At 47.3% G+C, this 71,773-nt stretch overlaps 2 protein-coding genes across 2 annotated transcripts; both read right to left on the bottom strand.

The window, feature by feature from the left end:
* Window positions 1–51,540: 51,540 nt before the first annotated feature.
* Window positions 51,541–58,336, bottom strand: LOC117190783. The gene is made up of 2 exons (XM_033395844.1): window positions 57,950–58,336; window positions 51,541–53,629 (listed from the first exon to the last, which is right to left on the bottom strand). Exons 1-2 carry the CDS (start codon window positions 58,173–58,175, stop codon window positions 52,998–53,000), a joined length of 858 nt encoding a protein of 285 aa, XP_033251735.1. The 5' UTR covers window positions 58,176–58,336; the 3' UTR covers window positions 51,541–52,997.
* Window positions 58,337–63,633: 5,297 nt separating this feature from the next.
* LOC117191543 lies at window positions 63,634–64,776 on the bottom strand. Its single transcript, XM_033396379.1, has 2 exons — window positions 64,509–64,776; window positions 63,634–64,450 (listed from the first exon to the last, which is right to left on the bottom strand). Exons 1-2 carry the CDS (start codon window positions 64,697–64,699, stop codon window positions 63,634–63,636), a joined length of 1,008 nt encoding a protein of 335 aa, XP_033252270.1. The 5' UTR covers window positions 64,700–64,776.
* Between the last annotated feature and the right edge of the window lie 6,997 nt (window positions 64,777–71,773).

Genomic DNA, 71,773 nt, shown 5'->3' with positions numbered 1-71,773 from the left:
GCCCGATTTGGGATGCCGTCTGGTCCTGGTGTCTTGCAGTTTGGCACTCTCTTTACTAGTTCTGCCAACTCATGCGGGGTCACTGGGGGTACTTGGTGTCCCGTACTCGTGATCCTGTCTACCTGCGTGTCCTGCGCTGGGAATAGGTGCTTGACGATTGCCTCCATTTTTTCCGCTCCTGTTGGTGCCGCGTGCTTGAATGCGCCGGTCTTCTTCATGACCACCTTGTAGGCCTTACCCCAGAGATCGTTTTCGGCTTCGTCACAGAGATCTAAGAAACTTCGTTTTTTACTATTTTTGATTTCCTTCTTCAGTGCCTTCCTTCTTCGGGTGTAGATTTCCTTGAGAACCTGAAAGTCTGCTGTACCGCGGGATCTGTTGTATGCTCTTCTGCCGCCTATGCATGCGTGGCGGGCCTCCTCGATTGCCTGGTTCCACCAGTGTACCGGCCTATGGCCTTTAAATGGTTTGCTGCGGTCCATGCTAGCTTTGCACGCCCTTTCGAGTTGTCCCATGACTTGTGCCACTAGATCGTCTTCGCCTTCCACCTCGGCTAGTCCTGCTAGGGCTGCCCTGAAGGCTGGTGTGTTCAGCGTGTTTTCTTTGTAGTGCCCCCTCGTAGCGATACTCTGGGTGGCTCTTCTGGTCTGGATACTGCAGAGGATAGCGTTGTGGTCGCTCGCGGTGTACTGCTCGCTGATCTGCCATAGCGTGCTCGCTGCAAGTCGAGTACTTATGTAGGTGAGGTCTATGATGGATGTGGTACCTGCTCTGCTGAATGTTGGGTTGGAACCAGCGTTTTTTAGGACTATGTCCAGGGAGGCAAATACCTCCACTAAGACACGGCCTCTGGCATTCGTTGTTGCTGACTCCCATTCCGTTGCCCAGGCGTTGAAGTCCCCAGCTACTAGCGACGGCGAGGGTGCTCTGATGTCATCTGCCAATAGTGGGGGTGGGGGTGGGTCTGCTCCCGCTGGACTGCCGCTAGGCATTACTTCGCGGGGCGGGCTGTGGGGTCATCTTTCTGGCTTAGTTTGTCCGGCTTCGCTCCAGCCTGCGCAGCTCTTTGATCACGCTTGCTGCCATGTAGGCGACCGCGTTCCAAGATTGCTCATCGGCTAGCATCTGGTCGGTGAGGGTGTCCACACTCACTTCTGCAAGCGTCTCCCCTAGCCTCGTTCGTTCTTGCAAGAAGCGGGGGAATACAAAGAAGACGTGCTCTGCATCCTCGTCGACTCCAGGCCCGCAGCAGCTGCAATACGAGTCGTCAGCATGCCTAAAGCGATGCAGGTACTGCTTGAAGCAGCCATGCCCCGTCAGCAGTTGACCCAAATAATGGTCCATTTGGCCTTGCCTTCTTCGCAGCTAAGCTGGGGAAGGAGACGTCTGGTCCACCTCCCTTTTGCCGCTTGGTCCCAGCGCCGTTTCCACTGGGCTATAGTGCGCTCTCGCCGCTCGCTGGCTACCTCCACTCCGCTCTGCGCTCAGCTGCCAGGATATCCAGCGGGACCATGCCTGCCACAATAAGTGCGGCGTCTTCAGACACCGTCCGGAAGCGCATGTCGGTATGCGCTTCTGCAGTCTCTGCTGTATGTGGAAACCATCATTGCTGGTGCCCACACTGCTGATCCATATAAGATTATGGAGGTGACCACCCCAGCGATGAGCTTCCTGCTACGCTGCCGTGGTCCCCCTGTATTGGCCATCATCCTGCTTATGGCCGCCGTTGCTGCAGTCGCTTTTGCGCTGGCGTATTCCAGGTGGGCCTTGAATTTCAGCCTCTGGTCCATCATTACCCCTAGGTACTTTAGCGCAGGCTTGGTCCTGATGATCGTGCTACCGACTCTCACGCATGCCTGCTCGACCTTTTTTCTGCTGCTCATTAGCACAGACACCGACTTCTTCTCCGCCAATGCTAGCCCGTTGGCTGCGAGCCAGGCCACTATCATCCCGACTGCTACGTTGGCTTTCTCCTCTTCGTCTCTTACGTGTTTCGACACTGTCACCAGTGCTATGTCGTCGGCGAAGCCCACCAGGGTGCACCCTTCCGGTAATGTAAGCCGCAGGATATCGTCATACATCACGTTCCACAGTATCGGCCCTAGGACCGAGCCCTGTGGGACGCCTCCGGTGATTTGGTGATGTTCTGCTCCTTCTTCCGTGTCGTAGATCAGGACGCGGTCCGTAAAATAGCTTCGCAGAGTCCGTGTGATTTGCTCAGATATACCCCTCCTGGTCAGGGCCTCTAGGATGCTCTTCCAGCTGGCAGAGGTGAAGGCGTTTCGTAAGTCTAGTGTACATACTAGGCAGTACTTTTTGTCGCCTCCAGCCCATCGCGTTCCTGCCATGGCTTCCCTGGCAAGGTTTGTCACCATCTCGATGGCGTCAGTGGTGCTCCTCTGCTTGCGGAACCCGAATTGGAGGTCGGAAAGTCCGCGACGCTCAGCCAGTTCCGTCTCCAGTCGGTTACATACCATCCTCTCGAAAATCTTGCCCATGGTATCCAGCATGCACAGCGGCCGGTATGACGATGGGTCGTTGAGCTCTTTGCCTGGCTTAGGTATCAGAACCAGCCTTTGCCGTTTCCATGATCGTGGGACTGTCCGCTCCGCTAGGCACTGGGTGTACATTGTGGCGAATGCTTCCGGATGGGCTCTAATTTTGCATTTTAGTGCTGCATTAGGGACTCCATCTGGACCTGACGCTTTCCCGATCTTCAGCTTACCCGTGGCCTCCAGTACTTCTCTGGCAGTGATGATGGTGGTGGTGTCCCTCAGGCTAGCTCCTTCTACCCTAGCTTCCTCTTGTAAGGGTGGTTGTCTAGGGAAAAGGGTGCCGACTATCTCTCTCATATGCACCGGATCCTTGGGCATAGGCTGTCTGTTTAATCTCCCCATGACTAATTTGTATGCTCCACCAAAAGGTTCCGCATCGGCCGCATCGCAGAACTCCTTGAAGCATTTGAGTTTGCTGCTTCTGATGGCCTCCTTCAGCTCTTTTCTTTTGGCCTTGAATGCCGCGCCATTTCTGCCAAATTGGGCGGAGCCTCTTGCTCGCTGGTAGGCACGCCGAGCTGCGCAGCACTCCCTCCTAACCATGGCAATGTGCTCATTCCACCACGGTACTGGCCGGTGCCTGCTTCCTCCGATCTTTCTTTTTTTCATGGCTGCATCACAGGCCGCTTTGACGGTCCTGTAAACGGCAAGCGCGGATGCTTCAGCATCCCCGGCGGCGCTTAGGTTTTCTGCTGCCGAGAGGAGCGCGGCTCTGCTCAGGCTTTCCTCCTTGTACCCGGCCTGGAGCGACCGCTGTATCCTTGTTGTGTTCCTGGGTGCAAAGGTTTCCGTCATTACGGCTAAGTGGTCGCTATGGGTGTAAGCACTCAGCACTTGCAACTTCGCGTGGCGTGCGAGCTCTGGGCTTGCAAAGGTGAGGTCTATAATAGACTCCCGCCCTGCTTTGCTGAACGTTGGTGTGGTTCCTGTGTTAAGGAGACAGACGTTCAGGCTTGCAAACTCGTCCAGGAGCGATGTCCCACGGGGTGTGTTCTTGGCGCTGCCCCAAGTCGTGGCCCAGGCGTTAAAGTCGCCCGCTATCAGGACCGGCGATTTGCCTCGTGCGTCGTTAGCGATGTTGCTGATGATCGCCTCATACTCCTGCTGCGTGAACCTTGGTGCTATGTAGCAGCTGTAGAAAAAAGTGCCGCTGTGCTTAGCTCTCACATATCCCACTCTGGATGCTCTGTGGGTAAGCTGGCCTGGTTGTGGGCCACAGCTCCAGATTGCTGCTCCTCCGTCTGAGCTTTGCTGCCAGACTCCTTCGTGTTTTTTGCCGTACGGCTCGCTGAGTAGCGCTATGTCGATCTTCTGCTCCAGGACTGTTTGCGCCAACTGATCCTGAGCAGCTCGGCAGTGGTTTAGGTTGAGCTGCAGGAGCTTAACCATCAACCAGTTTTGCTAGTGCCTTCTTATACTCAGGGCAGCTGCGGCTGAGGGCCGAGTGGGCTGCTGAGCGGACGTCTCCTGGCTTGCCAGCGCATAGTATGCACATTGGCGGGTTGTTGCACTGATTGTGCTTGTGCCCCTCCCCACCACATTTGTAGCATGCATTGCTTGACACAGGCCGCTTGGATCTGAACCTGGCTGCAGTGTGTCCATGCACTTGAAGCAGCGGGTTGGCGCAATCCGTTGCCGCACGCGGCAGACAACCCATCCGATTCGAACTTTTCCGAGCTCCAGGAGCTTCTTTGCGAGTGCGGGCTGAAGGTTCAGGGTAGCTACCTGCGTTGCGCCATATGCTTTCCGCATGTACGACACTGCTCCTTGTGTTAAGTCGCCGTCGATCGCTGCAGCTATGGCCTCACATACCTCGTCGCCTTTCGTGAGCTCGTCTGTGTTGAGTACCTCAACCGCGACTGTCTCCTGCATGGCCTTCACGGCTGCCTTGTCCCCAAGCGCTGCCTGGATGGCCATCTGTAGCTCCTGGGTGGCGGGGTCTGAGGATTGTTGCATCCTTAGAAGCAGCTCGCCCGAGGCTGTCTTCCTGATGCCCTGAACCTTGTTTTTGAGGTTCTGGAGCGTTGGTGCTGCCTTCACCAGTTTGAGGATGTCGGCGTATGATGCCTCCTCGGTGCATTTGACCAGCACTGCGTGTGGTCGGCCTGTCTGCTTGCGTTTCGCACGCCTGCCTCTCACCTCACTCCACTTCTGTGTAGGGTTGGTGTCTTCCGCCTTGCCGCACTGCATCTTGGTTTCCTCTTGTCGAGTGGCGTCAGCTTGGTGGCCTTGCCGGGGCCTTCCGCGCGCGCTCTTCTCCTCAGTTCGGGGTGTTGCCTCGCTCTTGTGGGCTCCTGATGCCGTTTGCGTCGCCTTAGTCGCACTGGGCTTGGTCATCCTGAGTAGGGGGCCAGTTGGGCCTGCAGTGTGATCATGGCACTGGCATCCTCCTGGCGCTGCCCTTTTATCCTCTGGCGCCTGCAGATCGGATTTGACTTCCACTTGCAACTCCTTCATGCGTGCTACCATCTTCTTGATGGCCATGTTGATCGACCTCTGGCCCTTCTCGTTCATCTGGTAGAGTAGGTCGTCCAGGATTGCGCCAATCTCGTCTATGTCCTGTAAGCGGTTCCTGCTTCGCTTGGGGGGGGGTTTTCTCCCGCTACTCGATGGTGTAGGGAGGTCCCTCGGCCTCTTCGGAGTATCAGTGCCCTTGCCGCCGTCCTGCGTGGCCCCACTGGCAAAGCTGTGCAGCGAGCTCTGCTTCATTGGCGGTGCTAAAGCTGCTTGTGGCGGTGTTCGGGCCACCTTTGAGGCTTTTTGGAAAGCCATTGCTCCTTGGCTTGTAGCGCATTTTGCTTCGTCGGCCAAGTGTGCCACCGGCGAAGCAGGATTCGGGGGAACATCTCTCAGGGCCTCCAGGGTCCGCGCCCCGGCCACGGGATTCCTCCACGCGTGTGAATTTGGGATGGAACTTATGCGTAGGTGTGTGTGCGGTTTGCAAGTGATCCCGCCTAGGAGTTAGGCAGTACCTTCCCTCAGGTGCGGTCGCTGACAGAAGCTAGCTGCTGTGGGCGCAGTTATCTTCCGCAGCGGTCTCTGTCGAGGGCTGGATGCTTTGGCACCTAGTGCCCCTTCACCGCACTGCAGTCGATCAGCTGGTTAGTGTCCTGCACTATCCAGCCCTGGTACCCCAGTCGATCAGCTGCGAGGCCTGGAGTGAAGAAGAACGGGAGAACCGGCCCAAAGGAGAGAAAGGATGAAAAAAGGTGGGAATCTCCAAGTGATGAGTGAAAAGCGCCGTCCAAAGCACTCACGGTGGGCCCCAGCGCCCCTGCCCCCTTTGGGTGACCGTGGAAGTGCAACGCGCAGCCCGGATCAGAAGCCAGTCGGGGTGAGACTCGATCCTCCCAGGTGAGCACGCGGTGTCAGCAAGAGCTTGAGCTAATTTCGGGTATTTTTTTTCAGGTATCTTTCGCGATTTGTCTGTGTCTTGCAGAGCAGCTGTTTGGCGCGTTCGCACTCGAAAAATTCGCGGTTTATGTCAATTCTGTGTTTGTTTGTGTGTGTGTTTTTTTTTTTGTATTCTATTGCTTTTATTATGCTTTAATACTAGATCTTATATAGGGCTAGCAACTAGTTGTGGGGGTCTGGGACTGTGGTTTATTGGTGGGGTAATGGGGCGTAGCTATGCGGTACGGCCGCAAAGCATTGCTTCGCACAGCCGTTCCTCCTTACTCCTCCGACACTTTCCTTTCCCTCTCCGCTCTCCGTAGTTCCCGCATTATAGTGGCGGCGAACCTAGTGGTGGCATCCCACGCCTTGGGATTCGCTACCATGAGCGGCACGATCCCTCCGACGCTAATGCTGGTGGCTAGCTCATCCTCTAGCTGGCGCCTCTCGTACTCGAAACGGTGGCATTCAAAGAAGACGTGGTGAGCGTCCTCCACGATACCTCGACCACATGATGGGCACCAGTCCTCCGTTTCGTGTCCAAACCGCTTCAGGTACGATCTGAAGCATCCGTGGCCGCTCAGCATCTGAGTGAGGTGGAAGTCCACCTGTCCGTGCTTCCTCTCCAACCACAGCTTGATTTCCGGAATCAGCTGGTGGGTCCAGCGTCCTTTAGTCGAGGAATCCCACTTCATCTGCCACCTCCTGACGGTCTCGTGCCTGGGTGATTCTCTCTCGACTCCGGTGGGAGGATTGTGGGTGTCCCTGCGAGATGGCTCGTACACCTCGGCCCTTTCCCTCGCTTGCTCTGCTATTGGGACTAGTCCCGCGATGACCAGTGCTGCGTCGTCAGATATGGTTCTAAACGCGCAGGCGATCCTGATGGCACATAAGCGGTGCGTTGCTTCGACTCCTCGCATATAGCTCGGCACCTTCGTCGCTTTGGACCACACTGCGGCAGCATACAGGAGCTGAGAGGAGACGACGCTGGTGATCAGCTTCCTGCTTGCTTGCTTTGGCCCCCTGGTGTTGAGCAGGATTCGCGAGAGTGATCGGCAAGTCTGTGCGGCCTTTGTGTTGGCGTACTCCAAGTGCTCTCTAAATGAAAGCCTAGTGTCCAGCATTACTCCTAGGTATTTAAGAGCCCTTTGCGAAGTAATGTCGTGTCCGCCGACCGACACTCGGGCCGTCTCCACCTTCTTCCTGCTGCTAATCAGAACAGCCTCGGTCTTGTGGGCCGCCAGCTGTAATCCCGCTATGGCGAGCCACGTCTCCACGGCACGGATTGCCCCGTTTGCAGCTGCTTCAACTGCTGCAAGGTCCTTGGCTACCACTACGATGGCGACGTCATCGGCAAACCCGACGACCGTCGTGCCCTCGGGAAGATTCAGTCGCAGAACTCCATCATACATCGTATTCCACAGGAGCGGCCCCAGCACCGACCCCTGCGGGACTCCAGCAGTCACTCTATATGATCTTATCCCTTCGCTCGTCTCGTACAGCAGCACCCTCTCACTGAGGTAGCTGTCCACTATTCTCAGGAGGTATTCCGGGATCCGTAGCCTCCGTAGGGCTTCCATCGTTTTACCCCAGTCCGCAGAGTTGAAAGCGTTTTTTATATCCAGGGTAACCAGCAGGCAGTACTGCTTTTGGCCCGCTCTCCAGCGGGTCCCACTTATTGCATTCTCCGCTATGTTGGTGACTATGCCAATGGCATCCAGGGTTGATCTGCCTTTCCGGAAGCCATACTGGTTGGGCGACAAGCCGCCGGCATCTTCAATGGCACGGCTGAGCCTACGTGCAATGAGCTTTTCGCATACCTTCCCCGCGTTGTCCAGGAGACAAATTGGTCTGTACGAGGAAGTCTCGCCTGGTGGTTTCCCTGGCTTGTTGAGCAGCAGTAGCTTTTGAATCTTCCACCTATCGGGGAAGGTACCTTCTAGCAGACACTTATTGAAGACCTCGGCGAAGGCGGATAGCTGTAGTGCCAATGCCAGTTTTAAAGCCCTATTTGGGATTGCATCCGGGCCTGGGGCTTTTTTGCTGGGCAGGCTCCTACCGGCTTCCAGGATCTCCGCTTCAGTAATCATTTCGATGCCCGTGTGCGGTGCGTCGCTTTCTAAGGGGCCTGGACGCCTCTGATGCTCGCTGGGGAACAGGGTGTGCACTATGTCCTCGAGGGTGCTGGGGTCCGTTGGCGCCTTGCTCCCGGCACTTAGCCGCTTCATAACGATGTTGTAAGCCCTGCCCCAGGGGTCTTGTTCCGCTGTGTCGCAGAGCTGGAGAAAGCATTCCCGCTTGCTGCTCCGAATTGCATGCTTCAGTGCCTTCCTGGCGGTCCTATACTCCTCATGCGATGTGACGAACCGAGTCGTGCGTCGCGCTCTCTGCATAGCTCGTCTGGCCCTTAGACACGTTGTCCGGAGCCTGTCGATGTCGGCGTTCCACCACACGATTGGCTCGTGGTGCCGCATGAATGGCCTCCGCTGTCTCATGCTCCTGTCACAGGCCTCCTCCATTCGCACGGCGAGCTGGTAGGCCGATTCGTTGGCACTTGTGTCCCCGAGGGCCTCTCACGTCTCGAGGCTTCTAGCCAGAGCGCTGGTGTTGAGCGTGTCCACGATGTAGGCTTTGCTCCTCGCGCTTGATCTGCTGGGTCTGGGGCGTTCGCCAATGGTGCATACTATGGCTTCGTGGTCGCTACCGGTGTACACGTCTCCTATTCGCCACCTTGCATTGCGCAGCTGCGAAGGGCTCGCGAACGTTAGGTCAATGATTGACCCAGCGCTACCCCTGCAGAAGGTTTGCTGGGAGCCCCCGTTCATCAGCGCTAGGTCTAGCGATGCTAAAGTTTCTAGCAGAATTCGGCCTCTTGCGTTGGTGACTTGACAGCCCCACTCGTGTGCCCACGCGTTGAAGTCCCTGGCGATTAGGACTGCCCCGCGGTTTCTTGCGTCTTCAGCTAGTTCCTCAATGATTCGGGCGAAGGACTCGAGGGGTAGACTGGGCGCTAGGTAGCAGCTGTATACCCATAGGTTGCCAGTTCTCGCGCGCACAAATCCGTCTCCTGCCAGCACATTGCTGAGTTTGCAGGGATCGCCTCCACATGCCCACAGGGATGCCTTCCCTGTTCTGTCGGTCGCCCAGGATTCGTTGTCACCTGATTTGTACGGCTCGCTGAGTATGGCCAGGTCCGATTTGAGTTCTCTCACCGTCTGCAGGAGCAGGTCCTGTGCGGCCCTACAGTGATTCAGATTGAGCTGGATCACTTCCATCCTCTTGTTCCGGCTACCTCTCCTAGCTTCGAGAAGGGACACTGCCGGCTTCCCGATTGATGGCCTCTGTCCTCTCGGCCTCTCCCGGCGCAGACGAAGCAGGTTGCCTTGTTTGGACAGTCTGCTATCTTGTGCCCATTGAAGCCGCAGCGAATGCAGCACCCAGTTCGGTCCACCGCACTATGGCAGTTTGGCGCAATGTGCCCAATCTCCAAGCACTTGTATCACCTAGGCTGCGAGCCCTTCTCCTTGATCTTACATACCGTCCATCCCACCTTGACCTTGCCCTTGCCGAGGACCACTTGAGCATCCTTGCTCGGCAGTCCAATTACGGCAGTCTGGGTGTCCCGGTATGATGGGCGTAGGCTTCTCACATTCACCGAGTCGGCTTTGATGGCAAATTGTTCCGCTAAGGCCTTGACAAGGTCCTCCGCGGTTACTAGCGGGTCCAGGTCGCTGATCGCTAGCACCCTCGTCCTCGTGTCTTCGGAAAGGGCTAGTACCTCCGCTACTCCATCCAGTACCGATTCGAGGCTCTCCTTAATACTTGTTGCGCTTTCTTTATCGCCTCTGTTCAGCTCAAGGAGCAGGTTACCATTTGTGGTACGGCGGACCTTGTTGACGCTCGTTCTCAGGTCCTGAAGCTGACCGTCTTCTCTCCGGGTAACCAGGGCCAGCACCTCGCTGAAGGTTTTTCCTTTCGCCTCGACGACCACGGCGTCCGGGCGGTGAGGTTTCCTAGCCGGCTTCTTGGCTGCCCTCGTCTTCTTGGCCACCTCCCTCCATCCGCCCACCGGAATCTCGGGGCTCTTAGTCTAGCTCATAACGCTGGGCGTCTCCACGTCTTCTTGTGGCGGCAACGGTGCTTTCTTCTGCGGCCTCCTGGTTGCGTTGGCGCCTTTTGGCTGCCTTGGTCGCGTGGGGGGAGGGTGGAGGGGGACCCGGATCCACCAGTGGCTGGCTTAGCCTACGCCACGGCTCCGTTTGCGCCGCGGCATCCTTCTTCCAGACTGTCGTTGTCTGCTGTTCTTTGTCCATGCTCATGCTCATGGTGCTCTGTGAGCATTTTGAGCACAGGACTGCGGCGCTGAGGCCTTCCTGCCTGGCGCTTCTGCCCGCTGCTGATGCTTGGCTTGCTTCATTGATGCTCGTGTGAAGCTCCTTCATTCGCACGAACATGTTTCTCGTCGCCATGTTGATGTGGCGCGTATTCTTATCCATCATTCTGCTATGGACTTCATCCAAGATATTTCCCAGCTCTTGGAGGTTTTCGAGGCAGGTTGCCTCCTGGCAGGCCTTACTTCTCTTAGGCGGCGTTTTTCTTTGCAAACTCTCTGGGCTGGCTGGGTCCCGTACCCTCTTAGGGGTCTGCCGGGCGTCCGGGTCCATGCTCTGTAACTCTGCTCCTGGAGCTGACGCAGCTGCTGGTGATCGGGCGAGCTTGCTGCCCTTCATGAAAGCCAGGTTTTCGTCCTCTTCCATTCCTTTGCTCGATGTTCCAGTTAATTCTGGGTCGATTTTAATTTGAAATTTCAAATTTCTTTTGGCGCGTAACTCTGCTCCGGCACTCCGGCAGCCCTGTTCCGTACGAGGCTGTCCGGCAACACCGTCCGAGTTGCCACCCTGCGCGATCACCTGACTGGCAGCTCAGTGATCAGCTGCTGAGTGGGAGGCTCCCGGCGAGAACCGTAAACAGAAAAAGAAAGAAAAATTTGAGTGAGAAAATTGTTTTGCTACAACTCCACCAACAATGTGTATAGCGGAAGGCGCCAAACAAGAGTTCACCCCTCTCCCCCTCCTGCACGGAGCGCACTGGATATGCCCCTGCAACAGAACGGGTGGTCGGCGAGGGCCGATTTCATACGCAGTACGTACCGGTGCTTCAGTGACCTGCTCTTAACAGCTTTCCTTTCAGTTGCCAGGCATGGAGCGGATTTTTTTGCCGGAAAACTTGGAGCTCGTGATAAACACAACCGCACTTGGAAAACACTCCTGTGTGTGTGTGTGTGTGGAGGAGCCAGGTACTTCCCGGGACTCGAGTAATTAAGCTCTTGGGCTCCCACTCGCGCTGTTGCTTCCATGCTGTGAAAATTTACATTTTCACTGTCCGCGGTGTTCCCTGGAGGTCCTTCTAGGTGGAATCACGTCGGCCCCGAACCCGAGGCCTAGTTAAATGCCGCTAGTTAGGCCGACTCCTGGCCGTTGGGCTGGCTATTAAAAGCCAAGCTAAAGCCCACACACAATGGCCACACATGGTCATAAAAAACAACCAAAGAAAAATCGTATTTGCTTTGAGTTTTCAGTGCCGCGGCGGGGCACATTTTAATTATGTTTGGGTCAATGCCAGGGCGGGCACTTGCCAAAAAGAATCTATTGCCAGCGACAGTATCTGTATCTATATCTGGGAGGGGCAGGGGGTATGTGAGGGGAAGAAAACAATAAACATAAGCGCAATATTTTATATTTCCGCAACGGGAGAAGCCAGAAGGGGCGCACATGAAAACTATCAAAGAAAATTTGAAGCGGAAAAGCAGACTGCTGCCAAATGGCCAATTCGGGATTTCGGGGCTTAAAGCCATGTTGTCTTCGCCGGCACTTTGTAGCTCATGAATAATCCTTTCAGGCTTAATCGACTCCGCGTCCGAAGGGCCCGAAATCAGTTTCAAATATTCCAAATAAATATGAAAATTCCGCTGGGCAAAAGGTGTCCCCAAAGGATACATTAGACCCTTGGCACGGTGCGTTTTAACAAAAAGATTTTGTCACCTGCGTAATCGATTAAGCGATAAGGTGTTTGGTCTGTGTACTCCACACAATGAAGGGGCTCCACAAAGGGCCAGGACCAGGACAAAAGGACGCTGCGAGGCTTTCAAATTGAATTTATACAAATATATATAAATGAAAACACATAAATAAGAGCCGGATTTTAGGGGAAATATTTACAATGTCTGCACATTAGTGGGGATTTTCAATATTCGGTGAACAAAAGGAATGTTTTAAGGCCCAAAGCTTATGGGAAACTATTAACGGGAATTAGGCACGCACCCAAAAACGCACACGAACACACACTTACGCATTTTTTCTTTCTTTTTCTGTTTACGGTTCTCGCCGGGAGCCTCCCACTCAGCAGCTGATCACTGAGCTGCCAGTCAGGTGATCGCGCAGGGTGGCAACTCGGACGGTGTTGCCGGACAGCCTCGTACGGAACAGGGCTGCCGGAGTGCCGGAGCAGCGTTACGCGCCAAAAGAAATTTGAAATTTCAAATTAAAATCGACCCAGAATTAACTGGAACATCGAGCAAAGGAATGGAAGAGGACGAAAACCTGGCTTTCATGAAGGGCAGCAAGCTCGCCCGATCGCCAGCAGCTGCGTCAGCTCCAGGAGCAGAGTTACAGAGCATGGACCCGGACGCCCGGCAGACCCTAAGAGGGTACGGGACCCAGCCAGCCCAGAGAGTTTGCAAAGAAAAACGCCGCCTAAGAGAAGTAAGGCCTGCCAGGAGGCAACCTGCCTCGAAAACCTCCAAGAGCTGGGAAATATCTTGGATGAAAACCATAGCAGAATGATGGATAAGAATACGCGCCACATCAACATGGCGACGAGAAACATGTTCGTGCGAATGAAGGAGCTTCACACGAGCATCAATGAAGCAAGCCAAGCATCAGCAGCGGGCAGAAGCGCCAGGCAGGAAGGCCTCAGCGCCGCAGTCCTGTGCTCAAAATGCTCACAGAGCACCATGAGCATGAGCATGGACAAAGAACAGCAGACAACGACAGTCTGGAAGAAGGATGCCGCGGCGCAAACGGAGCCGTGGCGTAGGCTAAGCCAGCCACTGGTGGATCCGGGTCCCCCTCCACCCTCCCCCACGCGACCAAGGCAGCCAAAAGGCGCCAACGCAACCAGGAGGCCGCAGAAGAAAGCCCCGTTGCCGCCACAAGAAGACGTGGCGACGCCCAGCGTTATGAGCCAGACTAAGAGCGCCGAGATTCCGGTTAGCGGATGGAGGGAGGTGGCCAAGAAGACGAGGGCAGCCAAGAAGCCGGCTAGGAAACCTCACCGCCCGGACGCCGTGGTCGTCGAGGCGAAAGGAAAAACCTACAGCGAGGTGCTGGCCCTGGTTACCCGGAGAGAAGACGGTCAGCTTCAGGACCTGAGTACGAGCGTCAACAAGGTCCGCCGTACCGCAAATGGTAACTTGCTCCTTGAGCTGAACAGAGGCGATAAAGAAAGCGCAACAAGGATTAAGGAGAGCCTCGAATCGGTACTGGATGGAGTAGCGGAGGTACGAGTCCTTTCCGAAGACACGAGGACGAGGGTGCTAGCGATCAGCGACCTGGACCCGCTAGTAATCGCGGAGGACCTTGTCAAGGCCTTAGCGGAACAATTTGCCATCAAAGCCGACTCGGTGAATGTGAGAAGCCTACGCCCATCATACCGGGACACCCAGACTGCCGTAATTGGACTGCCGAGCAAGGACGCTCAAGTGGTCCTCGGCAAGGGCAAGGTCAAGGTGGGATGGACGGTATGTAAGATCAAGGAGAAGGGCTCGCAGCCTAGGTGATACAAGTGCTTGGAGATTGGGCACATTGCGCCAAACTGCCATAGTGCGGTGGACCGAACTGGGTGCTGCATTCGCTGCGGCTTCAATGGGCACAAGATAGCAGACTGTCCAAACAAGGCAACCTGCTTCGTCTGCGCCGGGAGAGGCCGAGAGGACAGAGGCCATCAATCGGGAAGCCGGCAGTGTCCCTTCTCGAAGCTAGGAGAGGTAGCCGGAACAATAGGATGGAAGTGATCCAGCTCAATCTGAATCACTGTAGGGCCGCACAGGCCCTAGCAATGTGCTGGCAGGAGACGGATTTGTTCGCGCGAGAGCTGGCAACCTATGGGTATACAGCTGCTACCTAGCGCCCGTCTACCCCTCGAGTCCTTCGCCCGAATCATTGAGGAACTAGCTGAAAACGCAAGAAACCGCGGGGCAGTCCTAATCGTCGGGGACTTCAACGCGTGGGCACACGAGTGGGGCTGTCAAGTCACCAACGCAAGAGGCCGAATTCCGCGTGGGCACACGAGTGGGGCTGTCAAGTCACCAACGCAAGAGGCCGAATTCTGCTAGAAACTTTAGCATGGCTAGACCTAGCGCTGCTGAACGAGGGCTCCCAGCAAACCTTCTGCAGGGGTAGCGCTGGGCAATCATTGACCTAACGTTCGCGAGCCCTTCGCAGCTGCGCAATGCAAGGTGGCGAATAGGAGACGTGTACACCGGTAGCGACCACGAAGCCATAGTATGCACCATTGGCGAACGCCCCAGACCCAGCAGATCAAGCGCGAGGAGCAAAGCCTACATCGTGGACACGCTCAACACCAGCGCTCTGGCTAGAAGCCTCGAGACGTGGGAGGCCCTCGGGGACACAAGTGCCAACGAATCGGCCTACCAGCTCGCCTTGCGAATGGAGGAGGCCTGTGACAGGAGCATGAGACAGCGGAAGCCATTCATGCGGCACCACGATCCAATCGTGTGGTGGAAAGCCGACATCGACAGGCTCCGGACAACGTGTCTAAGGGCCAGACGAGCTATGCAGAGAGCGCGACGCACGACTCGGTTCGTCACATCGCATGAGGAGTATAGGACCGCCAGGAAGGCACTGAAGCATGCAATTCGGAGCAGCAACGGGCACGCTTTCTCCAGCTCTGCGACACAGCGGAACAAGACCCCTGGGGCAGGGCTTACAACATCGTTATGAAGCGGCTAAGTGCCGGGAGCAAGGCGCCAACGGACCCCAGCACTCTCGAGGACATAGTGCACACCCTGTTCCCCAGCGAGCAACAGAGACGTCCAGGCCCCTTAGAAAGCGACGCACCGATCACGGGCATCGAAATGATCACGGAACCGGAGATCCTGGAAGCCGGTAGGAGCCTGCCCAGCAAAAAAGCCCCAGGCCCGGATGCAATCCCAAATAGGGCTTTAAAACTGGCATTGGCACTACAGCCATCCGCCTTCGCCGAGGTCTTCAATAAGTGTCTGCTAGAAGGTACCTTCCCCGATAGGTGGAAGATTCAAAAGCTACTGCTGCTCAACATGCCAAGGAAACCACCAGGCGAGCCTTCCACGTACAGACCAATTTGTCTCCTGGACAACGCGGGGAAGGTATGCGAAAAGCTCATTGCACGTAGGCTCAGCCGTGCCATTGAAGATGCCGGCGGCTTGTCGCCCAACCAGTATGGCTTCCGGAAAGGCAGATCAACCCTGGATGCCATTGGCATAGTCACCAACATAGCGGAGAATGCAATAAGTGGGACCCGCTGGAGAGCGGGCCAAAAGCAGTACTGCCTGCTGGTTACCCTGGATATAAAAAACGCTTTCAACTCTGCGGACTGGGGTAAAACGATGGAAGCCCTACGGAGGCTACGGATCCCGGAATACCTCCTGAGAATAGTGGACAGCTACCTCAGTGAGAGGGTGCTGCTGTACGAGACGAGCGAAGGGATAAGATCATATAGAGTGACTGCTGGAGTCAAGCAGGGGTCGGTGCTGGGGCCGCTCCTGTGGAATACGATGTATGATGGAGTTCTGCGACTGAATCTTCCCGAGGGCACGACGGTCGTCGGGTTTGCCGATGACGTCGCCATCGTAGTGGTAGCCAAGGACCTTGCAGCAGTTGAAGCAGCTGCAAACGGGGCAATCCGTGCCGTGGAGACGTGGCTCGCCATAGCGGGATTACAGCTGGCGGCCCACAAGACCGAGGCTGTTCTGATTAGCAGCAGGAAGAAGGTGGAGACGGCCCGAGTGTCGGTCGGCGGACACGACATTACTTCGCAAAGGGCTCTTAAATACCTAGGAGTAATGCTGGATCGGCACAGACTTGCCGATCACTATCGCGAATCCTGCTCAACACCAGGGGGCCAAAGCAAGCAAGGAGGAAGCTGATCACCAGCGTCGTCTCCTCTCAGCTCCTGTATGCTGCCGCAGTGTGGTCCAAAGCGACGAAGGTGCCGAGCTATATGCGAGGAGTCGAAGCAACGCACCGCTTATGTGCCATCAGGATCGCCTGCGCGTTTAGAACCATATCTGACGACGCAGCACTGGTCATCGCGGGACTAGTCCCAATAGCAGAGCAAGCGAGGGAAAGTGCCGAGGTGTACGAGCTATCTCGCAGGGACACCCACAATCCTCCCACCGGAGTCGAGAGAGAATCACCCAGGCACGAGACCGTCAGGAGGTGGCAGATGAAGTGGGGTTCCTCGACTAAAGGACGCTGGACCCACCAGCTGATTCCGGAAATCAAGCTGTGGTTGGAGAGGAAGCACGGACAGGTGGACTTCCACCTCACTCAGATGCTGAGCGGCCACGGATGCTTCAGATCGTACCTGAAGCGGTTTGGACACGAAACGGAGGACTGGTGCCCATCATGTGGTCGAGGTATCGTGGAGGACGCTCACCACGTCTTCTTTGAATGCCACCGTTTCGAGTACGAGAGGCGCCAGCTAGAGGATGAGCTAGCCACCAGCATTAGCGTCGGAGGGATCGTGCCGCTCATGGTAGCGAATCCCAAGGCGTGGGATGCCACCACTAGGTTCGCCGCCACTATAATGCGGGAACTACGGAGAGCGGAGAGGGCAAGGAAAGTGTCGGAGGAGTAAGGAGGAACGGCTGTGCGAAGCAATGCTTTGCGGCCGTACCGCATAGCTACGCCCATTACCTCACCAACAAACCACAGTCCCAGACCCCCACAACTAGTTGCTAACCCTATATAAGAACTAGTATTAAAGCATAATAAAAGTAATAGAATACAAAAAAACACTTACGCATACGCATACACTAATTATGCAAATGCTTTGTGTTTGATTGCGAAAAGCAGGCAGCACTCTTCGGATGGCTACTTTTAAAAAACAAAGACCCAAAACAGAGAAACGCTTGTTTTGTTTTTATTTGTTTTGTTGCCTTATATAGTGTCCCGACTGCCGCTTGCCCTCTGCTTGGGGCAGGGAAGTCCTGGGGAAGAGTAGCCCCAATGGGAATATTATTTACACTTCGATTGAAAAATGTGCACCGATAATTATAAGGAGACAGTGTTTTCACGTACGTTTTAACAAATATTTGTTCTAAAAATATTTTATAAAATATAATATATTTTATTAACCTAATTAGATTAAATGTATTTTCTTCAAAGGTAATTTATTAATGGGTTTCATATTTAAATTAATTAGAATCAGGCACCGTAAATAAAATTTATTATTTTTATACCTATATATATAGTTAAATATCCGCAACTCGAAATTTAGTTTTTAAAAAAGATTTTATTTTTAGTACTTAATTTCTTTATGTCACAAGATTGGTTGAATTCCCCGACTTAACTTTACGTCTGCTTGTCTCAAACGGAACTCATCTCTCTGCTGCTGGCTAGTTTCCTTGAGCCCTTCTCTTGGAACTCCCGACTCTGGCTTCGGGCGTTGCTTTCCTCGGCTGCATCTTCGTGTCGGTGGCGTACGTGCCTGGATCGATATTTGGGGATGCGTCGGCTTTGATGAAAGGCATCCACTGCTGGCGATCGGTGTTGCATTACATGACGGAGCTAGGAATGTGATACTCCTTGGTTTTATGTCTAGCTTTGATTGGTCCTCATGAGTGGCGTGATTCTAAAGAATCGATTTCTCGAGAGTGGCGTGATTCTAATGTTGATGAAACAATGTGGTCCATTGTTTATATTATGGGGGCCCTAGCTTGGAGTATGGGAAGAAACAGTTATTGATTCTTGAGTGGGGTCCTGTTACTTGTGTGGCTGGTGTGGATGAATTGTACATAAACATAATGTGTATGGGATGTGGGGAATTATGGATATGTCACTCCCCCAACGTTTGTTATTAGCCTGTCCCTAGGCGATTACCCTCGGGTATAGTGACGGGGTGTCAAGTGCGGTGGCTGAGGTTGGTTCCTCTTCAGCTTCTATTATAGGGTTAATACATTTAACCGTGACTCTTTTAGAAGTTTTCTTAAATTTAACAGCTACATAACTTAGTAGTACTAATATAATTATGACAAATGAAATTAGTAGACTTATTTGTAATAGGTTACAATATTTGGTGTATTGCATAATTATTTCATTAGCTTGGACATACGACAGTGGTTTTATTTTAGTTATGTTGTTGTTGACATAAACATTCTGGGCAAAATCTAACATTGTGTTTGATATTGTAAATTCATTTAATTGGATTGAACAGTTGTAGATTTTTATAATGGTATTTCCTTCCGCTATGATTTCTTGGTTTACACAGTTCTGGTTTAGCGTTGTTTTTGGAAGATTCCATGTGATTAGTATATTGGGTTCAATAAAGTTTATTTGAAAGTTTTGAAAAGTTTTGGAATATGGACATTTAGTGGGAATTTGCATTAAAATTCCTTTTATACAATTGTCATTGGTTTTCAATCTAGTTTCTTTAACAAATACTTCTTCATTTTTTATGTAGTACTTGTCGTATGTCATATCTGTTAACATGTTATTTAATTCGTCTGGATACGGAACGATTTTATAGATTGGTACTTTTGTAATGTCTTTGGGAATGTTGGAAATTATTAGAATTTCGTTGGTATCGGATTTTAGCCATGGAGGTTTTTATATTTAGTATTTTCTCAGAATTTATTTGTTCCAGGTAGTCTTGTTTTAATAATTTTGGATTAAATATACCGAGCCTAGTTAATTGCATACCTAGTTCTATATCTTCGATATATTCTGTGAAATGTTGTAGATTGAATATCAAAATTTCTATTTATTGATTCCTGTCTTATTCTTCATTTAGTTTGTTTATAACGTTTATTCCGCTATTAACTGCATCTATTACCAAATTTAGTTCATTCATTTGAATGCTATGGCTGGCTAAATTTTCTCTTTTTTGTTCCAAATCGACTTTATCTTCCTGATCTAGTGTTCCAAAGAGATATTTGTAGGCTGTTCCTACTATATTGATTAGGCCTCTTTTATTTCTTTTGGTTATTTTTAGCCCGTTCATTTCTCTTTGCAATTTGTCTACTAGATATTTTATTTGGATTATGTCCTGGAATTATTATATTTGCTTCTATTAGATTTCTTCTTTTTCTTGAATTTTGATTTATAATGAGTTATTTTCCTACCCCTATTCTTTTCTTCATAATGTTTTTCGTCTACCTGTCTAATTTCGCCCGTCCTTTTGAAAGGATTTGTTACCTTAGACTTAACTAGAGGTGATAGTTTATAGCGGGTATCTACTTCATACTCTATGCGGTTTTTATTTAATTGAGTGATTTTATTCACTTTATTTAGTTGGGTGTCATAATCAGGTGAGCCTGCATAAATGAATATATCAGCTGGTGTCCTATTTGTGGTATTATGTTTGGTTTTATGATTATAAGTATAACGAATTAATTCAAACTTCGTGAATCTATCTTCTGGGTTATCCTCGCTAGATATTATTCTTAATTTTTCATTTACTGTTTTATGAAATCTTTCTACGTCAGATATTCCATTTTTGCTGGAAGTGATCTCTATTTTGACGTTTTCCGCATTCAGCCATGCTTGCAATGCTGTGCACATAAAAGCTGAATCTTTATCGGCTTTGATTTCAATTGGTTTGCCCATCTCGTTAAAAACTTTCATGATGGCTCTTTTTGCTTCTAACCAGTCACGACTTTTTACTTCTACAAGAGTGGCAAACTTCGAGTATACGTCAATACATGATAGGAACTGTTGGTTACCAACCATATAGAAATCTATGACGTATTTCTCTCTGATGTTCAGTATTTCCGGTGTAGTTTCGAATGCCAACTTCGTATTTCTATGCTCTGTTTTGGCAATATTACAAGTAGGACATTCGTTTATGATGTTTTGGATTAGTTTTTGATAATCCGGGTAATAGTATTTTCCCCTAAACCAATTGACGGTTTTCTCTATCCCTGGATGGAGTAAGCCTTTATGATTCTTTAATATGGTTTCTTTAAATTCAGCGTAATTCTGAATATCTAGGAGTTTCGTGCTTGATTTAATAGCTTTGGTTATATTGTTAGAATTAATGATTTCTAAATAGGCTTTTTGAAATGGAGGAAAATCTATTTCGTTATGGAAATATAATGCGCTCTTTTTGGTGCATAGATATTCCTTTATTATATCCTTCGCTAAGGTGTTAGTCATTTCCTTATACGTGATCTTGATGATTAGCTTGTGAAAATAACGAATTGTTTCTACCTTATCTTCATTGCCTTTTATTAGCTCAATTTGCCGATTGTAATAGTTAATTGGTCTTTCCGTGATAGCAATGTGATTTAGATTGTCTTCCTGTGCGCTATGTACAGTTGCACCAACGCTATTGGAAGCTTCTCCAAGGAGATTTTCATTAATCTTTACCCTTGATAAGGCATCAGCTACATGATTTTCTTTGCCTGGTAGATATTTCATTTTAAAATCAAACTCATTCAGTTTTATTTTCCACCTTTGTAATTTCATATTTGGCTCCTTGAGGTTGTTCAACCAAATCAAGTGTTTGTGATCGCTTTGTATCTCGAATGTTCTACCGAACAGGTATGAACGGAAATACTTGGTTGCCCATACGATCGCTAATAATTCCTTTTCGATGGCTGAATAGTTTATTTCATGTTCATTTAGGGTTCTGCTAGCGTAGCAGATCGGTTTGTGTTCTTGTGACAAAACCGCTCCCAATGCTATGTTACTAGCGTCGGTTGTTACCGTGAACATTTTGTCAAAGTCTGGGAACGCAAGGATAGGGTCTGAGGTGATGAGTACTTTTAATCTCTCAAATGCCTCGACGTACTTTTCTTCCTTGGGGTCTATGACAGCTCCTTTCTTTAGTTTGAGTGTCATGGGTTTTGCTATGTTTGCAAAATTAGGAATGAATTTCCTATAGAACCCGCACAGACCTAAGAATGACTTTATTTGTTTAGTCGTTTCTGGTATTGGAAATTTGACAATGGCAGAGATTTTGCCTGGACTTGGTACTATTCCTTCAGTAGTGACTACATGACCTAGGAATTCAGTTTCCTTTTTCATGAATTCACATTTATCCATTTGTAGCTTCAAGTTGGCGTCTCTCAACTTTCCAAATACTCTCCTTAGTGACAACAAGTGTTCTTCCAATGAAGTGGAAAATATAATGATTTCATCTAAGTATACAAAGCAATCTTTGAAGATTAACTCTTCTAGCAGATTGTTCATACATCTTTGGAAGGTAGCTGGGGCAGTGGTTAGCCCAAAGGGCATACGAGTGAACTCGTAATGTCCATGCTTAGTGGAGAACGCAGTTTTGGGGATTGAGCTAGGTTCCATGGGTATTTGATGGAAACCTTTTGCTAAATCGATTGTCGTAAAATACTGACATTTACCTAGTTTGTCTAGGATTTCATCCATTCGTGGAGTTGGGAATTTGTCCTTAACTGTTATTTCATTTAGACTTCTATAGTCTACTACCATTCGATATTTTTGCTTTCCTGAAGCATCTATCTTCTTCGGAATCATAGATATGGGCTAGCAGTAAGGAGAATTCGACTTTCGAATTATTCCCTGCCTGATCATATCTTTGATTTGCTGGTTTACCTCCTGATCATGTATCTGGGCATATTTGTATGGTCGTCTGTAGACCGGGTCTTCATGTAGAGTTTTGATCTCGTGCTTGATTGTACTTGTGAAAGTCAAATTGTCACCTTCTCTGTACTGCACATCCTTAAACTCATATAAGACCTTCTTTAACTCTTCCCTCTCTTCGTCGTTTAAGTGTTCCAATCTTAATTGATTACATTCCCTTAATTCACTGTCTAGAGCGGAAGCGAAGTATTGATCTCCCTCTGGAGATGGGTCAAGGCACTTAGGTGCGATCTTCTCTTCTTTTGTAGAGGGATCAGTGCACTTCTGTGCGGTCTTGCCGGCTTCAATAGCTTCTCCACTCTGAATGATTGGGTACGACCTAGCTCCTAGTGTTACAGTGTCATTTCTGTAATCGATGACGGCTTTACTTGCCATCAAGTATTCTCTTCCTAATAAAATATCATAATTTTCGGAAAAGTTATGTATGTAGAACTTTTGTTCGGACGGACATGTTTTGTTCGCATTCCTCATTATACTCTTAGTTAAACGGACAGGTCCATTGATGGTATGGACCGTAAGGTTATCGTCTTTTATCTCGGAATCTGTACAATTTTCTTTCATGATGTTGATCGATGATCCCGAGTCAGCGATACACTTTAATATTCTTTTATTAATGGTAATGTTTATATAGGGTCCTCCTCGGTTTCTTCCGAGGCGGCTTGATGAAAATTTACGTCCATCTTCGTTTGGCCACTCTGGCTCTCCCTCCCTCTTTTAGTAGGTTGGTTAGGCCCACTCCCACTAGCTTGGTTTTGAGATATTTGCTGATTGAATGGATTCTGAGCCCTACCTTGATTCAAGGAATTTTTTAACTCATTGTATAATCCAGGATTTTGGGAATTTTGATTTTGATTTGTTCGATTAGTCTGACCTGTTCCAGATGAACTCTGAGTTTGATTGTGATAGTTAGTAGTATTATAATTTGGATAATAGTTTCCAACATTCTTTCGATTTGATTGAGACGATTTCGATTGATCTTTATTTGTACCTGAATCTGTTGTACTAGCTTCGTACAATCCTTCTTCTTGTGCTGCCTTCTTAAGATTAGACAATGTGGTAATATCTTTTCTTGCTAAGGTCATGAACATTCTGTCAGGAAGTTTTCGAGTAATGACATCTTTAATTGTGTTGTTCAAAGCGTTTTTATAAATGACATTATTTTCTGGTATGTTTTCTAAGTTTAGCTTATTGTTTATTAATAATGCTTTTATCTCTAATTCTTCTATAAACTTACGAAGACTGCCGTTGAATCTGGTGGTGTATAGTTGTCGTAAGAGTTCTTCATATGGTGTGTGATTTTTGAACTCGTTGATCAGCGCCGTCTTCAGTTCGAGCCACGTGTTGGGTTGTATCTTTTTATTTATGCGTTGTGCCTCTCCTGACAGTTGGATCTCGGTCGCTCCAAATAGGATCCTTTGTTGGCGAAGATCTTCAGTTGGATATAATCCGCATACATATTCGATTCGTTTGATAAATGAGCTTAGCTGTCCAGATGAACCGTCATAGGCAGGTATTTGTCTGATCGACAGCAGTGCCTGGTTCAAGTGGATTTCGCTCAATGATCGTGAAGGTAACGCATGTTGTTGGTGTTGATTGGTTTTGTTTTGTTTTCAGTAGTTTTTAACTTTATTTTGGTTCACTTGTAAGTTTTTTGATTTTGTATTTAGTGTTTCACTGTTCTTGGTGGATCACTATCTCCGCTTACTTCAGTTCACTTAATTTTTGTTTGCACGTGATCACAGTAATTAGAAATTACACAAGCTGACCATTACCGAAATATAGGAGTTAATTTTAAACGAAATCCTACCGGCTGCGCCAGTTAAATATCCGCAACTCGAAATTTAGTTTTTAAAAAAGATTTTATTTTTAGTACTTAATTTCTTTATGTCACAAGATTGGTTGAATTCCCCGACTTAACTTTACGTCTGCTTGTCTCAAACGGAACTGATCTCTCTGCTGCTGGCTAGTTTCCATGAGCCCTTCTCTTGGAACTCCCGACTCTGGCTTCGAGCGTTGCTTTCCTCGGCTGCATCTTCGTGTCGGTGGCGTACGTGAAAGGATCCACTGCTGGCGATCGGTGTTGCATTACATGACGGAGCTAGGAATGTGATATCCTTGGTTTTATGTCTAGCTTTGATTGGTCCTCATGAGTGGCGTGATTCTAAAGAATCGATTTCTCGAGAGTGGCGTGATTCTAATGTTGATGAAACAATGTGGTCCATTGTTTATATTATGGGGGGCCATAGCTTGGAGTATGAGAAGAAACAGTTATTGATTCTTGAGTGGGGTCCTGTTACTTGTGTGGATGGGGTGGATGAATTGTACATAAACATAATGTGTATGGGATGTGGGGAATTATGGATATGTCACTATATATATATAAAATAACTTAATAGACCTTTTTGTAAGATTACTATTTTATTATAATTAGGATTGTATTATGTATTTTTGATTATTAGATATAACGGTCACAGAAAAAATTTGGATAACTTATAAAAAATAAAAAGAATTTGGATGAGGATATTATTTGGTTCAATTATCTGTCCAGGTTTTCTACAGTAGAAAACAAGAATTTACACGAAAATCTTAATCTTTGCCGCCATGATTTTTTTAATTTTAGATTTTTTTACGTTTTTTTTCAATGTTAATCATTATAAAACTTATAATGATTACGGTTATGATTTTCCCCAGAAAGTGCAGTTTTCAATGAAATCTATTTAATTTCACTAAGTTTGTATTTAAAAACCGAATTTTTAATATATATTTTTATATATGGGCGATTCTTTTTCCCATACAATTTTTCTTTGATTAAACTAGACCTTCGTTAATTATAAATATATATGTCGCTAATATTATTGTATTTCTTCAGAATTAGATTTTATTTTATTTCAAAATGTAAATTTTAAAATTTAAAAATAGAATTTATTTATTTTTTGTTTTTTTATATAAGAGCGTTTTTCTTGAATTAAACTAGTCCTTCGTTAATTAAAAATATATATGTCGCTAATATTATTTTACTTTTTTTAGATTTACATTTTATTGAATCAAAAAATTTAAATTTAAAAATTTAAAAAATACAAATATTTAATTTTGTAAATTTTTGTTGTGTAGGTTTTTTTCTATAAAATTGTTCTTTGATTAAACTAGTCCTCCGTTAATTAAAAATATATATGTCACTAATATTACTGTACTTTTTTCAGACTTACATTTGATTTAATTAAAATTAATTAAAAAATGTAAGCTTCAAAATTTAAACGGGGGGGAACGTTGTGAGTTGCTGCGGACACCGCAACTCTACGGTTATACCCGATACTAAGTCAGTATAACTCTCCTCCGGCAGACACCGCTAATATTAAACGACACGACAAAGAGTGCGTGCGAGAGAGACAGAAAATCAGTCTGAGCGTGACGTCGGGCGCTGCGTAGCAACTGCAAATTGATTTGTTCCTATTGGCTATAAAAATGATCTGATCTGATCCAGATTCAACAATCTGATAGATATGGTCATTATCTTTGATTCTGCGTTTTTAGTTTTTTCGAATGTGCAATATTGTGGATGCAACAGATTTTTTTCTTTGTGTGGTCGGAAGGGGGTGGGGCGAAGTTTTGAAATATTTTTGTAGCAGTGACATATCACAGAAGTCTGAATCCAAAACATCGTTGCTCTAGCTCTTATAGTCTTTGAGCACTAGGCGCTGAAGGGGGCGGACAGACGGATAGACGGACGGACGGACAGGGCTCAATCGACTCGGCTATTGATGCTGATCAAGAATATATATACTTTATGGGGTCGGAAACGATTCCTTCTGGACGTTACACACATCCACTTTTACCACAAATCTAATATACCCCAATACTCATTTTGAGTATCGGGTATAAAAAAACAAAACAAACGAGGGGGAACGTTGTGAGTTGCTGCGGACACCGCAACTCTACGGTTATACCCGATACTAAGTCAGTATGGCTCTCCTCCGGCAGACGCCGCTAATATTAAACGACACGACAAAGAGTGCGTGCGAGAGAGACAGAAAATCAGTCTGAGCTTGACGTCGGGCGCTGCGTAGCCACTGCAAATTGATTTGTTCCTATTGGCTATAAAAATGATCTGATCTGATCCAGATTCAGCGATCTGATAGATATGGTCATTATCTATGATTCTGCGTTTTTAGTTTTCTCGAATGTGCAATATTGTGGATGCAACCGATTTTCGTCCTTTGTGGGGCGGAAGGGGGTGGGGCGAAATTTTGAGATACACGTTTTATAGTAAGATCTAACAGGAGTGCGGATACCAAATTTGGTTACTCTAGCCTTAATAGTCTCTGAGCTTTTTGAATATCCCCAGATTTTCGTCCATTGCGGGGGCGGAAGGGGGTGTGGCGAAATTTTGAAACAAACTCGTCTCGGTCCGATATATTAGGAGTGTGTATACCAAATTTCGTTGCTCTAGCTTTTATAGTCTCTGAGATCTAGGCGCTAATGTTTTACTCTAAGCAAAGCCGGCTATGCTACGTGTGTGTTAGAGAGAGACAGGGCGAGAAAAAATGAAATTGTTTTCTTGATGCTGGCTATAATAATAATACGATCCAATTTAGATTCTGCAGTCTAAAAGATATGGTCATTCTCTACAATTCTACGTTTTTGGTTTTCTCATATCTTTAAAATTGTGGTTGCCACAGATTTTCGTCTTTTGTGGGGGCGGAAGTGGGCGGGGCGAAGTTTTGAAATATTTTTGTAGCAGTGACATATCACAGAAGTCTGGATCCAAAACATCGTTGCTCTAGCTCTTATAGTCTTTGAGCACTAGGCGCTGAAGGGGACGGACAGACGGACGGACGGACAGACGGACAGACGGACAGGGGTCAATCGACTCGGCTATTGATGCTGATCCAGAATATATATATTTTATGGGGTCGGAAACGATTCCTTCTGGACGTTACACACATCCACTTTTACCACAAATCTAATATACCCCAATACTCATTTTGAGTATCGGGTATAAAAAGCCCCTATATTAAAAAATATGTTAAAACTTCGCTTTTTATACCCGATACTCAAAACAAGAAAAACAAAACATGGTATAAATTAGGGAATAAACTGGATCAGTCTTTGTTCTTGAGTTTCTCGAGGACCTTGGCGATCTCCTGCTTCAGGGCCACCGCACGTTTGGCCAGCAACTTAGCCAGCAGGGCGTGCTTCTCGGCCATGGCCTGGGCGTTGTGATCGCGGAACTGCGATTCGCTGGAGCTGCGAGATCTCTTGGCCAACTTCTTGGCCGCGTCCACGGCCTTGAAGGCCTCGACCAGGGCGCGATTCGCCTGCTTGTGGGCTGAGCGGTAGGCGGCCTCCAGGGTCTCGATGCGGTGGCACTTGAGCTTCTCGGCCTCCTCCTCGGAAATGGTGGATTCGCTGAGCATCGAGGCGGCATCCGTGGCCATGTCGAACACCCGTTTGGCCGCATCGTCTGAGGTTACCTTCTCGACCTTTGCTGCCTGTGGTTTGGGCTGTGTTTTCTTTGATTTTGGCACTATCTCCAGGCGGGGCAGAACGCCGGCTCTGAGCTGGGAAAACGTGGAAGAAGAAAGTCGATTGGGAGCAGTCGTAGGAGTCGGACGTGTTCGCGGAAAAATTCGAGTGGCTTGGAAAAAGTTAAAACACGTGGCGGCCCGGATCCACGCCAACGCTATCAGTGACACGGGGAAGATCCGGCATCGACGCTGCGCTTACGGGGAGAAGACCCTGCATCGATACTACACTTACGGAGAGGAGATCCTGCATCTACGCTGCACCCACGGGGAAGAGGAGGCTTTCGACGAGTACAAGCGTGGGAGTTCAGGGGTAAGCTAGTCTCTAGACGTGTATACGGGCTGCTGAGCGGTGCGATAGGTAGGGAACCAAGAAAGAATAAAGTGAAATGTAACGAATATAACAGAAACATAGCACGACCTCCATCAATCTATACACTAGGGAACCTGGAGGCCCGGGGCTTCATCTTCTCTGCCTTTCCTCCCGCCTCTTGCCCGACTCCGTGTGATTCCATCCAGTAGTTCGTAGCCCGACAGGATCCTGAGGCCGCTGTCCGGCGATTGCCTAGGCGTTCTCGGTGATACCTGTCGTTGTTCCCTCCGCATGATTCCCTCCAGTAGTTTGTGACCCCGCAGGGTCCCGAGGCCGCTATCCGACGATCGTCTAAGCGCCCCCCGGTGACTCCTGTTGGTGTCTCGCCTGATCCCGTAGCTCCCTGGGTCCCGAAGGAGCTGTCCGGCGATTGCCTAAGCCCTCTCGGCGATACCTGCCCTGTATGATAAAGATTTTCGCAGTAATGTTTAGCCCGATAGTGTCCCGTGAGTGCTATCCGGCGATTGCCTAAGCGCTCTCAGCGATACGCGTCGGTATTCTCGTACTCGTAGTAATTCTTAGTTCGGCGGTGTCCCGTAAGTGCTATCCGGCGATTGCCTAGGCACTCTCGGCGATGCTTGCCGGTACCCCCGACCCTCGTAGTAATTCTTAGTTCGACAGCGTCCCGTAAGTGCTATCCGGCGATTGCCTAGTCACCCTCGGCGATGCTTGTCGATATCCCTGACCCCCCCGTGGTAATTCTTAGTTCGACAGTGTCCCGTAAGTGCTATCCGGCAATAGCCTAGGCACTCTCGGCGATACTTGTCGGTATTTCCGCATAGCAAAGTCCCCCTTTCCGCGTCGTAGTAATTCTTAGGCCGACAGGGTCCCGTAAGTACCGTCCGGCGATAGCCTAGGTACTCTCGGCGATACTTGTCGGTATTTCCGCATAGCAAAGTTCCCCTTTCCGCGTCGTAGTAATTCTTAGGCCGACAGGGTACCGTAAGTACCGTCCGGCGATACTTGTCGGTATCCCCGCATAGCAAAGTTCCCCTTTCCGCGTCGTAGTAATTCTTAGGCCGACAGGGTCCCGTAAGTGCCGTCCGGCGATAGCCTAGGCACTCTCGGCGATACTTGCCGGTATTTCTTAGGCCTACAGGGTCCCGTAAGTACTGTGATGGACCTATTTCAGGCTGAGGTAAGCTCAGTCCCGTCCAGGGGTCAATCCACAAGAAATTTTTAGAAAGGTGATGGAACATTAAGGGTGGCGTCAGGGGGGCGGCCTGTCGTAGAGAGGTGGATCAGGGCTAGAATGGGCGTCGCTCGTCATGTGTGCGAAACGACTGTATGGACTCGGGGCGGGGCGGCGTCGGTGCGTCGGCTAATTGGGGTGAACTTACGCAATCGGGTGTTTTTACCTTAATAATTTGACACTTTATTGTATTTCTTAGCGGTTTAAATGAACTTATTTTAAATTGCCGATGTCTTCTGGGTCGGTCCGGGTCGAGTCTCTGCGTAAGTTGTTCTTTGGTTCTCGTCGCCGTCTTTTTATAGGCCCGTATTGCTGGGTCGGCGGGTTGAAAAATGCGCTTCCGCGTCAGGGGGCACTTTGCCGTTCTTGGTGATCGTTGCAGATTTTGGCGGCGCCGACTTTCCTCCGTCGATGAACCCGGAAAACCGCACTCGGCCGATGGCTTGGCTTGGAGTGGGGGAAAGCTCGCGTGACCTGATGTCTTTGGTCATCGTTCTAGAGTTGGCGCGTGTTGATCGTTGGTTGCTTGCGGAGGGGGCGCTGGTTGTGGGGTGCGGTGCGATGCGCCCATTATAGGTCGGTGGACGGATTGTATCGAAACCTTTTAGGTTCGTTACACCCTCCCCTTTCTTCCCCGACGAGAGTTACGAAGACTCGTGCGTCGGGTGCGCGGCGGTGGGTCCTGTACCTTTGTTCGAACCACCAACTGTCGAATAGGGTTCGACCCAGCGGCTCTAGTCGCCGCCGTACCTCCTGGATTAGAGGCGTCGGCAGGATCCGGTTGACGGTGTTCGTTGCCCACTCTGGCGGACCCACCGTCCACCGGGCGGCGTACTCGGCAGCAGATGGCTCGTACGCCTCGGGCGTCGGGGTGCGTTGTGTTGACGTCTCCGCGTTCTCTTCGCTTCGTCAGCGGGCTATTGGGGCGCGTGGTCGTGAGCGTTACGTTACTTCTCTCGCTGGCGTCAGCGCTGTTCGATTAATTGGTGGTCGCGCGGTTCGCTGCGCTTGCATTCTCGGCGGTATTATGCCATCGGGCTCGTTTTTTTTGCCGGTGTTGTCTTTTGGCCGGGTGTCCCGGGTTTTGCTGACTCAGCGGTGCCGTGGTTGGGGCGTCGGGTTGAGGTCTCGTTGCTTACTTCGTCGATGTCAGCATTCTCGAGTAGGTCAGTGGGTTCTTCGGACTCGTGATCGTGGAACTCTGTCAGGTCGTTGATATTTGCGGTTTTGTGTTTTCGGCTTTCGCAGTGTTGTAATTTGGCGATGTTTGGCGATGGAAAACTCTTGACCCGGTAGGGGCCGTCGAACTTCGGGGCTAGCTTTGCCGCAAAGCCCTCGGCGGCGTTTGAGAGGTGGTGTTGGCGTAGTAGTACCAGTGATCCGACGGCGGGTCGCCATAGTCGCCGGCGGAGGTTGTAATGTCTCCCTTGTTCTTGACTGGCTCTCTGGATGTTGTTCCGGACGATGGCGAATACTTCTTTCAGCCTCGTCGCTTTGCTGGTGGCCGTCTCTGGCGTCCCGTCCCGGACGTGACTTCGTCGTAGAGGGCGCCGGGGAGTCGGGGCTCTCTTCCTTGCAGGAGGAAGGCGGGGCTGAATCCGGTCGTCTCGGAGACGCTGGAGTTGATCGCCAATGTCATCTCGGGTAGGAGCTCGTCCCATGTATTCTGGTGGTCGTCGACGAACTGGGCGATCATCGTTTTCACAGTCCGATTGGCTCTCTCCGTCGGGTTTTCCTGGGGGCAATATGGGGCTGTGTGTTGCAGCTCCACGCCTGCGCTTCGCATGAATGTTCTAAACGATCGGCTGGTGAACTGGGTTCCGTTGTCGCAGACGAATAGTTTTGGCACGCCGAAGCTGCTCAGTATTCGTTCTCTGAAGGCTCGTTCGAGGTTCGCTGTTGTCGCTTTCTTGAGGGGTACCAGTTCGACCCACTTGGACCATGGTAATGGTCCGACGAAGTCGGCACACAGGGTGGCGAAGGGTTCTTCGGCTTTACGTGTGAGCATCCTGCCCACGGCCTTGCGCTGCGTGGCTTTGAACTTCTGACAGCTTACGCAGCCCTGCACGTACCGTCGCACTTCTTTGTGTAGTCCTGGCCAGTAGTATTGTTGTGTTGTCCTCAGGATTGTATTTCGGACGCCAAGGTGTCCTGCCGTTGGTTCGTCGTGGCATTCGCGGAGTACTCTCGTCCGGCCGTTTTTGGGCACGCATAGTTTCCACGGTATGTGGTCGTCGTCGTCGGCTCCGTGTCCTAGATAGCGGTATAGCTGCCCATTTTCGTACGTCTAGTCTGGGTACTTCTGGGGTTCGTCTTGGACTTGTTGGATCCTTTGTTAAAGCCAGGTGCATGGTGTGTCGTCTTCCCCAATGCGGGAGAGGGTCTCCAGTGGTTGTCTTGATAGTGCGTCTGCGACTACGTCCTGGTTGCCGTCCCGATAGCGCACGTCGTATTGGTATTGCTGTAGTTCGAGCGCCCATCTTGCTACTCTACCGTAAGGGCTCTCGTGGGTATTCAGCCACTTTAGTGCGAGATGATCGGTTATGACGTCGAATCGGTAGCCTTCGAGATAGCATCGCAGTTTTCGGATCGCCCAGATGACGGCGAGGCATTCCTTGTCGGTGGCCGAGTAGTTTTCTTCTGCCTTGTTGAGGCGTCGACTGACGTATGCGATGACCCGCTCTTTCCCTTCGATCTCTTGGGTGAGGACCGCGCCTAATCCAAGGTTGCTTGCGTCCGTCTGCAGGGAAAATTTGACGTTAATGTCTGGGCAGGCGAGTACCGGTGCGGTGGTGAGCAGTGTTTTCAGCTCGTCGAAGGCGTCTTGTTGTTCTTGACCCCATTTCCATGCTTTCCCTTTCTTCAGCAGCAGTGACATTGGTTGGACTACGGTGGCAAAGTTTGGGACAAATCTGCGGTACCACCCATGCGGTAGCCATGCCTACGCATTGTCGTAGCTCCTTCAGGTTGGTCGGCGGCCTCAGATCCTTTACGGCTGCGATTTTGTCGGGGTCCGTGTGGATACCTTCTTCGCTGATCACGTGGCCCAGGTATTTTATACGGGGCTGGAAGAAGGCACACCTGTCCGTGTTGACCCGTAGGTTTGCCTTTCGCAGTCGTGCGAAAACTTCTTTTACGTTGTTCAGGTGTTCCTGGAAGCTTTTCCCGACGATGACGATGTCGTCGAGATATGCGAACGCGAATGGTTCCATGTCTGCGCCGATAACGGCGTCGAGGGTCCGTTGAAACGTGGCACCCGCGGAGTGTAAACCGAAAGGCATTACTTTCCATTGGTATAATCCTCGGCCGGGTATCGTGAATGCCGTGGCTTCCCGGCTGTCGCGGGCCATTGGTATCTGCAAATATCCGTTTTTCAGGTCGAGGGTCGTGATGAAGTGGGCATTTCGGAGTCGCTCTAGTATGTAGTTGATCCTGTGTAGCGGGTACGCGTCCGGGATGGAACGCTCGTTTAGCTGCCGATAATCTACACACATGCGCCATCTCCCGTCCTTTTTGCGGACCAGGACGATTGGCGCGCTGTGGGGGCTCCGGGATGGTTCGATTAGGTCCTCAGCTATCAGTTTTTCTTGGAGTGGGGGAAAGCTCGCGTGACCTGATGTCTTTGGTCATCGTTCTAGAGTTGGCGCGTGTTGATCGGTGGTTGCTTGCGGAGGGGGCGCTGGTTGTGGGGTGCGGTGAGATGCGCTCATTATAGGTCGGTGGACGGATTGTATCGAAACCTTTTAGGTTCGTTACATTACCGTCCGGCGATAGCCTAGTTACACTCGGCGATACTTGTCGGTATTTCCGCATAGCATAGTCCCCCTTTCCGCTTCGTAGTAACTCTCAGGCCGGCGGGGTCCCTTAAGTACTGTCTGGCGATAGCCTAGGTACTCTCGGCGACACCTGTCGGTATTGTCGCATAGTAAAGACCTCCGTATTGATTCTGAGTTCGGTGGGGTCCAAATTATAAATATTACTGTAATTTCGACCCTGGAGTAGACTGAGATATGTACCCCAGCCCAGGATCGCTTCCTTACAGATGGCGCCCGAGCAGGGCTCTGGGATTCCGTTATGTTTTGGGGCGTTAAATGGAACAGTCGATCGAAAAAAAAAAAAAAAAACCGAGTAGCAGGGGGAATCGGGACTGTACCATGCGCAAGCACGGCCAGTCGCAATCATTAGGACAAGAATAGCTGTATATCTCTGTAAAAAAAACCGCACGTGAGGTCGCCCATTATTCACGTACAGCCGAGGCTGGCTTCCCTAACCTCCCTAGCAATAGCGTCAGCACGTGGCCGCTGCGCCCACATGAGTTGGAGAGCGCCGCGGCGAGGCGGCAGAGAAATAGAACCGAGCCGAAGCTGGGCAGAAATCGCTAGAGAGAGAGCGACACGTACGCGGCGAGCAGCGAGTCGTGAGCGGTAGAGGCCGGAATCCTCCCGAAGACCAACCAGCCCGGCTATATATTTCGTACTCAGACCCAGAAGAGGATAGTCAACGCCCGGCCCTCAGCGAGAATAGTAAACGCCCGGTCTTCAGCGCGATCATTTAATGCCCGGCCTACAAAACAATAGCCGATAGTCAACGCCCGGCCCTCAGCGAGAATAGTCAACGCCCGGCCCTCAGCGAGAATAGTCGATGCCTGACCCTCAGCGCGAGCAGTCAACGCCCAGCCCTCAGCGAGAATAGTCGATGCCCGACCCTCAGCGCGAGCAGTCAACGCCCGGTCTTCAGAGCAGTCATTCAATGCACGGTCTTCAGCGTGATCATTCAAGGCCCGGCCTACAAAACGATAGCGGAGAGTAAACGCCCAGCCTTTAAAGTGATCAGTCAGCGTTCAGCCATCAACACGGGACGAGATCCAACGCTTAAATCAACGAACCCAGCACGACCAGGACCACAAGGACAATTCCAAGGACAACGATAGCAAGGACTATAAACCAGGACCCCAAGCAGCAAGGACGCCAAGGACGCCTCCACTGGACAACCGTGTTAACCGTGCATACGCCGTGCTTCCGTGACTAGCCCCAAGGACTCCGGTATTCAGTGCGTGACCTAAGAAAAGATTCTACCGGAGGGTCAATACATGATACTACCGTCGGAAACGCGAAAGACCTCGAAGTGCCTGTTAGACCACCGTGCTTCGACATGGGGGTACAGTGGATTTCGTATCGGCGCAAGGACGAATTGCAGGCCATCGCCGCCGAATTCGGCCTCGGTGAAACCGGGACAGTGGAAGAACTGCGCAGCCGGATCTCGGCCTTTATCTCGCGCGGTGAGCATCCGACTGGGATCGAAAAACGGATCAAAGAGCTCGGAATGGTCTTCGACAGCGCACCCAGCCCGAGAAGCCCGAGGAACACGTCCCCGTCGCCGGGACCGAGTCAGCGAGAGCGGAAAGAAGGGATCTGTGCGGAGCAGCCTCTATCTATCATAATTCCCGAGTTCCCGCGCGCAGCTCACGGCTACTCTGGCCGGCTTGAAACCACGACTGACCGGCGACATGGTGACAATCACCACAGCACCGCTTCCCCGAGGAAGCCGGAACTTCGCGACCCGGAAGGGAAGAAATTTCCTTCGCCGCCCTGGCCGATAATCTGCGCAATTGGGGTCTGAAGTTCGACGGACGGTTGGAAGAAAGGGTCGACTCATATGGCGGAAGCCCAGCACAACTGCCGCGAGCCATCTCCGGGCTACTAGCTGGCAAGGCAGAAGGATGGTTTAGGACGTTCCAGATGCAAGGCAAGCCATGGACCGAGTTCCGGAAGGAGTTCTTGAAGTTCTTCCTACCCCCGCGATACATTCAGCGCTTGGAAGATACGATCCGCTCCCGTCACCAACGACCCCGAGAAGCCTTTAAGGATTACTTGACCGACCTTCGACTCATGATGCTGGACAGGATCTACGAGAACCTTCGGACGGAATACCAACTGTTCACCCGTAGACATGAGGTCGAGGCGTTGCGAGAACTGACCCAATTGATAGTAGCGTACGAGACAACGCGGGACCGCGAACAAACCCACCCAGCTAACGACCGCCCAAATACGAAAGCCAGAACGCCATCATACCAAGGACCCGGATTATCCACCCCACAGCATGCCCCTCCGGACGACACCGGGCCCTCCCGGAGCGCCGAGACGGCAAGCCGCGTAGTGACCCAGGATGGAGACCGGCCGGTGAACACACGCCGGGCCTGCCGGAATTGCAGGGAGGAAGGTCATTACAGCAGTTCATGCAGGAATCGGCGAGTGCTATTCTGTTGGGAGTGTGGCCGCCGCGGCATCCGGACGATCGACTGCTTTAGGCTATCCGAGTCGGGAAACGGGCCGAGTCTCCGCTCGTCAGGGATCCGATCGGAGACATACCTCCAGGGCCCCCAGGAGTAACCCATCCCTTAAGTTTGGAAGGAGGCAGGATCGCCGCGCTAGTAACCATCGAAGGAGTACCGCTCACAGCTACCCTCGATACGGGAGCAACGCGGTCGTTCGTCAGTCAACGCATCGCTCATGAAGTAAGTACTGGAGGGAACGCACGGAATATAAGGACTACCGTCCGCCTGGCGGACGGTACAGCAAAGGAGGTGACGCAAGCAGTTTCGGTCAAGGTACGTCTGGATCAACCGGAAACGCGGGTGATTCTATTAGTCCTACCCATGGTAGTGGACGTCATCATACTGGGGCTCGATTTCCATTGCGGCGTCCAGGCCATAATACAATGCGGACGAGCGTACTTGCAGTTGACCCAGCGGGCGATCCGGGAAACCAACCCGATCCCCACATCATCCTCGACTCGGCCCCGCATGGTTACTTGTAGTGACGAAAGTCCCGCGACTGCATCCGCTGCTCCTACCCACTCGACCAATCCAACAGCGACCCACCGGACGGAGCCGACGCCAGACCCAGCAATGTACCAGTGACAACGCACCAGAATCCCAACCACGCCAGACCCAGCAATGTACCAGTGACAACGCACCAGAATCCCAACCACGCCAGACCCAGCAATGTACCAGTGACAATGCACCAGAATCTCGAACCCGCCAGACCCAGCAACGTAACCGTGACAACGCACCAGAATCTCGAACACGCCAGACCCATCAACGTAACCATGAAACCGCACCAGAATCTCGAACACGCCAGACCCAGCAACGCCATCCGAACCCAACCCACGATTCGATACGACCACGCCAGAATCATCAACGAAGCTACGACGGAGACGACTGCGACACCGCTGGACACACCCAGGGCCAGTCCGTCCGCCTCGAAGAACACCCAGAGCAACGAAGATTCGACGGAGACGACTGCGACACCGCTGGACACACCCAGGGCCAGTCCGGCCGCCTCGAAGAACACCCAAAGCAACGAAGATTCGCCGGAGACGACTGCGACACCGCTGGACACACCCAGGGCCAGTCCGTCCGCCTCGAAGAACACCCAGAGCAACGAAGATTCGACGGAGACGACTGCGACACCGCTGGACACACCCAGGGCCAGTCCTGGGTACCACCCAGAGTATCCCTACCAAGACAACGGAGCTAAGCCACGACCACGCCAGAACCAGCAGTAACATCAGGACAACGTTTCTAGGTTTCGACTACGCCAGACTCAGCAGCAATATCAGGAAAACGCTTCTAAGCCCCGACCAGGCTAGACCCAGCCGCAATACAAGGACAACGCATCGAAGCCTCGACTACGCCAGACCCAGCAGTAATACAAGGACAACGCATCTAAGCCCCGACCGAGACGGACCCGGCGGCGCTAAAAATATAACACGATCGACGCGAGCCAAATCAGAAATGCCCAGCAGTGCGGCTCAATCAGAGCGAACGACCCCACGGGAAACCAGCATCGCTCTACACTACGACCCGCTACGCCTGGAAGACCACGGCCCCGAAGGACATGAGCGGGTCAAGGTAGACCAACTCGCACCTCACCCCCCAACGAATTATCAACTCGCCCCTTTAGCCGATGCCGCGGCCGGTCGACAACGCAACCCTTTTCGAAGATCAGACTCGACTGACCCTATCACCGTGAACCTCGCCATCATAACATGTGCCCTGCTCGAAGAAATCTCGCCACCGACAGCCCCCACCACCGAACCTCCCGCCGTGGGTAGCCGAGTTTTTGAAGCAAGAATTGGCCAAGTTCGAGGGATTGGAGGGCGTGTCTCACATAGCTGAGCATACCATCACTCAGAAGGACGACAAGCCGATAAAGCAGAGGTACTTCCCCAAAAATCCGGCCATGCAGAAAATCATCAATGCTCAGGTCGACGAGTTGCTGCAAGACGGGCGAATCGAAGCTTCAAAAAGCCCACACAGCGCTCCCATCGTACTGGTGGGAAAGAAGACAGGCGAGATGCGGATGTGCGTAGACTACCGACAACTCAACGCGCAATCAATACCCGACGCCTACCCACTGCCCAGGATCAACCACATCATCGAGAGGCTCCGTAACGCACGTTACATCTCGACTTTGGACCTCAAGAAGGGGTATTGGCAGATCCCTATGACCGAGGGGAGCCGAGAATGTACCGCCTTAACCGTTCCGGGCAGAGGACTCTTCCATTGGAAGGTGATGCTGTTCGGACTGCACTCAGCATCGGCCACGTTCCAGCGAGCCTTGGACAGCGTCATCGGACCACAGATGGAACCCAACGCATTCGCTTACCTTGATGACATTATTGTCATCGGAGCGGCGTTGGAGGAAGACGTCGCCCATCTGCGAGAGGTGTTCCGGAGACTACGGGAAGCAAATCTAAGATTGAACCAAAAGAAATGCAGCTTCTTCCAGAAAAGCATCGTATACCTGGGACATGTCATTAGTGAGCAGGGTATACACACCGACCCAGATAAGATCGTCGCCGTTCGGAAGTTGGTCCCACCCAGTTCAATAAAGGAGCTTCGACGCTGCCTAGGAATGGCATCGTGGTACCGGAGGTTTGTCCCAAACTTCGCGACGATTGTACAACCAATGACTAGCCTCCTGAAGAAGGAGAAAAGGTGGATCTGGAGTGACGAACAGCAGGCCGCTTTCGAGGAGTTGAAGGAGAAGTTAACCCAAGCCCCCGTCTTAGCCTGCCCGGATTTCGGGGAGAGGTTCACTCTACAAACTGACGCAAGCGACTACGGTCTAGGGGCGGTCCTGACGCAACAGATCAGCCGAGAGGAGAGGGTCATAGCCTACGCCAGTCGAAGGCTCTTGAAAGCAGAAGAGAACTAATCAGCCACGGAAAAGGAGTGCTTAGCCATCGTCTGGGCCATCAGGAAATTACGATGCTACCTGGAGGGCTACCACTTCGACGTCATCACCGACCATCTCGCCTTGAAGTGGTTAAACTCGATCAATAATCCAACCGGTCGCATCGCCCGTTGGGCTCTGGAACTCCAACAGTATCGCTTTGACGTGCTTTATCGACGCGGAAGCCAAAACATCGTAGCAGACGCTCTTTCCCGGCAACCTTTCGACACCATACAGCGAACCCAAGAAGACCTGCCCACCTGCCCCTGGATACAAAGGTTGCTCAAACGTATCCAGTCACGACCTGAGGAATGCAGAGAATTTATAATCGAGAACGGACAGATCGACCGGCAGCCTGGACACCGACCAATCGAGGAAAAATCTCACCCGTGGAAGTTATGCGTCACCAGTGGCCATCGTAGACGAGTGTTAGAAGAATGCCACGATCACCCGACCGCCGGACACCTAGGAATACGGAAGACTACCACTCGGGTAACCCAACGATATTCCTGGCCAGGACTCTACAGAGACGTGGCCCGATACGTGAAACATTGCGAAAGCTGCCAAAAATTCAAGGTGAGCCAGAACAAACCCGCAGGTCACATGTATACGCGACAGGCGAAGGGCCCGTTCGACATCCTTTGCGCGGACTTCGTAGGCCCCCTACCCCGCTCAACGCACGGCAACACGATGCTCCTCGTGTTCATCGACTCATTCTGCAAATGGGTAGAACTTGTGCCACTCCGGAAAGCCACAACCGCCCACTTGGAGAAGGCGTTCCGAGAGGGGATACTCTGCCGATTCGGGGTCCCGTGGAAGTTTGTGTGCGACAACGGGACCCAATTCACTAGTCGGTCCTTCCGGAAATTTTGCGAGGTGGCGGGAATGGAACTCGAGCACACCGCGTCGTATACCCCTCAGCAAAACCCGACGGAGAGGGCAAACCGGACAAGACAATGATTGCCCAATACGTCGACGGGGACCAACGGACCTGGGACGATCTCCTCCCTGAGTTAAGCTTGGCCATAAACAGCAGCACGTCGGACACCACGGGCTTCAGCCCGGCCTTTTTGGTACTCGGATGAGAACCAAGGCTACCAGGAGCCCTGTACGACGAAGTGACCCCAGGATTAGGAAGTGAACCAGAGCCTGCCCACGAGAAGGCGACACGACTGCAGGAAGTGTTCAAGGTCGTACAGGAGAACACCCAACGGGCATCCCAAGAGCAGAAGAGAACATACGACCTCCGACGGCGCGAGTGGCGACCGGAACTAGGAACCCTAGTCCTCCTTCGGCAGCATCACTTATCCAAAGCCGCCGACGGTTTCGCGGCACGGTTGGCCCCCAAGTACGACGGGCCGTACAAGGTAACCCGATTCTTATCTCCCAACGTAGTTCGACTACAGAGTCAACAAGGCAAACGAAGGAAAACAGCGAGTTTAGCCGACTTAAAGGCGTTCCACGGATTGGACCACCCCGAGGAGAACCCGACGACACTGGAGAGACCCGAATGACCTGCCGACTTCGCAAGGGCCACTTGCGGTAGCGCGCTACCGTCACGTCATCGCCCCGTAAGGGGCGCGACCCACGAAACCGTAAGCTACGTATACATCCCCTCATGGGATTAGATAAGTACTACATCCAATGTAACTATCTTCGTACTCGCACCGCTCAAGCAGGATAGGGGGAGGGTATTAATACTTCTAGTTAAGACAGGCAGGTTCTAACCGACAGGCATTTTCTCCCTAGAATCGACTGAAGACATGAAGCGTCTAAGAGACGGAAGGCGAGCTCGGCCCCTAGGGGCAAATGGTGATACGACGGGACACCCTAGCGGAGACCAGCTGCCTGAAGTCCCGGCACCTGCCGACGAACCAACGACACACCGGACTCGCGGCTGGATCGTCGACCCCAATGGGCCATCCGCCTCCCGTCAAGCCCAGCTGAGGCGGGTCGGAGAGGCGACACTTCGACAACAGGACAGGATGCCATGGGGCCAGCGCGCGGCAGCCATCCAAGGGTTGATGCGGGGACCGACGCCGAAGAGGAAGTAGAGCCCGATGGCCGCTTCGCAACCGCAGGTGTCCGCTCGGCGCCCAATCACGACGTCGCCGCCCTGAATCGCCGTTGGTTCGGGAGTTATGGGGCTGCCATCGACGACGACAACGCGACAACGGACACCGACGAGCACGAGACGATAATACGCGACGCTCAAAGCCTGGCGTCCCACAGGCTCGCGGGAACGAATGGGACTCGCCCCTTTGGGCCGAGTGGAACCTGGCCGGTCAAGGTCGGGCAGCCACCCCTCCAGCAGTACACCACGAGGACGAATCCGGGGACGGTGCTGGACCACACTACTCCGACGTGTCCCACGCAAGCGATACAGGGGGGGGGGGGGGGGGGGGGGGGGGGGGAGGGTGTTAGTAGGACCCTAACGCGACGACGGAGGGTCCGATTCCGGGTCCCTCATGAGCCTGGGCTTCGCGCCCCTGGCGAACTAGCAGTGGGCACCAGCCAACCCGTCGGGGTCAGATGACGTCCCGCCTCCCCTCGTAGCCGCCCACGCCGGACTACCCCCACAACGTCCCGATGAGGGAGTCGTTGACTTCGACTCCGAAGAGAGCCTCCCGCTGGAGTATGCCTCGGGACCTCATATCCAACATCACCGTATTCTTACGCGATCGCGCCTACCGACTGGGAGTCCGGCGACTGGAGGTCCATGACGGCACTTGCTTCCGCATAAAGATTACCCGCAGCCGGGACGTCACCGTCACTCTTCGGCACCCCCGAAGTATGGAGGGGGTGTGAGGGAGCGTACGCTCCACCCACATTTTTTCCGCCCATCAGTTCGCCGTCATTTTTCCATTGGAGGGACCCGAGATTACGTTATTAGAATTAAGATTTTTGACTTTTCTTTATTGACTTTTCAGTTTTAGGTTAAGGGGGGGGGGGGGGGGGGGAAGGCCACGAAGGCTACATGACATTAATTTTATATAATACGGCCCGAGGGGTCTCTAAGCCCCACGTAGCTTATTATCTTCTTTAAAGGGGCGGGGGGGGGGGGGGGGGGGGGAAAGTCTCGATCACGGCGGACGCCACTGGCTTTTCAGAACCAAAACCCAACAACAACGACGCAGCAGCAGCCAAAACGAGAGAGGAATACACCGAGGACCGAAAACCAACGGCATCGACGCAGCAACGGCGTGAATACACCGAGAAAGCAGAAACCCGAAAACAACGACGCAGCAGCGGCCAAAGAGAGACGAGGAATACGCCGAGAACCAAACCCAACAACAACGACGCAGCAGTGGCCAAAGAGAGACGAGGAATACGCCGAGAACCAAACCCAACAAAAACGACGCAGCAGCGGCCAAAGAGAGACGAGGAAAGCACCGGGATTCAGCGACGGCCGAAGACGAGAAGCGCCGAAAAGATAAGCAGCCAGCGTCGACGCAGCAACGAAGCGCTGGAACAGTAAGCCCACAGCAGCAACGGCAGAAGAGAGACGCGGAAAACAAAAGCGAAGTAACGACGCGCCAGCAGCGAGACAGAGAGACGAAAGTCACCGGCGCAGCGTAGACGCCGAACGACGGCGCCAGCCCTCTGCCGCCGCGGAAGATGACGACGCTAGCCGCCCACGCTGACGCTGGATCGGAGAGCCAGCAGAACGCCGGCTCTGAGCTGGGAAAACGTGGAAGAAGAAAGTCGATTGGGAGCAGTCGTAGGAGTCGGACGTGTTCGCGGAAAAATTCGAGTGGCTTGGAAAAAGTAAAAACACGTGGCGGCCACGTGTCCAACGCTATCAGTGACACGGGGAAGATCCGGCATCGACGCTGCGCTTACGGGGAGAAGACCCTGCATCGATACTACACTTACGGAGAGGAGATCCTGCATCTACGCTGCACCCACGGGGAAGAGGAGGCTTTCGACGAGTACAAGCGTGGGAGTTCAGGGGTAAGCTAGTCTCTAGACGTGTATACGGGCTGCTGAGCGGTGCGATAGTGTAGTAGCCAGCACAAAAATATAGGGAATTGGTTATCTTCTTTCGTCTCGTGAGACCCCCTAGTGATCTTTCAAATGATCAAGCTTTAGCCGCTCTTAAGGTTGGATCAAAGCTTTAGCCGCTCTTAAGTCCGAACGCCCACGCACACATGCAAGCGACGGACAGTGGGAAGCATAGACGGCAATCGTACGATTGCACAGTTAAGCTATGCTGTGCATTAGACGATCGTCTAATGCTGCTCGAATGTTCTAGATCATACGATTGCACAGTTAGTAAAAAGCTCAAAAGCTCTGCTGCAAAGGCTACTCAGTCCATCGTCTATTACTGCTTTGAACAAAAGAAGAAAGTTGATCGATCTGTAAAGACGTGATAGTTCCCGAGTGCGAGCAACATACACAGTGCACACATATAGATATATAGATATAGATACATATGTCCGGAAAATATATATATTTCCACATATATATGCTGGAAGCATATAATTACAAGTGCCGTACAGTCCAGTGGTCAGTGAATAAGAAGAATTTAGTGCAGATATATTTGGGGAAAAAGGTATGTTTTCATATTAATGCCGTGCACGTGCTGACATAACCTATGTTGCAGGGAAGTGTACCTAAGCTGCCCCATCGCGGTATAGTCTCGAGAAGACTACCCTGGGAGCTGGCTTAGGCGTACAGTTGTCGAGGTCTCTCCAACTCCAACCATAATTCATCCTTTCTGGACCTTATATTACCACCGAGTTCGGAATCTCCAAAGATCCAAGTGAACCAGATCAGCCTCAATCGCGAAGAATATTTAGTGCTGCTCAGTCATATTTAACTAAATAAAGGCTTGGCGGAAGATTCGTCAGTACGGCCAGGAACCATATACATCGCACCTGTTGTCCTCTAACCAACTTCAGGCGGACAAGAGTCTACAAAGCAGCCGCACGGGATCGAGTTTTGTCCAATTTACATTTAATTCATTATCAAGTTCCAACGCATAACATCAGCAGTTTAACGTAATGTAACTGAAACTTTATTAACACCCGTCTTTGATGTTACGCGCGTACATATCTACATACAAATTAAATAACTGCGGTAGCGGATTGTGTTTTTAAAAAGGTTTTATTTTACTTCTAACTTCACTGATATAGATTTAAGTAGAGGGTCACAAAGGCTTCCGGGCAAAGGGTTTGCGCGATCTTAATTTTTAGCTCGACTTTGCGGTGTCGCTTCTGGATCAAGACTGACTTGAACTTTCTGATCTTTGCATCGTTGATCCCTTTCGGGAATAGTTTTTCTATGAACATTTCAATTGATTTCGCCATCCCGAGTATTGGATTTCGTCATCCAAAGAGAGAACTGTAAAATGCCTAAAGTGCAGGATCTGCAGAAAGCCGGGAGTGAGATTGTTTATGAGAAGCCGGGTGTGGGCAAACATTGGTTTTCCATTTAGGCGAGTGTCAAAGATTGGGATTGCGGCGGGAGCCCTTGAGATTGTACATCTTAGAAATCAATTAGGCGGAGGCCCAAGATTGAAATTGTTTTCGTTTTGGAAAGCCAAAGATTGTTTACAACTCGTATAAGAGCTCAATAGAATTGGGTACGTTACCTCCCCTCATTCTTAAATGTTTCGTCCCGATACATTTTGAAGCTCTGATAGAGCTCTAATTTCTTCTGACAGTATTTGAATGCTGCTTTCCACTATTTCTTCTGACGGTATTCTTATTGATTTAATAAGTACAAATTTGGTTAATTTATAGCCGAAGTAAAATAACATTATCAATATCAAAATGATTAAGAATAATGTTGTTAATGGTAAGGCCGTATTACCTAATGTTATAGGGGATTTAAAATATTAACATTATCAAAAGAAAATTGCTTATCATTCGATTGTATATAATCAACTAATTCAAAATCGCTATATCTATGATGCGATATATATCTTAGAATTTTAACCTTATCATTTATGTGGGTTATATTATTTATTACAGTTGTGTTGTTGAATATAAGGAGATACGATCCTAACAAAGTAGTTTTGTCTACGATATTTTTGCCTGAAACTAATATGGCACCATCCTGAATGATGTCTATTTCTTTGTTTTTTCCCCTTTTTTTAGTGCAGTTGGCTTTAAAGCCATTAAGTAAATTGGTGAAACAGGTCTTCTGTAAATTTATTTGTGCGTAATTGTTAAAAGTTTCACTTTTAAAATTATTCATTAAATAGTATTTCTCCTTACATTCACAAACTTTTTCACTTATAACTAACATTCCATCATTTTGTGAGATGGCTCTTGCATGGTAAAACTTGCAAATATCTTTAATTTGAGGATATTTTATGTAAATGATTATTAAATCAGCATTTCGAATTATTTTAACCGTTGCAATGTCCAGCAAATCAGACAGTTCAACGGGATGTTTTTCATGCTTATAAATGTCCTCTATTTCGTTTTTATTTAAAATTTTTGTATTGAAAATGTTTACTTTTAAGAGGGTTATGGTATCAACTAAATTTAGTAGGTCAAAAGTTATTAATTTTAAACGATGCTTTCTCAGTATCGTTTCTTCATTGAAGATGACATTTTTTAATGAATTTGATGGCAATTCAATTTCAAATTTCAATTGTATTTTCAAAAAGTCGTCATGAAAATATTTAATATTTGATGTTATCTTTATGTATAATTCTGTTTCTATTGTTGATTATAATTTTATTCGGTCGATTTTCCTTAACTACCTGCTTTTTGTATCGGGATTGAAGTTTATTTCTTTCCCCGAATTTCTTTTCATAAACTACTTCTCCTATTTTATAATCTTTTTCTCTTCTATCTTTGTTATGTAGCTTAAGCATTTTGGTCTGAGCTTCCTTAAGTAATATTGGATTATGCTTGTGTTCTATTTTGTTATACAATATGTCATATGGCATTTGATTGGTCGTTGAATGTATCGTCAGGTTATATTTCAGTGCCGCCCTTATTATTATTTCTGAATAATCTGTTAGATTTAGTTCATCCTTGATGCACCGCGCTATTTCTGTTAGTGTGGAATGTACCCTTTCTACCTGACCATTTGAGGTGCTGTGTCTGGGATCAGCATAAAAAATAGTTAAGTTACTTCTTTGTATGAATGATCTAAATTGTGCTGAAGTAAAGCTTGGTTCGTTGTCAGTCATTAAAGATGTTGCTAACGGAAAGTGTTGCAAAATTTCCATTACCTTATTTTCAATGTTTAATTTACTTTGAATTTCCTTGACCACCAAGTATTTGGAATAAGAATCTATACAAGTTATGAATGTTAGGTTTTGGGCATAGTATATGTCTAAGTGTAATTGATCTCCTTCTTTTGCTGGAATGGGAGCTTCCCCAATTGGAATTTTTACAGGGTGTCTGTGATATTTGTTTTTGTTACAGATCTCACAATTTTTTATATATTCTTTTAATTTTTTGTGCAGTTTTGGCCAATAATACAGCTTAGTTATTTGTTTGTAATTTTCGTCTAGTCCTCTATGGGCTCTGCAATGTTTTTCTTCTATAATTATAGCTTTATCTTCTGAATTTACTACATCTTGGAGGAACTTTCTCGTGAAGAGAAATTTATTTATGAAGTTTTCCTTTAGCTTATTTTGGATAAGGTATAAATCTTCTAAAGTGCAGTGTATTCCTGTGGTTAAGTGAGGCTGAATAAATTCTTTTAAAATGATTAGCAGATTGTCTACCGTATCAAATTCAATAATATGTCGGGTATTTTCATAAACTCTTACTAACTCATGAACTGTGAAACTCCCTTGCGCTAATAGTAGCTGCTGTTTAAATTGGTTTAGAGGCTTGCTAGTCTCTTGAATGACGTTTTCAAAACTACTCTCTGCTGAATGCTGAGTATTTATGTCTGATTCTGATTCTGTCTGGTCGACATCACAATCTGTCATATGATTTATTTTAATCCGAGATAAAGCGTCCGCTACTACGTTAGTTGAGCCTGGCTTATAAATGATTTTTGGTGTGAAACTTTCTATGAAGTAATACCAATGTTTCATTTCAACATTTGGATTTTTTTGCGACATTGCAAAGGACAAAGGTTGGTGATCTGTATGTATTTCAATTCCACTCACTCCGTATAAATAATTTCGCAAATTTTTTAATGCCCATACAATAGCTAATAATTCCTTTTTATTAGTAGCATATAATTGCTCGGTTTTACTTAAAGTTTTAGAAATAAATGTTATGGGATTCCCATCTTGCGACAAAACTGCACCTATTGCTATGTCCGATGCATCTGTGGTTAATCTGAATTTTTTATTGTAATCTGGTTGTACTAATTCAATATGTGCTATTGAACTGTCCTTTAAATTATTAAATGCTCCCATTGCTGGTTCATCCAGCTGTATTAATGTTTTCTTGGATGCCCTTCGTGAAACTTTCCCATTTACTCCACTCAGATATTTTGTTAATGGTTTGGCAATTGTAGCATAATTTCGGACAAATTTTCTGTAATACCCTGTTAGTCCTAAGAAGCTACGTAGCTCTCTGATATTTTTAGGAATTGGATAGTTTTGTATTGTGGAGATTTTGTCTGGATCTGTTTTAATGATATTTTGGGAAACAATGTATCCCAGAAATTTGGTTTCCAATTGAAAGAATTTAGACTTTTCTAGGGAAATTTTCATGTTAGCGTTTTGCAATATCTGTATTATATGAATTAGATCTTTATAATGTTGTTCTATAGTTTTTGACAAGTTTTCCCAACTTGTTCTCTAAGTATATCGTCCATTGCCCTTTGGAAAATTCTGGGAGCGTTCGTCAATCCCATAGGCATTCTTAGAAATTCATATTTGCCGTTATTTATGGAAAAAGATGTTTTTTCAATATCTGATTCCCTCATTAAAATCTGATAGAAACCTGACTCTAAACTAATGGCCGAGAAATACTTTGCCTTACCTAAATTGGCAAGGATTACTGAAGGATCTTGCATAGGGTATCTATCCGGTATGGTGTTTTCATTAAGTTTCTTAAAGTCTATTACTAATCTATGTTTAGGAGTTCCGTCCTCATTTACTCCCTTCTTTGGTACTACTATTACCGGTGAATTATATGGGCTTTTACTAGGTCTGATTATACCTTCATCTAACATTTTACTTATTTCGTTATTAACGAAATCGTTAACCGAATAAGCGTATGGATACTGCTTGCCATATACCGGTCTATCATGTTCAGTGTTAATCTCTCCTTTTATATCCGTTCTGAACGGTAAATGTAAATTTATATTGGCATGGTCTTCTTCGATGATAGATACCATTTTCTCTCTGAGATTTTCTAAATTGTCCTCTTTGTAGGTTATTGTGTTATACAATTTAATTTTTTTCAATTCAGAATTTGCATAATTTTGAATGTCGGATATTTCTACGACGGCGCGTTCAGGATTTTTGCATCCCAAACTTTTAAATTGTTCATTGTCGGATAATTCAACGACGGCGTGTTCAGGATTCTTTAATCCCAAACTACTCGAACTTTTAGTGTCGGATAATTCAACGACGGCGGGTTCAGGATATTTGAATCCCAAACTATTGACGGATAATTCTTCGTCGGCGTGCTCAGGATTTTTTGATCCCAAGATATATAAACTTCCTTCTACCTTTACTGAATCACTTTTCATTTCTTTTTCTTCTTCAAAATATTTTTTTATTATATATTCCTTCAACGGAAGGATAGTTTTTCCTTCTATAAAGGTTAATTTGTTTAAAGAAAGGACCTCGTCATATATTAGTTTCTCCTCATTGTCTTTATAACTTAAAGTCCCCTTTCCTGTATCAATAACAGCTCCGATTTTCTTTAATAGGTTAAATCCTATTAGTAAATCTGCCTCCATTCCATCTATTTCATAAAACACTTGTTTTGTGTTGAAAATAGTTATATTATGGAAATATTTAATTATTGAAAACCCATTCACTGTAGCAACTTTCTTATAAATTGATAATTCTTTTTTGTTTTCGTAAATTCCCTTTTTTATATAACAGGAAGTTGCTCCCGTATCTATCAAAACTTTTAATTCTCTGTTTATTTTTTTATCCACTCTTTTTAAGTAGGGCAGACCTACTTCGGGGCTGATCTAAAAAATGGTCCTCCTCAATGTTATTTATCCGCATTGCTTTATTAGCCGGTTGTTCCGACATTTCGTTTGGCTTTCGTTTCTGCGCCTGATTTTCGTTAGTCTGATTATTCGGTACTACGTTTGCCCTAAAATGCTGAGCTTGGTTATAATTGTTATTATTTCTCCTATAATAACCGTTAGTATTCTCCCGATAATTTCTATTATTATTATTTCCCCTGAATTGATTGCTGTTCTGTCGGTTCTTGATTTTTATCGATTCTTCCACATCCATTGGTTCTGGGTCCTGATTTTGTTGTCAATTACCCAAGAAATAGGGTTGTCCCCATGACATGTTATTCCTCTGAAGATCCCTTTTTTGGTCGAATGGTGAACTATTAGTCCTTGGTTGTCGTTGGTTGAATCTTAATGTATTGTAGTTATTATTCCCTGAATTTCTGGGGCCACTGAATTGGTAGGCAAATTGGGCCCGAATGTTATTTGATTGCAATTCCTGTACCTTTGCCAAGGCATTCGGTAAATCTGGGGGATTCAATGCAAATAGGATTTCTGCAATGCCGCCGTTTAGGCCAGTGACAAAAATGCGTAAGGCATTGTCTCTAATTTTCTTATTTGATTCTTTCGTGATTTCACTGTCCTTTCCGTGAGTCATTATTGTCTTATTTATTAACAGGGTCATTTTCTTGTTAACCTCGTTATAGAAATCTATTATTAAAAGGTTCCCTTGTCGGAGAACGCTTAACTCCTGTTCTATTATGTAAATTGGTCTCTTGTCACTGTAAACAAAGTCAAGTCGTGAAAGTATGGCATCAAAATTTAAAACTGTCCCGTGGTTGGTCAGTGCGTCATGTGCTGGTCCTGTTATTTTGTTTCTCAAAATTGTTAAGGCAATATAATATTGCTTACTTCCTTTCTTATATAACTTCACTGCAGTTTCTGCAGCTTCCCTCCATCCTACGTATTGGTTTAATCCACCATTGAAAATTGGTAGGGATTCTATTACCTTTAATGTGGTGTCATCTTTTATTGTCTCGTCTATTGTTTCTGCCTGATAATCTGATACCTGATCGGATTTAGTTTCTATTTGTTGTTTTAAATTTACAATTTGCTCCTGTACTTGTGAAATTTGAAGTGCTATCAATTGTTTGACCAGATCTGCAGTGAGATCGGTCCTTGTTTGTGAGTTAATCATTTTTAGTTTTTCAAAATCTAAAGTTAGTTGATCCACCTTAAATTTTTCTTATATGTTTGTTTTTATAATCTAATATAACCTAATTGAACTTATATATTTATTAATACAACTTTTGCTCACGAACTATCCGGTAGGGGTCGTCCTTCTTAGTTTGGCTGACAAATCTTCGAACGGGTCTTCCTTCTTGATTTGGCTGACAGGTCTTCGAACGGGTCTTCCTTCTTAAATTTCTTTGTTTAACTGGGTCTTCTGGGGGTCTTCCTTCTTTGGTTTAGCTGATAGTTTCACTTTCTTTGTGTTTTGGTTTGGTTGGTTTTGTTTAAAAACTTTGGTTTTTTTGGTTTTTTTGGTTTTTTTGTATTTTTGAATTGTCTTGATTAGCTTTTGTATTTATTTGTATTTTGTATTGTATTTGTATTTGTATTTGTATTGTATATTGTATTTATTTTTGCACACCCTAAGCTCCGGTTTGTTTCCTTTTTATCTCACTTTTTCTTATCTTATATCTCACAGTCACTCCGCGTTTTTATATCTGAAGGATTTATTCCATTAATTAATTGTCCTTCGGGTTTCGGCACGACGCAACACTTTTATTATTCGGTGCTTTTTATACAACGTCGCCCCACGTTGGGCGCCAATTAAAAAGTTTTTATTTTACTTCTAACTTCACTGATATAGATTTAAGTAGAGGGTCACAAAGGCTTCCGGGCAAAGGGTTTGCGCGATCTTAATTTTTAGCTCGACTTTGCGGTGTCGCTTCTGGATCAAGACTGACTTGAACTTTCTGATCTTTGCATCGTTGATCCCTTTCGGGAATAGTTTTTCTATAAACATTTCAATTGATTTCGCCATCCCGAGTATTGGATTTCGTCATCCAAAGAGAGAACTGTAAAATGCCTAAAGTGCAGGATCTGCAGAAAGCCGGGAGTGAGATTGTTTATGAGAAGCCGGGTGTGGGCAAACATTGGTTTTCCATTTAGGCGAGTGTCAAAGATTGGGATTGCGGCGGGAGCCCTTGAGATTGTACATCTTAGAAATCAATTAGGCGGAGGCCAAAGATTGAAATTGTTTTCGTTTTGGAAAGCCAAAGATTGTTTACAACTCGTATAAGAGCTCAATAGAATTGGGCACGTTAACTTACATATGTGCATATGCACACTAAATTGTCTTTCGTTTGTTACTTTTTGGTTCAATTTTCGAGATAGAGCATAAAAATTAAATTTATGAAAACCAAAACAACTGGCTGATGACTATGCGACGGTGTTTGTAGCGTAATTGTATTGTATGTGTACGAGCTAAGTCCCTCCAACAGTTTTCCAGTGGAATCCGTCTACACAATTAAGACCTTCCTTAATCCGCTCGATGTAGTTCCTTGCTCGTTCGTTTTATTTCGTTTGTCTCTTAAATCTAGTGATCATAATTCAGATCGTTTTGGCTCGATATTATTGATACTGTCGATTGCGCTTCTTTATATGTACATAATGTAACGCGCCAACTTCAAATTAATTCACAATTTTAGTAATATTTACAAATTAATTCAAATATTCAAATTGTTAACCTTTATAAAGTAATTTAATCCTATATTCTATTAAGGGACGTCAACATTCTCCCCACCTTGGAAGCTCCTTCCAACATTAAGTTCATCGGCATCTATAGGCAGCGGGCAGAGCTTATGTACGTTGCGCTTAAATAATCCAGTCTTGGTCCTGAGTGTTACAACCCGAACTGCACCATCAGCTCCTGGGTGTAACTCTGCAACTCTTCCCAGCAGCCATTGTCCGGGCGGAGCGTTGTCTTCCGCAATAAGGACCAGTGTACCAAGTTGAATGTTGTTGGCTACAGTGCTCCAATTTGTCCGCTTCTGCAGCAACGTCAAATATTCCGACGACCAGCGGTGCCAGAACATGTGGTGTACCATTAGAATGCGTTTCCAATGGTTGCTCATGTACAGTTTCAACAGTGCGTCGTCTACTGGTTCTACTAACGCGTTCAGGGGTCGGCCAACCAAGAAATGACCGGGAGTCAGCGCCTCGAAGTCATTCGGGTCCGATGACAAGGGATGCAGAGGTCTAGAATTCATCACCGCTTCTACTTGTGTGATGGCAGTCGCAAGATCTTCGTAGTTAAGTGCTGTGCTGTTGGTGCATTTCACCAGCAGCTGTTTGGCCACCTTCACGGCGCTCTTCCATAATCCTCCAAAGTGAGGGGAGCGTGGGGGGATGAAGTGAAACCTGACTCCTCGCTGGCTGCATTCGTCGTCAATGAGCTTCTGACTTGGCGAGTCGAAAGCTCTGTTGAGCTCTCGTGACGCACCTACAAAATTGGTGGCGTTGTCGCAATATAGGTCAGAACTCAATCCACGTCTTGCAAAGAACCGTTTTAGCGCCGCGATGAACGCATTTGAGCTTAAGTCCGACACTATCTCTATATGGCAGGCCTTTGTTGCAAAGCATACAAATATGCACAGATACACCTTTACTGGGCGTTTTTCTCGCATGTGAAAGTGCATCCATATTGGTCCAGCAAAGTCCAGTCCAGCGCGCTCGAAGGGGTAGATATTGCCTCGCACTCGGTTAGCTGGCAGCGCTCCCATCAGCTGTGTTGCAGCGAGCGGCCGACGACGAAAGCATGGTATGCAGCCACGGATCACCCTGCGGGCAAGTTTCCTGCAATTGATTACCCAATATCTCTGTCGCAAAAAGGCACATAGCGATTGTGCCCCGGCATGTCAATTCTTTCGATGTGTGAGTTCAACAAGCGCCTCTACCACTTTATGGTTGCTCGGCATTAAGATGGGAAGCCTTGTGTCAAATGGCAATTCGGCATTGGACAACCTTCCGCCGACTCGAATAATAGTTATTCCCTCTTCCTCTTGTAAAAACGGGCTTAAACTCTGAATTCTCGCTGATTTGATCACCTTTCCCTCTTTAAGCTTAATGAATTCCTCATGCAAGCTCAACTGCTGCACATTATATACAATATAGCGCAATCCGCCCTCCATTTCAGCTGCAGTAAGGTTGTCTGTTTCATTTGAGTTTGATCTCAACGATATTCTACGCCAGCGAAAAATATAGCTAAAAACTCGCTGCAATTTGAGGAAATCATTTGCAAATTTGCATCTCCCCACGACATCTAACTTCTCATTACTTTCTACCTTTCCAACTGTCAGCGAGAACTTACATTTCCTCTCCTCTGGAACTGTTTGTATTTCCTCACTCCAATTAAATTTGGTACAGTCATCTGCTGCGTCCATTAAAAATTCTGGACCGTTGCTCAATTCGGTTACCAATAATCCCCTAGATACAATATCTGCAGGGTTTGATTTGGTGTCGACCTTGAACCAATCCTGTACATGTGTGAGCTCTTGTATTTGAGCCACCCTATTGGCAACGAAGGTGGTCCATCGACTAGCATGTGACGACAGCCAATTTAACACAATTGTGGAGTCCGTGAAATAGTTAACCTTCTCTACTGGTATGTGAAGACAGGCGCATACCTTTGCCATTAGCTTGGCCACTAACAATGCCCCATGTAACTCTAAGCGTGTTACTAAGATGTTACCCCAACTGGGGCTACTTTGGACTTGGCCGTAACCAGTCGCTCCGAAATTCCTCCCCCTTCATCCCTAACACGAGCATAAATTACGCCGCCGTAAGCTCTGTTGGATGCGTCAGAGAAACCAAACAGTTGCAAAGTGCATGGGTCGGCCGTAATTGGAATTGAGGATCGCGGAATTGAAAACTTGTCAATTAGTTTCAGTTCTTCTCTATATCGAAGCCATTGAGTTGCGTAGCTTGCTGGTAACTCCTCGTCCCAATCCTGCTTTAGAAGCCAAAGTTCCTGAACAAAGATCTTGCCCAAGATCAGCAAGGGACTCAAGAACCCTAACGGATCAAACACCTGAGCCAATTCGGACAGCACTGATCGCTTCGTGGCGATTGCGGAGACCTTTATGTTAAAGCAAAATTGGAATTTGTCCTCTAGACTTGACCAATATATCCCCAAAGTTTTAGCTGCGTCCTCTGTTTTTAGCATCAGGGGCTCTAGGCTGGTGTTGTTGTCCATTCCTTGATAATTGCTGCGCCATTTGTGCAGCTCGAACTTTCCTAGCCCTAATAATTCGGTCACTTGTTCTTTCAACTTTGTCAGTTCCTCTTTTGATTCGGCTCCACACAGCATATCTTTGGACGTTGACATGCAATGACTGCATCTTTCTAGAGGCGATGCAGTTACTGCACCGTCAAGTGGCCCGTGTGACACCAGCAGAAGGCTGTTACGCGCGGATCCCAGGCAAAACGCAGCCCTCCTCCCGCCCAACCGACCGAGGGGCGCTGCCGCATGACGCGCGGTGCGTAGCCGAACCAAACGCGAACATGCAAGAAAGATAGCTATTAGACTAACATTCGAGGAAAATTAGTACTAAACTTACTAAGAAACTAAGCATGCAATCAAAATACAAATACCACTACAGTTACTAATTAATAGAAAGATGTGTAAGGATTAATAATTTAATAAGAGGAAGAGAATTAGTGGTGGATATAATATGGTAGAGGTAATTATAGTCCGAGCATAAGACCCTAAACGGTTCATGCAAGGAATAATTCGATCTACAAAGTGGAAGGAACAACGGTATAAAATTTCTAGTCAGTCTAATAGGAATCGTGAAGTTTATGCGGCTCAACAGATCAGGACTGTCTATGTCACCCCTGATCAAGTTGTGCATAAATATCACACCAAGCATTTTTCTACGGTTAACTAAGGATGGGAGGTTTACTAATAGTAGTCTACTAGAGTAAGATGGGAGTCTTACACCCGCATCTTAGTTAAGGCCCCGCAGAGCAAAGAGTAAAAAGTTTTTCTGTACTTTGTACTGAGGGCACCATACACAGGAGCCGTATTCTAAGATCGGACGAACAAGCGAGGTATAGAGAGTCTTTGTTATATAGGGGTCGTCAAATTCCTTTGTCCACCTCTTTATAAACCCAAGCACGCCCATGGCCTTATTTACCATGGTAGAAATGTGTTCGGAAAACTTTAACTTGGGGTCTAACATAACACCCAGATCATCCACCAGGGTAATTCTCTCAAGAGAACCACCAAACAGGATGTAGGGAGCCAACAAAGGGCTAGAACGATGAAATGTCATAACTTTGCATTTCGAGGCATTAAGGTGTAACAAGTTTGCACAACACCATGACTGAAAGTTATTGAGATCGGATTGCAAGCGAGAATGAAATGAAATGTCCTTGTACTGGACACAGAGTTTAACATCATCCGCATACATAAGTACTCGAGAGTATGTTAATACTGAAGGTAAGTCATTAATAAAGAGTGTGAAGAGTAAGGGGCCTAGATGGCTGCCTTGTGGTACTCCCGAAGAAACCTTTACTGGTAAAGAGAGCCAGTTTTTGAAGAGGACTCTTTGAGACCTAGAACAAAGATAGCTAGAAATCCATCTCAGGAGGTTGGGCGGAAACCCTAAAAGGTCAAGTTTATGCGCTAAAAGGGAATGGTTTAAAGAGTCGAATGCTTTACTAAAGTCGGTGTAAATAACATCCGTCTGTAAGTTACATTGAAAGCCTTTAATAATGAAAGAGGTAAACTCTAACAAGTTCGTGGTGTTTGATCGTCATGCTGAGTTGGAGATATAAGTGACTTGCAGAGATGTTGCAAGTGCGGAGTTAAAACCTTCTCAAACATTTTGGGAATAGCGGATAACTTTTCTATACCTCTATAATTTTTTGCATCAGACTTGCTACCTTTTTTATGGAGAGAAATTATAAACGATTCCTTCCAGATCGGGGGGAAGCAAGAAGAATCAATGGACAGGTTGAATAGTTTAAGCAAAGGTCCACACAGAGCCTCGGCGCAGTACCTGAGTACACAACCTGGAACCCCGTCTGGACCCGGTGAAAACACCGGCTTAACTAGTCGAAGATCATGAAGTAGGGAACATTCATTTAACAAGGGACTGAAAATGCCGTTCGACCTCGGTAAACCGTATGGGTACGGATGACCAGAGTAGCTTTCCTCAGAATAGGTGGTTTGGAAGAATTGGGCAAAAAAATCGGCAATTGCCCATTATTTGCCGACGTATTACAAAATGAAAGCGAGGATGGGTGTGCGGACGTTCTACGCTTACTGTTTACGAAGCAGTAAAACTGTTTAGGGTCCTGAGAAAAACGTATCCTGCATCGAGATAGGTAGTTCTTATAGCATTGAGCATTAAGAACTGAAAAGTTTGACCGAGCTAATACATAGCGAGAGTGAGAAGTAGGAGAACCTACTTCTTGAAATTTTTTATAAATCTTGATTTTAAGTTTTTTAGACTGGATAACTCTTTGGTAAACCAAGGGGGTTTTCCATATCTAGTTGGACAAGAAAGCGAGACACAAGAATCGAAAAATGTGCCAAGAGCATTGTAAAAAATGTTTGTGCCTTTTATGATATCAGTGCACAAGTACAAAGCGGACCAATCAAAATCCCTAATGAGGTTATTAAGCTTCGCAAACTCGGCTTTACGAAAGCAGCGGACACGTTCGGGCAGCCTACTCGACCGATCCAATACAGTTGGTCCTATATCTAGCGACACCTCGAAAGTAGGGTGGTAGGCGTCTTCAGGTATAGTGAGCGGAAGGGCTCGGGTTAACAACACTATGGTCGGATCCGATACAAAGCACAGATCAAGCAATCGACCCAAGGAATTTTTCACATGGTTGACTTGAGACAGGGATAGGTCAAGCAAGCCGTCAACAAAGTCATGTCGTGACATGGGCACTAGGATACTAGACTCGTTTACCAAAAACCAAACAGTTCCTGGCAAGTTGAAGTCACCAAGAACTATCATACGATCTTTATCAGATAGCGAGGAAGAAACAGCGGTTATAGCGGACAAGTGCTGCTCATAAATTGAAATATCCGAAGAAGGTGGGATATACGAGCAAGTAATGAATATAGCGAAAGCGGGAAGAATCAGTTTTACACACAGGAATTCCAGTTCCTGTTGAACTTGGACTGTGAAGTGTTCCGACGTGAAGTAAGAGTCCACTGCAATTAGAACCCCCCCCTGCACGTCGAGACGAACGGTCCTTTCTAAAAGTTGTGTACCGACCTGCCAAAACCTCGGAACTAAGAATGTCCGGCTTTAACCAGGTTTCAGTAAACACAATAACGTGGGAAGCAAATGCAACACTATCCCGGAAAAGAATGCTGAGCTTACTACGCAAGCCTCTTACATTCTGATAGGCTACTAAAAGAGAAGTTAGTTTTTTGGAAAGGTGGAAGCAAGACGGGAAGTTGAGGAAGAGGAAGTTGAGGTTGATGGTGGCACACTGGAAAGATTTGGAAGGGATATGGGGGGCCTATTCTTCTTCTTAGCCTTAAACTCCTTCACCACCAAATGCTCCGGCCAAAATTTGGCGGAGCAAATGGTGTCAAATTGAGTTGGGGAGATGCTTATCTTAAACGAGGCTATCTCCCTGGCATAAGAGAAGTTAAATTTCTCCACCTTTAAACCCACGGCTTTTATTTTGCTTTGAATAAAAGCAATTACATCATTAGATGTGAGGTCAGGGGCCAGCCGTGAAACAAAAACTTGTCGTTTTGGTGGGACTCCCACCAGTGGTTTAGTCACCACAGGCCTAGTACCTGTGGTGGCAATATCCGGAGGTCCGGAACGTCTATTTACTGGTGGGATCGGGATAGACGGGACAACTAGCGAACTTGCGGACACCACGGACACGGACGCTGCAGACGTACTTGGCTGCACATTCTCCGAGGCGATGAATTCGGCTACCGAATCTGCATCGCCAGCAGCTGTCGTTGCCCTTGGAGTGGCAAACGAGATCAACTGCTGCACACTTGGAGTGGTCGGAGTCAGTTTTTCGGCGGCGCACGGCTGAGTGACGGTTGGCAATTGCAGATCCCGCGGAGTGACCTTTTTGCGCCTCGGAGACTCATTCAGCAGTTTTAAACCGCTAAACTGAACCTCCATGGCTAGGAGCCGATCGTATTGGTTTTTAAAACCAACGGTCAGCTCCTTAAAGCCACTCCGCGTCTGCCTCATGAAAGATACCATGTCCTTCTCCTCCGCACGGCATGCCTCGCAACTGTAATGCAAGCCATTACGTTTGGCTATCGCATCACTCACGAGGCCAGAAAATCCAGCGCATTTTTCGTGCACTACGCTGTCGCAGAGCCAGCAGGGGACATTCGGCTGATCGTGGGTGATCTGCTTCTTACAGCTTTTTTTTGCACAGACCACAGCGTATTCAATTTTATTTTATTATATATTTATATATATACTATTATTTGCAAAACAAATTGGTATCAGACCAATGTGCCAGACAACGCTCAAAGCGGAATTGGTAAAAAAAAGAGAGCAGAGTGGAGAGCGGTTATAGCGAGAGCTACTAAACAGAGAGCGCTATTGCTCAGAAAGTTTAAAGAGCGAGAGAGAAAGAACAGTTATTGAAGTTGAGGTGATAGCGAGAGAGTGATATCATCCATATAGAAACTTCGCTTTACTGCCTCTCTAGCTAACGGAAATTTTTCCGCGTACCTATCGACCAAGTAATAGAGGCAACGTACTGCCAGGAACGGCGCCGAATTTGTTCCATAAGTGACCGTGTTTAGGCGTAGCACCTGGATACGATCCGAAACGTTGCATCGCCATAGAATGCATTGATAGTTTCTATGTGGTTCCGCAACCAATATTTGACGGTACATTTTCTTTATGTCGGCCGTAAGGGCGTATCTATAGAAACGGAACCTGGTCAAAGTCTCGAACAGATCAGGCTGCAACGTTGGACCAACCAAGGTTGCGTCGTTCAGTGACCTGCCGTTGCTAGATCTACATGAGGCATCAAATACGACTCGTAACTTGGTCGTCAAACCCCCTGGGCGAATAACCGGATGATGTGGCATGAAGTATTCGACCTTTTCTTGTCCGGCGGGCTCTATTGCCTTTAAATGCCCTAACTGGCGATATTCTTCAATAAATTGAACATATTGTTCCTTCAGCGCTTGGCTACGATTTAACCTCTTCTCTAAATTCAAGAACCTGGTAAGTGCGATTTGATAAGTTTCGCCTAACTCAACTTTAGGATTCTTAAAGGGCAGAGCTACCACTAAATGTCCTGAGGCCTCCTGCTTAACATGCGTCACAAAACAATCTTCGCACTGTTTTTCTTCCTCTGTGAACTTATCTACTGTTTCAGGGACTTCTTCACACTTCCAAAACCTTTGTACGAGCTCTTGCAGCTGATCATTTTTCGACACCTTTCGTTCAATGTCAGTTGCTAACAGTGCAACTTCAGAAGATTTCGTGAATTCACCTACGACGACCCAGCCTAACAGAGACTTTTGAAGCCTTGGAAGGTGTGCTCCTAGTTTTATTTGCCCTGCTACAATTAGCTTGAAAAACAATGTGACTCCTACTAGCATGTCGATATCTTCCCCGGACTGAAATGTAGGGTCGGCCAGCGTAACTCCCTTGGGTGGAACCCACTCCGAACAAATTCCTGAGCTTGTTGGGTTATACTGAGTTATTTCCTTCAGCACACAGAAGTCCTCGGTAGTCATATATCTGGTGACTCTAGATTTAAAAGTCGCTTTCACCTCTCCCATAACTTGAGATGTTGCATTTCCAATACCACTGAGTTGTATGACTGAGTCGCGCATTTCTAGGCCCAGGGCCGAGACTATCCTAGCCGTCAGAAAATTTAATTGACTACCGGAATCTAACACGCACCTGCAATTGCGATATGCTCCGTCTATAGCTTTGATTTGAACTACAGCGGTCGCAAGAAAGTTGGTGGATGATCTAGACAATAGGGAGCTATGCAGTGACTTTGGCTCTTGCAACTCCTGCCCTTTGAGCCCCGGCTCATTGGCAACAATAGGTATCTCTCGATGCAGAAGTTCATGATGCGGCTTGCTGCAAATCTTACATCGCGGACCATTACAGTTTCTAGTTGTATGTCGCTTGCTAAAACAAATCAGGCACAGCGAATGCTTCTTCGCATCATGGTAACGTTGTACTGGTGATAGTTCGTTAAACCTTTGACACCCTTTCAATCCATGGGTCTCAGGACAAACGTAGCAGCCATTGCTGCCTATTGTTGCAGCTAAGGTCGCATTTTTTATCTCACCTTTACCACTGGGTCGGGCTCCATTGCCTCGCCGAACTTCCCTATTTGCCATATTGCCTCCTCTGTTTATCAGAAACTGCGATAACAATGACCACGACGGTAACTTTTGGCAATCCCACTCAACTTCCCACCTATCCATTGTATCTTCATCAAGCTTTGTGCGAATCAGATGGAAAAATACTGCATCCAGAATCTCCTTATCGTCGCTTAACGACTTGAGTGCTACTAATTGGGCATTTACATTGTCTACCAGCACTCTCAGTCCCTCTGAGTCGGGTCTTTTTAGCCGCCTTAAGTTGAATAGCTCCTGTACATGTGATTGCAGAATAATTGCCTTATTTTCATAGCGATCTTTCAATAATCGTAGTGCCTTGCGATAATTAGGCCCTGTTAATTCCAAACCCTCAATCGCACTTAACGCTCCAGCTCCTAACGATGCTCTCAAATGAATAAATTTAGACAACTCATCCAATTCAGAGTCTGATTCTATTAGAGTAGCAAAGGTGTTGTACCAGCTGCTCCATTCCGTAAACTTTCCAGCGAACTCAGGCAGCTTTAGCTTGGGAAGTCTCGATGAACGAGACACCTGTGTGCTATTTAGAAGATCACCTACATTGGACTGCCGCCGTCCCCTATTTCCAAGACAGCTTAGTAACTTGGCCTTTAATTCGCAATAAACCTCCTCAGCTTCATAGCGGCTTTCATATTCGCTGGCGTCCTCGCTATCGTGTTCAATTTTAGCCTGAATGTTGCAGAACTGATTAAAGTTTGTCTCAATTAGACTTAACCTGGCTTCCAGCTCTGAAGCCGTCATGGAGTCGCTATTTTTTTCGATATAGACCTTGTTACGGACAAAGGAATTCATTAACGCCGTTCGAGAAGTGAGCACCTCCGCATCTTTACCCTTTCTAGGTGCCATTTGCACTGACTATTTACACCGGTGTTACCCTTGACAATTTAACAATAAAAAATACTCAATATTGGCATGAGTAAGTAACACGGTACCAAGTTTAGCCACTCTATTCAATAATCGGCTAACTTTAAATTCTCACTACACTGCCCAATTCAATAATTGATCAACAATTGACCACTGTGCGCCACTGTACCAAAATGTGTACTTGCGCCCCAACGAACCGGCAGGCAAATAAGAAACGACTACAAAGTTAAATCAATGTCAAATAGCAATTACTGTTCTTTAGGTGCCGGCTTGTAACTGCATATATATGCAAGTATGTATGTGCCTAGTATGTGCACGCAATAGGCTGTATGTGTGTATGCAGATACCTAAGCGCTCAAGCTAACTGTAATTGTAATCTGCTTTCTACACGAGACCCCGCCTACAGAACAATTAAAGCGCAAAAGTCTCAAAGCCGCGACCACTTGACACTAAAGATTGTTTGTTTTAAGATTATTCACACACATCGAAATGGAACTAAACATGCCTGCAAGAAATATTAGATGCTCAAAGCAGTTCACACTCACAATTCGATACCGAAGCCGCTGTCGCACTCGCCGTCAGCCAGACTCAGGGTGAAATATTTATTGAGTTCCAGTCGTGAACTCCATCCGGTAATTGAACCTTCTCCAAAGGTCCCTGCTCGGGCGCCAAATGTACGAGCTAAGTCCCTCCAACAGTTTTCCAGTGGAATCCGTCTACACAATTAAGACCTTCCTTAATCCGCTCGATGTAGTTCCTTGCTCGTTCGTTTTATTTCGTATGTCTCTTAAATCTAGTGATCATAATTCAGATCGTTTTGGCTCGATACTATTGATACTATCGATTGCGCTTCTTTATATGTACATAATGTAACGCGCCAACTTCAAATTAATTCACAATTTTAGTAATATTTACATATTAATTCAAATATTCAAATTGTTAACCTTTATGAAGTAATTTAATCCTATATTCTATTAAGGGGCGTCAACAGTATGCATTATATATTTATGATTTCCATATTTTAAACAGCTGCGGTCAACATCTACGACATCATTGGGCCCAACGATCAGCGTAAGAAAATAACGCCGGAGTGAGTAATTATGTACAGCGAAAAGTAGTTTGGTCAAAAGAGCCATTGGCTTGAAAGTGCAGATATGCATACAACGTATAATGATTCAAGCCCGTCTGCTCAGTGTGTATAATGCACCCCAGTCTGATCTAGCTTTTGTTTACGATTTCGATTCTTATTCTCTCGTTTTTATATATATATATATCTATACCCTAATAATTTTCATGCTTTAAAATAATGAATTTATAACTAAACTTATATGATAATTAGGATTAAGGGAATATTACCCACAAATTAGAACCTAAGTCAATTGTTGTGTTTCTGCAACTGCAACGTAATGAACATTGAAATTGAAGTCTCCCATTATATTAAAATATGAATCGTTTTGAATTGAAATGAATCTTTAAAATCATAAAAATGGTCTGTCGAGTATCCGTGCCAGGATCTTATAAAATGTGGTAAATCTTAGTAAAGGATTCATCAAGGGACAATGCAAGAACTCGAACGCATTGTCATGGTAGGGTGGGTACAGAAGAGAGGGGCAATCAACACCTAGGTTCTCTCTAAATAGAAATGGTTCAGTAGGGCTTTTATTTGGCGTGTCGGCGCTATCAGTATTTCAGTTTACTTTGTTTTTGTATAATCACTTATAGTTTCCCGTAAAGTGCACTATTTAAATGTAGTGGAGTACAATAGTACAATTAGGTGAGGAAGAACCCCGACCATCCGGCGAGCTAGACCCGAGCCTAGCAAGAGTGCACACGACCAACCCTATTTGTACGCCGTCCTTAAGTTCAGTCATAGTCATCTGCTGATATCAAGGGCCTATATATCTGTTTACATATATATATATTTAAACTCTGGTACACTACAATAAGTAGGGAACCAAGAAAGAATAAAGTGAAATGTAACGAATATAACAGAAACATAGCACGACCTCCAACAATCTATACACTAGGGAACCTGGAGGCCCGGGGCTTCATCTTCTCTGCCTTTCCTCCCGCCTCTTGCCCGAGTCTGTGTGATTCCATCCAGTAGTTCGTAGCCCGACAGGATCCTGAGGCCGCTGTCCGGCGATTGCCTAGGCGTTCTCGGTGATACCTGTCGTTGTTCCCTCCGCATGATTCCCTCCAGTAGTTTGTGACCCCGCAGGGTCCCGAGGCCGCTATCCGACGATCGTCTAAGTGCCCCCCGGTGACTCCTGTTGGTGTCTCGCCTGATCCCCGTAGTTCCCTGGGTCCCGAAGGGGCTGTCCGGCGATTGCCTAAGCCCTCTCGGCGATACCTGCCCTGTATGATAAAGATTTTCGCAGTAATGTTTAGCCCGATAGTGTCCCGTGAGTGCTATCCGGCGATTGCCTAAGCGCTCTCGGCGATACGCGTCGGTATTCTCGTACTCGTAGTAATTCTTAGTTCGGCGGTGTCCCGTAAGTGCTATCCGGCGATTGCCTAGGCACTCTCGGCGATGCTTGCCGGTACCCCCGACCCTCGTAGTAATTCTTAGTTCGACAGTGTCCCGTAAGTGCTATCCGGCGCTTGCCTAGGCACCCTCGGCGATGCTTGTCGATATTCCTGACCCCCCCGTGGTAATTCTTAGTTCGGCGGTGTCCCGTAAGTGCTATATGGCGATAGCCTAGGCACTCTCGGCGATACTTGTCGGTATTTCCGCATAGCAAAGTCCCCCTTTCCGCGTCGTAGTAATTCTTAGGCCGACAGGGTCCCGTAAGTACCGTCCGGCGATAGCCTAGGTACTCTCGGCGATACTTGTCGGTATTTCCGCATAGCAAAGTTCCCCTTTCCGCGTCGTAGTAATTCTTAGGCCGACAGGGTCCCGTAAGTGCCGTCCGGCGATAGCCTAGGTACTCTCGGCGATACTTGTCGGTATCCCCGCATAGCAAAGTTCCCCTTTCCGCGTCGTAGTAATTCTTAGGCCGACAGGGTCCCGGCAAATTATAAATATTACTGTAATTTCGACCCTGGAGTAGACTGAGATATGTACCCCAGCCCAGGATCGCTTCCTTACAACCCTTCAACTGTCAACTTCCATTACTCTTTCCTCAGATACGATCCTTGACCTATAGGTGGCGCGTTTATTTTCTTTTTCTTCCAACCCCAGTGCTGTTAGGACGCACAGATGTACCTGAATTTTGGTCTGCCGAGAAGCTATCCTATTCCCCGAGTGAATTTCCCCAAAGCTACAGGGCACTTTACATAGCTGCTGCACCTTTATGGCCAACTCCTTGGCCGTCTCGGCGGCTTTCTCTGTCATTTCTTCCACGGCCTTGGAGGTTTCTTCCTTCTTTGGGGATGCACTTATTTCTGTAGGTTTCTGCGGCTCCGGTGTGGTGTCCTTCGGCTTGGCAGCAGCAGTGGGCGGTGCTGCAGCAGCAGGCGGCTTAGACGGTGCCTTTGGGGGCTCTTCTGGCTCCTCCGGATGCACGGCCGTCGGGTCCGAGGGTCCCGGCGTCTGCTCCTCGGGTGTGTGCGGCCAGAACGTGGGCTTGTTGATGAAATCAGGCCGCTGCTGGCAGAACTCCTCCATGGTCATGTCCTCGTACGGCATCATGGCCTTGAGGATGTCCGGCTGCTTGTTGAGCTCGCCGATGCGCTTGTCCGACTCCTCCTTGTACTCGCAGATCTCCCGCTGCATCTCCTCCGCCTCTTTGTTGACCTCCTCGAAGTACCGCCGGCTGCTGATCATCGCGTGCCGATTCACGAACAGGGTGTCCAGCTTGTCGTACTCCTGCTCGAACTGGCTCACCCAACTCATGAACTCCGGCCGCACACTATTCCGATAGTACTTCCAGTCGATTTTCGGCATGGAGTCGGGATACTTGTTGACGCGCCTATCGGGGATTGGGCGTTACACAAGGATGGCCACCTATCACTGTGTCTGTAGCTCACCTTTTGTACTCTTCGTTACGCCTCTTGAACATCTGGAACTGTGGCAGCTGGTTGGGCGGCACACGCTGCAGCATGTCCGCCATGTTCATCAGCTGCTGCTTGGGGGCCCTGGTCGGGCCACTGCCACCACCGTTCTGCTGCCCCACGGCGCCCTTCGTAATACAGCTGGTTATCTTCTTCCAAAAAACCATCTCTCTGATCAAAAAATATATATATTTTTTTGGGGATATAAATATATATCTGATGTGTGATACTTTTTGAATCGAATGATCAAAAGGGGTTGGAGGGGGGAAAACGTAGGGCCAACTGTGTGACCCAGGGGAAAAAGTTATATTTACGGCCAGTGAAAATTGCATATTCATGCATTTTCAATTAAATCAGAGCTTCAAGGACCAAGGGACAAGGATCAAGGACCAAGGAGCAGCATCATCATCAAACTGACAATAAAATCGAAAATTAATTCCATGCCAGCAGACGCACGAAAGTAAAATGTAATTGCTGGGTTAGGGATCCTTGGAATCGAACGGGGCTCTCCTGCCCCCCAGGGTGCCTGCCAAGTGACAAACTCAATTTATAACGCAACGAAAATGGGCTAATGCCAATTCTCCAGGTAATTGTCGTTTTTGCTCTCTCTCCCGCTCTCCCAGCACTGGAACGGAGGGAGGGAGGGTGAGCGAGCAACCCTTGAAAACCGAAATGGAAACGAAACGCAACAGAGTCCTCTTTTGTGCCTGCTTCTGCGCTCTGGCAACGTTTCAGCTGTCACTTTGACAGCTCCCAAAGTGGTAACGGAACGCCGGGAGAGAGCGCATTCGAGGGAAACGAAACACTACGGCGAGAGAGAGAGCGCGCCTGTCGTCCTGTCAGTGAGTTTTTTGTGCATCTGTACATTTTTGGTGTATTTTTGTTTTTTCGCAGCATTAATTAGCTTAAAACTCAAGTGTTATTAAAACAATTAGCCACAGAAAGGAGAACGTGGTCGCAGCAATGCTTTTGAGTGGTTCAACGTCCAGTAATTCCGCAGCGTAGTCCTGCGACGAGTGCGCGTGTGTGTGTGTTTTTGGTGTAACCCCCTGTGTTTGTCAATATTTGTGTTTACATTTTTTCCCCAACGCCAAAAACTTAAAATTCAATCGTTAATTGAACAAAAACTTCATCTGAGGCCTAAAACCCATTGAGTAGTCGGTAGGTTTTCGATTCGTGGGGGATTTCTGTGGCTTTAAATGCAGGATATATGGGTGTGATTGTACCTATGAGTGTGTGTGTTTTTTTTTTTTTTTTTTTTATATTCATATACTTATTTATTTGCTCTATAATATATACTGTACAATTTATATTTAACTTAATTTAACGGACAAGAGTATGTTGGGACTAGGGGCCCCGCGGACTGCGGTACTGCCGCAAAGCATTGCTTCGCAGTGGCGTGGACACCTACTCCGTCTGCTCCTTCCGCCTTCTCTCCAAGGACCTAAGCGTTCGCATCACGCTAGAAGCGAACTCCGCGGCCGCTTCCCACACCTTCGGGTCTGCCAGCATCAGCGGCACCAGAGTCTCGGTGCTGACCGTAGACCCTGCTGCTGTCTCCAATGTCTGACGCTCGAGGTCAAACCTGTGGCAGTCGAAGAGGACGTGGCGAGCGTCCTCCTCTATGCCTGTGCCACACTCGGGGCACCAGTCCTCTGTCTCGTGGCCGAAGCGCTTGAGGTAGCCGCGGAAGCAGCCATGTCCGCTCAGTGCCTGGGTAAGGTAGAAATCCACCTGGCCGTGCTTCCTTTCAACCCAGCCTGCTATGCTTGGGATGAGGGTGTGGGTCCATCGGCCTTTGGGTGAGTGGTCCCATCGAGTCTGCCATCTGTCTATGCTGGTCCTTCTGGCGGCGTCCTTAATTTCTGCTTTGGAGCGTACCTCGGCTGCACTGTCCGTCATGGCATCATGGATCTCCTTCCTCTCCCTTATCAGCTCCCTGAGCGGAACTTGCCCGTCAATGACTAACGCGGCTTCGTCTGAGATGGTCCGGAACGAGCACGCGAGTGTGTGTGTGTGCGAGTCTGTGTGTATACAAACATGTGACTCTGTGTTTGAGATCCTAAGGCGAAAGCAGCGTCAAAGGAATACCTGTGCAAAATGTGGCATGTGTTAGGCCATTGGGTGATGAGGGTCTAACTAAGGCATAAGAGATGTAGAGTTAAGGGACATGTGTTATAGAACAGAACATAGCCTTTTAGGGAAAGGAAAAGCCTATCAATTTCATCAAAGACTGAGCATAAAATACAATCCCAGTGGAATTCTTGAAGCTGCTAGAATGCCACCAATCTGCTAGATATTTAAGGCTACTCCATATTCATAGGATAGACGTATTCGCATACTTATAGAACACAGAACACTAGCTAAATAGATGCTAAATTGTCTCAGGAAGTAGGGATCCTAGCAGGCATCTGACTTTTTCGATTATAGCACTCTCCTTGCCCCGAAACAAGTCCGAACCATGTTAAATTCAATTAGTGATCTTGGCTCGTGAAACTAGCCCATAAATTACACATATTTCGCTTCGCTTAATGGGGGAAAAAATCGTAGTGCAACTCATAGAAATTCCCCGAGACCGCAAAATAAAATCTACTAATTGAGGTCCAACTTTCCCGGCGGATAGAAGCCAGATGGAAACCCCCTCCATCCTTCTGCGGATAATGCGGAAAAATAAATTTCCCGGCTGCTGCTGCCGTTTGCCGGTTGATGGCTTAGAATTTTAATGTAATTTATTTTCGGTTGCGCCAGAAACAAATAAAACATTGGACCAACATCAAAATTTATATGCAGCGTAATGGCAGAGCATAGATATACATATTATATATATATATATACATATATATAGTTAAATATGCGACACTTCAGTTAAAGTTTTAAAAAAGGTTTTATTCTTTCACTTAAACTTAGCGTACATTGATTAGTTATTTCCCCGACGATGACTGAGGTCTGATGTCTTGAACGGAATTAACTTTGGTTGAATTCTCCGACGGTGTCGCGATTGACGTTTGTCTTGAACAGAACTGAGTTGGCTTCTTAGATGCAGACTATTTATATTATGATGCTCGGTTTCGGATTCGGATTTGGATTCGTAGGCGTTGGCTTCGACTTCGGCTTCGGAGATGGAGTACGTGACTCGATCGATATGTGGGAAAGGCGGCTTTTGATGAAAGGCTTCCGCTGCGTATGAGCGGTGTTGCATTACTTGGGGGTGGCTGAGATTAGGGCCTCTGATTGGTCAGCTAGGATGGTGTGATTCTTGAGAATCGATTAGTAATTGATCTCTGAAGAGTGGCGTGATTCTGGTGCGGCTGGATTCTAGTGCGGCTGGATTCTAGTGCGGCATCTATTGTTTTATGTTCAACTTCCAGTTTAGGGTGTTTGTTTACATTGCCTGCAATCGGCTACGCGTGGTCCATCCATCCTTCGAAAAGTCCATTTCGATTGTTTATGAGGGTTCGAAGCTGAGGGTGTCGTATTGTTTATAGTATTGTGGGTGCAGGGTAATAGACATAGACAAGGGTATGCGGAGCATGGACTATAGATATGTCACTCCCCCATTGTAAGATTTAAGCCTGTCCTCAGACGATTATCCTTGGATATAGTTCAGGTGCGTCTAAAACTGTGCCTTCTGGGGATTCCTCGTCTTCGTCTAAGGGTGTTTCTATGTGCGGGTCGGTTTTAGGCTTATTGCTTTTACTTAGATTAAACAATTTGTAGCTTAATCCTATTATGATTATGACAAATAGTAGTATTAAGCTTACATGTAATACATTATTTAATCGCGTATTTTCTATTACGATTTCTTTGGTTTGCAAATAAGACAATGGTTTAATTTTTGTTACGTTATTGTTGATGTAGATGCTTTGTGAAAATTCTGGTTTGGAGTTGGATATTAAGAATTCATTTAACTGTACACTGCAATTATGTATTTTTATTAATGCGTTACCTTCTACTTTTATTTCTTGGTTTAGGCAATCTTGGTTTAATATGGTTTTTGGTAATTTCCAAGTTAACAATATATTGGGTTCAATGAAACTTATTTGAAAGTTTTGGTGTGCTTTGGTGTATGGACATTTTGTTTCTACTTGTTTGACTATTCCTGAAATACATTCGTCATTTATTTTTCGTTTTGATTCTTTTTCATATACCTCGTTTTCTAGAACGTAATAATTGTTTTGCGTTAGGTCAGTGAGGATGTTATTATCTTCATCTGGATATGGGACAATTTTAAGTATAGGAATATTTCGGATCTCTCGTGGGATGTTGGAAATTATTAGTATTTCGTTAGTGTCTGTTTTCAACCAGGTAGATGTTTTGATATTTAATAATTTCTCTGAATCGATGTGTTTCAGGTAATCCCGCCTCAATAATTTTGGATTAAAGATCCCTAATCTTGTTAGCTGCATGCCTAGTTCAATATCCTCTATGTACTCTGTAAAATGTTGAAGGTTAAATATTAATATCTCTAGTTGCTTATTTCTATCATTATCCTTGTTTAATTTATTGACAACTTCTATGCCAGAATTTACTGCTTGAATTACTAAGTTTAATTCGTTAGCTTGAACACTGTGGCTAGCCAGATTGATTATTTTCCCTTCTAATTCGACTTTATCATCTTGATCTAATGTTCCAAATAGATATTTATATACTGTGCCTACTGCATTTATAAGGCCTCTTTTGTTTCTTTTGGCTATTTTGATGCCGTTGAATTCACGTTGCAATTTCTCGATTAAATATTGAACTTGGACTACGTTATTAAATTGGGTTGACTGTTCTAGTAAACTCTGATATGTTTCATCTGTTCTTGTTATATTAATTGTTAGATAATGGTATTCATAATTAATGGGTTTGTTAATGGTATTTGTTTTGAATATGAGATATCCAATCCTTGAGTTGATGGGATCTATCTCTATATTCTGTCCGGAAGACTGTAGGACGGTGAACATTAGTTAGATTATAATATTCATCAGTTTATAGCTCCGGATTCCCAGTACTCTCTTCGGGTACTCTGCAACTATCGTATTTACTTTTATTAGATTTTTTCTTTCTTTTGAATTTCGTTTTATAGTGGGTGATTTTCCTCCCTCTATTTTTCTCTTCAAAGTGCTTTTCGTCTACCTGCCTAATTTCCCCTGTTCTTTTGAACGGGTTGGTTGTTTTTGTTTTAACTAGAGGTGCATTCTTGTAGCGTGTGTCTACTTCAAAGTCGATTCTATCGTTATTCAAATGATTGATATTCCTAACTTTATTCAGTTGGGTGTTATAATCTGGTAGTCCGGCGTACAGGAAGATATCAGCTGGGGATCTTATTGTAGTATTATGAACCGTTTTATGGTTATAAGTGTATAGAATTAACTCGAATTTTGTGAGCTTGTTTTCTATGTTATCCTCAATTGAAATGATTCTTAATTTTTCATTGATCGTTTTATGTAGTCGTTCTACATCAGAAACTCCGTTTTTACTGGTAGTGATTTCGATTTTCACATTTTCCGCATTCAACCATGCTTGCAATGCTGCGCGCATAAAGGCTGAATCTTTGTCGGCTTTAATTCCCTGTGGCTTGCCCATTTCGTTAAAGACTTTTATGATGGCTCTCTTGGTTTCTAACCAGTCACGACTCTTAACTTCTACAAGGGTAGCGAATTTAGAATATACATCAATGCATGATAGGAATTGTTGATTGCCTACCAAATAGAAATCCATGACATACTTTTCTCTGATATTTTGTATTTCAGGGGTGATTTCGAAGGTTAGATTGGTGTTACGATGCTCTGTTTTAGTAACGTTGCACGTAGGACATTCATTGATAATATTTTGGATTAACTTTTGATAATCGGGGTAGTAGAATTTTCCTTTAAACCAATTAGTGGTCTTTTCGATACCTGGGTGAAGTAGCTCTTTATGATTCTTCAATATTTGTTCTTTGAATTCGGAGTAGTTGGGAATATTTATGAGTTTGGTACTGGATTTAATCAGTTTAGTGAAGTGATTTGGACTGATTATCTCCAGGAATGCCCTTTGGAACAGTGGGAAGTCTACTTCGTTATGGAAATATAGTGCACTCTTTTTGGTACACACATATTTCTTTATTATATCTTTTGCTAATGATTCTGTCATTTCGGTATATGTGATTTTTATCAGTATCTTGTGGAAATAGTGGGATGTTTCTACCTTATCCTCATTACCTTTAATCAGTTCTATTTGCCTATTATAGTAATTGATTGGTCTCTCTGTAAGTGGAATATAATTTGTATTATCTTCTTGCGCGCTATGGACCGTTGCGCAATCACTATTAATGGTTTCCCCGAGTAGGTTTTCGTTAATCTTTACTCTTGATAGCGCATCGGCTACATGGTTCTTTTGAAGTCAAATTCGTTTAATTTGATCTTCCATCGTTGTAGCTTCATATTTGGTTCCTTGAGGTTATTCAACCAAATCAAGGGTTTGTGATCACTTAATATCTCAAACGTTCTACCAAACAGGTATGATCTGAAATACTTAGTTGCCCAAACTATAGCTAGTAATTCCTTTTCTATTGCTGAATAATTGATTTCGTGTTCGTTTAAGGTTCTACTTGCATAGCAGATTGGTTTGTGGTCTTGCGACAACACTGCTCCTAATGCAATGTTACTTGCATCGGTTGTTACCGTGAACATTTTGTTGAAATCTGGGAATGCGAGGATGGGGTCTGAGGTGATAAGTACTTTCAATTTTTCGAAGGCCTCGACGTATTTTTCCTCTGTTGGGTCTATGACTGCTCGTTTCTTTAATTTGAGTGTCATAGGTTTCGCTATATTAGCGAAGTTGGGAATGAATTTCCTATAGAATCCACATAAACCTATGAATGATTTTATTTTTGTGGTTGTATTGGGTATTGGGAAGTTTATTATGGCAGATATTTTCTTTGGATTAGGAACTATGCCGTTAGTTGTTACTACATGGCCTAGGAATTCCGTTTCTTTCTTCAGGAATTCACACTTATCCATTTGTAGCTTTAAGTTGGCGTCTCTCAACTTTCCAAATACTCTCCTTAGTGTCAACAGGTGTTCTTCCAATGAAGTGGAAAATATAATGATGTCGTCTAAGAACACGAGGCAATCTTTGAAGATTAACTCTTCTAGCAGATTGTTCATACATCTTTGGAAGGTAGCGGGGGCAGTGGTTAGCCCAAAGAAATACGAGTGAACTCGTAATGACCATGCTTCGTGGAGAAAGCTGTTTTTGGGATTGAGCTAGGTTCC

The sequence above is a fragment of the Drosophila miranda genome, assembly GCF_003369915.1.
Source record: "Drosophila miranda strain MSH22 chromosome Y unlocalized genomic scaffold, D.miranda_PacBio2.1 Contig_Y1_pilon, whole genome shotgun sequence".
In the NCBI taxonomy this organism is placed as follows: domain Eukaryota; kingdom Metazoa; phylum Arthropoda; class Insecta; order Diptera; family Drosophilidae; genus Drosophila; species Drosophila miranda.
Note: the sequence above shows the minus strand (reverse complement) of the source record. Positions and strands in the feature narration are given on the sequence as shown.

Excerpts from the sequence above, each read along its gene's own strand:
- LOC117190783 (XM_033395844.1), bottom strand. The coding sequence starts at position 58,175 with ATGTACCGTCAAATATTGGTTGCGGAACCACATAGAAACTATCAATGC. Across the intron at positions 53,630-57,949 it reads GCGAAGTTTCTATATGGATG|ATATGCTGTGTGGAGCCGAA; the intron begins ATATCACTCTCT and ends CAACGTCCAAAG.
- LOC117191543 (XM_033396379.1), bottom strand. The coding sequence starts at position 64,699 with ATGGTTTTTTGGAAGAAGATAACCAGCTGTATTACGAAGGGCGCCGTG. Across the intron at positions 64,451-64,508 it reads CGTAACGAAGAGTACAAAAG|GCGCGTCAACAAGTATCCCG; the intron begins GTGAGCTACAGA and ends AATCCCCGATAG.